This window comes from Clytia hemisphaerica, unplaced genomic scaffold (assembly GCF_902728285.1).
Source record: "Clytia hemisphaerica strain Z4C2 unplaced genomic scaffold, Clytia hemisphaerica genome assembly, whole genome shotgun sequence".
NCBI classification, from domain to species: domain Eukaryota; kingdom Metazoa; phylum Cnidaria; class Hydrozoa; order Leptothecata; family Clytiidae; genus Clytia; species Clytia hemisphaerica.
The window spans coordinates 2,488,844-2,560,293 of NW_027103979.1; the positions used below are offsets into that span (position 1 = coordinate 2,488,844).

Consider the following 71,450-nt stretch of genomic DNA (forward strand, 5'->3'; position numbering starts at 1 on the left):
TAATTTTGATTTTGATTTGAGTACACTTTTATACGCATGAAAATGTCATTAACGATATTTTTACAAGTTTATTTGATTGTGGAGAGTTCATAGTAAAAAAAAGACATCTACTGGCATTATAAAATTTCATACAAACATAAAGAGGAAGAAAGTTAAGCGAAGATAAACAGTGAAAATAACCCCTTCTCACAGACCTGGTAGGATTTTTTCAGCCGGTGGGGATAAAAATAACGGACTGAAACTGGATGGGAATTGGTATTCCAATATTTTTTATGTCTAGGGATTTCAATTCTTTTGTTTTCAAGTCAGAAAATTCAGTGGGGATGGGGGAAAATAGCATAATGTTTTGCGTGAAGATTGATTTATTTGGTCATTTTCAATGGGAACAAAAATTGGAGGATAAAATCTTCGACCGATTTTTCCAGTGGGAAAAGTTCCCAGTGGGTCTGTGAGAAGGAGGTGTGTGAAACGAAGAGAAAAGAGAGAACATTGTTTGGAGCAACCTGAAAATGTTTTCAGCAGGAAAGGGTATGTGCGTTTTCTTTTGAAAATTACTTACTATACCTTACTAGGCAAGAAAAACTTACGCTTTGACTCAAAAATTCACATATTCCAGGAGAAATCCAACGGCAACGCCCATGCTGAGGATTTTCCTAGACTAGCAAACTAGTCTGTTAATTAATCATGTCAGAGGGCGGGAGCATAAAAGGCGGCGGACTTTTGCTAAAATAGGAGCTGCGTAGGAGAACAAGCAAAAGTTGGCGAGAGAGTGCGAGTGAGCCCTTGCCACCGACAAAATTTCTTCCCACGCTTACCTAACTCCTATGCTCACTTTTCCTGCGTGATACCGCTCCAGCCCGACAGGCGTGCCAGTCTAATATTATCCATTCAGAAGGTGTCTGAAAATCTCGTAAATCTACGGGGCTCAGTTCAATTGTGTATATTCTAGTAGTATCTTCGATCATTTGGGATAAAATTTTCGTTTCTGGACTATTATTATAAGTTCAGCCTCTTTAACTGGAACCTCTATAACTCGAATGTCTCCTTAACTTGAACAAGTGTGCTGGCTCCTTTACTTAACAATGCCTTATATACCTTGCTCCATATGACGAAATGTCATAAATTTATAAACATAAAACTTAGACCAAAGTTGCACATCATTAAAAGGATGATTTTGAGAAAAAAATGTTTCGAAATTTTTCTGACGTCAGCACCTTATTGCTAAATTCTGTACTTTGCTGATTTCTACTGACGTCAACAAGATTTGAAAAAATATTTTATGCAAAAATGATCATTTGGTCCGAATTTATTTTTATACCATCAACCAAACTGGAGTTAAAAACATGCATGTCTGAGTGATAAGATTCTAGTTCCTGGACTAAGATTATACATACATATTTTTACACTTTCTTTTGTGGGACACAACCACAACACATAAATTATGCATTTTCTGCCTATACATAGAATACCTAAAAAATATTCGTCAATTATAATCTCAATTGCTATTCACGATTGACATGGTTTAAATTCAGTTCATTCAGAATATAGCCTGATACAAATCATTTTGCAAATCGGGAAAACATGCTTGAAAACAACATGAGAATGAATGTGCAAAAGAAAGGGAATTTGGATAACACAAGGGGGAAAATGGTGTGCCACAAAAATATCTATTTATTTGAACATAAGGAAATGAAAGAAAATGTTACTACTTCTGAAACAGGTACTTCTCTCTAATAACAACGGGTAGCAATTATAATTTTCAAAGTTAGTTAATTCCATAGAATCATTATGGCAGGGCATGGGCAGGGGTTTTGCTTTACGAATGAAAAAGTAACTCTGGTGATTTCTAGATTCTAAGCCGGCGAATTCTTAGCATTAGCGCAGTGTATTGATTAGCAAAATTATGCACTTGAGGCGGCGAACCGAACTTTCCGGACGGCGAATTTCAATTTTTTTTGTGCCTTGGACCGGCGAATTTCGCCGCTCGCCAGGCCTAAACAAGACCCCTGGTTATGAGCATTCTGATAAACGCGGGACAATCTGACTTATCTGGTCCTGAATTTTCAGCCGTGATATTCATTTCAAGGGAAAATGGTCAGACGATAAAGATTCTTTAATTTCAAAAGAGTCTTTCTCTATAAAAACAAGTGAAGATTCGTTGAGTCTCAGCTGTTCTTCTTCCGGGGGGGGGAGGGGCACTCAAGGTAAACGACCGACCGTGGGGCCATTAAGGATCTTTTTTTCACTGTACTGTAAGAACCAAATGAGCAAAGATGAGAAGAATGCACTCTGAGGGTGTAATATTTAGAAACTCTTTAGAAACTGCACTATAACGGTCCGATTTCTAAGGCCTTCTTTATATTTATTCTTAGGCCGCACGTTCAGTCGTTTTGAATTGATTGCCCCCCCCCCCCGGGTCTCCAATTATTCTTGTCCTGTTCTTTTGAGGTATTTCAGGCTTCGCACACGATTTTGATTAATTTGAATCTGAAATTATTACACTGGGGCGCAAAATTATTAGCAGATCCATATAAAAAAGTCATAAAAAGCTCTGATTGACTGAGACATGCAAAGATTACCTCGTACTTTGGACATTTTGAAAAAAAAATGCTTATGTGTGCAATTTTCAGTCAATCAGAGCTTTACTCTATGTTTTTTCGTGACTCTTTTTCACGAATCTGCTAATAGGAAATTAATGTATTGTTTCACCAACTTATCCAACGAGATGAATCTCGCCGGGTAACTGATACAGGGTGTATGATTTTCAGACAAATATATAATTATTTGGCTATTTTGAGCGGGGTGAATAGATAATGTCATGCATCAAAGTTTAAATATCATGCGTAATTTTTGGACGTCAACTCTTCTACCTTTGACGTATCGCTAAGTAACTAATGTTGACATTCTTTTTCTCAGAAATCATGTAAAATCTTATCTGATGAATCACCAATTTTATTGATTGATTTGATATCAACTTTCAAATCTTGTCAAAATTCAATGCCAAAACAAACATGTAATCTTAGTCTAGCAAGCTAGACGACTAATTCAGTCATAGTAGAAATAGAGCAAAAAGTAATGGAGATAACAATTTTATACTAATTAAATCCCGTAACAATAATCGTATTATCATATAACGTCTATACTACTTACACGCATTATAAACGACACGTCTAATCTTGGTTTTTTTTTGGCTCTTGCTGCTGCACCGTCACCGTATCTTTAAGCTCTGGAGCTAGAGTACCGTCAACGGATCTTGAGACTTGTGAGCTAGAGTACCGTCATGACGAATCTTTAGATTTGAGAGATAGTCATTAAGATTTGCCGTAATAAAATGACGGATCTTTAGGTTTGTGAACTAGAGACCCGTCACTAAGATTTGGCTGTAATAAAATGACGGATCTTTATGTTTGAGAGCTAGAGAACCGTCACTAAGATTAGCTATGAGAAAATGACGGATCTTTCCGTTTGTGGACTACAGAACCGTCACTTGGATTTGCCGTAATAAAATGACGGATCTTTAGGTTTGTGAACTAGAGACCCGTCACTAAGATTTGGCTGTAATAAAATGACGGATCTTTATGTTTGAGAGCTAGAGAACCGTCACTAAGATTAGCTATGAGAAAATGACGGATTTTTAAGTTTGTGGACTGGAGAACCGTCACTTAAGATTTGCCATAATAAAATGACGGATTTTAGGTTTGTGGGCTAGAGAACCGTCAGGAAGATTTGCTGTGATAAATTGACGGATCTTTATGTTTGTGGACTAGAGAACTGTCACTAAGATTAGCTATGAGAAAATGACGGATCTTTATGTTTGTGGACTAGAGAACCGTCACTAAGATTTGCCGTGTAATAAATTGACGGATCTTTATGTTTGTGGACTAGAGAACCGTCACTAAGATTTGTTGTGATAAATTGACGGATCTTTATGTTTGTGGACTAGAGAACCGTCACTAAGATTTGCCGTGCAATAAATTGACGGATCTTTCTTTATGTTTGTGGACTAGAGAACCGTCACTAAGATTTGTTGTGATAAATTGACGGATCTTTATGTTTGTGGACTAGAGAACCCAACCTCGTCCCCATGACGATTTGCTTTTTATATAGGATGTAGCAAATCGCCCCGGCAAACAACATTAGTATTCCCTTTGATCTATTGTTATTCACCGACACGGGAAATTATGACAGAGTCAGCATTTTTTTCTTATGGGCGTCTATATGTAAATCGATGTGAAGTGCTAACTGTCTGCCTGCTAAAAAACAAAACAGCTTTCGAACTTTCAGTCAATGTAATGAAATGTCAAAAATGTTATCTTGTTATTTTTGTACTAAAGACTGGGTAGGTCTTTTTCTTTATAATGTTTGATGGAAAAGGGTCAGCAACTTTGAAAATCAAGTAGCCGTGGTGATTGTGTCATACAACCGGACGGTTCTCTAGTATACAAACCCAAAGATCCGTCATTTTTTCACAGGAAATCTTACTGACGGTTCTCTAGTCCTCAAACCTAAAAAACCTAAATAAAGATCCGTCATTTCATCACGGCAAATCTTAGTGACGGTTCTCTAGTCCGCAACCATGAAGATCCGTCATTTTATTAAAGCTAATCTTAGTGACGGTTCTCTAGCTCTCAAACATAAAGATCCGTCATTTTATTACAGCCAAATGCTAGTGACGGTTCTCTAGTCCACAAACCTAAAGATCCGTCATTTTATTACGGCAAATCCAAGTGACGGTTCTGTAGTCCACAAACGGAAAGATCCGTCATTTTATTACCAGCTAATCTTAGTGACGGTTCTCTAGCTCTCAAACATAAAGATCCGTCATTTTATTACGGCAAATCCAAGTGACGGTTCTGTAGTCCACAAACGGAAAGATCCGTCATTTTACTACCAATTAATCTTAGTGACGGTTCTCTAGCTCTCAAACATAAAGATCCGTCAATTTAATACGGCAAATCCTAGTGACGGTTCTGTAGTCTACAAACAGAAAGATCCGTCATTTTACGGCAAATCTCTAACCTCTAAAGATCCGTTATATTTTTATGACGGTACTCTAGCTCACAAGTCTAAAGATCCGTTGACGGTTCTTTAGCTCCAGAGCTTTAAGATACGGTGACGGCCCTCTAGACACTCCGTTTTTTTTTCTCGTAAATAAGTATAATCTTATTTAATGAATAGCTTATTTCACATCCAAACTTTCACAAAGAATATTGACAAGTTATCGTACGGTGCCGGTGGTACTAAGTAACGTATGAGCGACTTATCAGCTGAAGAATTACGACGAAGAGTAAATAACCAAATATTTACCGACTTTTCTAAAGAGACTGCAAGTTCAAGTGGTATGAAAGTAGTTCAATTTTGATTGCTTTCATAAGAAAACGGAAAACCGTTTTGAAGAAATGTGCTGTACTTTCGTTGTACCTTTCGAAGAATTAGAAATAAAATCTAGATTGCTGAAATTCGTTTTCTTTGTGACTGAGTTCTCACAAAATATCTACATATCAGTAGATTCGTCACGAGGATGAAAGTCATTATTTATAGCTCTCTAATTAGTTCGTAGATTACTCTCTTTATTAGTTTTAGATTCCTAGCTAGACGAGATAATTTTGTTGGGTAATTATCGTCGATTAATTAGTTGTATACGTGTAATTCAAACAGGTAGTGTGATTAGACATCACTTCTTGCATTTTCGCTTATTATTGTCATAATACATATTTGTAAATTGATTTCTTTTCTTAACGGCATGTATAAAACATCAGATAAGCTTTGTGGGGATGTAGCCTGGATGTCCATGCTTATTTTTCGTTGATTTTGATTTTTCTGGTGTTTAACGTCTAGCATACCTAGATGTTTGTGAACCAGGGGGTCGTTGAATTCTTAATTGAGCGCAATTACTTGGTTTTAGGAAGGCTAGTGAAGGTTTAAACCAGAAACATCCAAAATAATCAGTTAGTTCACGGCCTTGATAATTTAGGCTAACTGTACACGTTTTTTTTATAACAACATCTAAAATTGAAATTTTTTGAACCCTTCGGATGCTCTTAACTTTTTTGGCTTTAAGCATAGAAATGTTCTTAATATGTTCTTATTTTCTTATTTCATGACCATTTTCACGCATTTTCCTAAAAAATTGGGTGTTTTCGAGTCCTCCAAGCCCTAAAATGTTCTTTCTTAGCATTTTGGCCATCGAAGCCTTATGTTCTTGCATAGTTTGCTCTTATAAAAAAACGTATATTGGAGTATCATTTTCAAGTTAGAAATCTATAAGTAAAAATGGTAGCTGATGAAGATGCGAAGGCACAAGAAACAAGGTTACTTCATCATGATGGGAAAACAGAAGGTAAATAAGGTAATTGCAATGATTGGAGCGTCATTGCTTTCTAGAATCTGCAAGAAAGGGAGGCCTGATAATTCAGCCGGCACACAACGTTGTTTCAAAGTTTATCTAACGTTATATATGGACGTTGTGAAAATTAGACGGACGTTGAAACAACGTTTTGTGCCAGCTCCGCAAAAGGTGTGGTATCAAACCTTTAAGCGTCCAAATTACGGAATTTCGGTGTTTTGACAAAAGACTTACATTGAATAGAAATTTTTGATGATGGAATGAATGCTGGATTTTCAACTAAAAAAAACTTGAAGGCCACTCCCCTCTCAGCCATGTGCATAATTTTTTGGTCTAGAGATTAGATTATCTTATAAGTAGAAGGCTCTCAAAAAGCCGTTATTCATCACATTATAACCACTATATAAGAGGGACGGAAAGGAAGTAAACGCTTGAGCGGCCCAAACTAGGAGCGCGTTCGCACGTGCGCTTATTGGCGCAAAACAAAATCATCAGAATGGAAAACTTTGACATGACATTTTTCTTTCAATACAGGTTACAAAGGTTTTGAAATGACGGAAAAGACGAAGAAAAACGAACCACATGATGGGATGATATACGGGGGTGAAAATCGAGCGCTTTTCGTAAGTTAACACGTGATAAAAAAATCTATACACTAAACTCTATTATTAGTTATTTCAATATCCACAAATGCAAAGTTTGAAAACAGGCTATAAAGATAAACCCATCGGCTTTCGCTATTCCGGAATGTGATTTTATCCTCCCCTTCGTGTCTAGGAGTTTATATTTTCCGCTCAATGGAGGGTAGGGCCCCCTTAAAAAACTGAAAAGTTAAGAGAGGTTAGTAAAACTTTGCAAAAATTCAGGAATGTCTAATAAAAGTGAAAAGCGAAAATGAAAGGAATCCCTCTCAAATACCAAACCTCAAAGAATTTTCTAAAACACTCTGGAATCTCGGTAAAAATTATGGGTTTGACCTTCCATTTCTTTTCTGGACCCATTCAGACATCAATTGTTTTAAGAGGTTATTTTTCTATAAGATGCTAAATGTGATGCTAAAAGGCCCCCCTAAGTAATTCAAAATTAATCAAACTTAGACATCAATAGAATAAAGTAACCCCCTTTGTTCTTAGAAATAGTGGTCGTGATTCTACTTTGCGTTTTCAAATTATGCTGGATGAACAAAAATCTCCAAATTTCTCTGTAATAAGCCTCCCGAAAAGGCTAATTTGAAAATTTATTGGCGGCGGTAAAGATTTTCAGTTAACCGAACTTAAATTTTTTTCTAGACACCGTCTAGCAATGACAACACACCGCCTTCTGTCAAATCACAAAAAGTCGAAACTCTTGGTGAAAGCCCTCTCCCAGACGTGAATATTAAACAATCGTCAAACACAAGCAGTACCAGCAATGACCAACTGAACGATTCAAATTCAGTACAAAATAAAAAATACGTGAGTTTGTTCATCCAAAGAAATTAATGAACCATCAACGGGTGAAAGAAAATTTGGGCGTTACCCCCCCCCCCCCCCCCGATAAAAGCCGTTCACTCAAATTACAATTTACCTTAATGAAAAATCTGCTATTTTAATACACGCTTTTCTTATAAGAATAACTTCTAGGTGAGATTTCGGACTTAGAACAATAGGCCTATTGTTTAGAAAAATAGAAAAATAAGGATAATGCTCACCCTCAGCCAAAGTACACTATTCTTATGAAAAAAGCGTGCATTTGATCTTTGAAACAGTGGTCAAAGGAAGAGGATTAAGTTCTTCTCTATATTCAAAGCTCTATAGCTCTATGTGATAACTTCAAAAATATATTTTCAGGAGAATCCCTCACCACACTTACCGTTCAAGATTTATAACGTACAAGCTGAACGACAAAGACACGAACAAAATGATTCGACTGATTCCAATAGGTAAGAAATAATTCCTTTCCGGAGCTCTTTTTTCCTTAAATACTGGCTCCATAGCTGTAGCACGTGATACCCTCGACTGACCCCCTAGTTTTCTAGTCTTCCGTTTTGTCATCCCACTAGAATCTTGTGGTTGAAATTGGTCCCAATGAAATTTATTACGAAGAAGCCACACACTCCAGCAAAGATTTTCTAAATTAGATACAACCCAACAGAAATTTTAAATTAAAGAAAACTGGAAATTTCTTGTCAAAAGCTCTTATAGTTTCTGAGTGAGTTCCGGAAGGGAATCGAACTGTGATTTATCAGATCGGTCTGCAATGTATCCAATACCCCTGAAATTTTTTTGTCTCTATTAGTTGACAAATGAGCCTCCAGGAAAGACTATTGGGTCTAATGCAATATATGTTAATATATGAATTTAGCCAAATTTACATTCTGGTCTGTAAAACCAACCACACAGGTGGCCGAACCAAAATTTTGCAAATCATCTCTAATTATCCGTCATATCTAGTCACTGGCCAAAATCCCAAGATCGTAGTACTTGTCAGTCTTAAGATCACCCCAAAAATGCTAAAAAATAGATTGGTTCAATTGAAGAAGCTAAGAACAAAAATACATCACATTCTGAATAAAATGATGTTTCAAACAAAAGTTACCATGACAACAATTAAATCGGAATGATTTTTTCTAATTATTGTTTTGATTTCTATGTGAAATTCAAAATGGCGCCTTTTGCCTGGTTATCGTAAAGCCTTGATTTTTATGAGAAGTAATATCCTTTTCAACTGGGCGTGATAGCAATAGTATGTCGATTAAAATACTGTAAGAATATTCTTTGATGAGTACTAGTACACATGTTTTTTATGAGACCCAATTTCCGGGTCAGGGTTGCGGGGTTGCTTAGCATTCTAGCCCATTTTCTGAAAAAGTTGCTGATATTATACCATACTTATGCTTATTGGCCAAGGGCTATTGTTTTCCATGGTTAGATTATCTAAAAAGCTTTGACTTTACGAAATGAAAAAATATTTGCAAATCTGAGCCCTCGAGCCTTAGTAGTTTAGAAAAGAAATTTGTATTGTCCTGAAATATTCTAGCAGGCTAGACGACTAATTCTAACATAGTAGAAACAAACCAAAAAGTAATGGAGGGAATTATTTTATTAGTTTTATACAAACTAAATCCCGTAACAATAATCGTATTCTCATATAACGCCTATACTACTGTATAACACGCATTATAAACGACTTCAGTCTAGTCCTGAAATTATTTGTGTCGTAGCTTAAAACATTAAAATCTATCTTGGAACGATGGAACCAAAAAATCTGTTTCTAAAATCCTGAAGAGCTTATAGTTAGTAATGCTTTCTTTTGTTTTCAGTAAAGACCCGGAGAAAAACACGGACGCTTACGGGCATGTGGTTTTCGTTGGAGGAGAGCAAACACTCTACGCAAAGGTTAGTAAAAGGGTGCACAGTGAGTATTTAAATAAGAGAGAAAGAAAAAGGAATACATACGTATAGTTGCTTTTTTATGGGAAATGAAGCCACTTGATTCCCAACAAAAACACGTGATCCGCAAACCAGGTTGAAAGTAAGATCTATCGCCAACCATCAATCTAGAAGCATGAACATTTTTAAGGCTGCGCTTTTTCTCGCTTAAGAGATTGAAGTTGCCTATCTTGTTTGAGGCAGACAACTAAAGCAACAGTAAGTGAAACGAGTTGCTAACCAGTTAAACTTGACTGAGGTTGAGAGTAATGAAAATTAATAAAACTTTATAAATTTTAATAGCTGATGAGAGATACCCATTATGTCGGATAAACAACTGTGTTTTTAATGTCCAACCTTAATACTACCTTATGACCTATATACTTAAAACTTCGAAGATGAGTTTGGGAGACCTGTATTGTTATTCTTTAGTACTTGAGGCTTCGTGACGACACCGACTTTAACAAAGACACTGGTTTCTTCGAAGAAAACCTACAACAGATTGGGCAAAAATTGAAGAATATTTTGGACATTGATAAGACACCGAGGTTGATCGTCTCCATCAATGGTGGGTTCTTGGAAGATGAGTTTGAACCAGCAGAAATCAACCAAAAAGAAAAGAACTTCCAAAATGATCTCAATAAGGTTGGAATATATTTCTGAGCACTTTATTCTTTTTCCTCAGGAGACTAAACAATTACACACCCCTGTCTCACAACCCCGGTGCAGTTTTTCCATCAGTGGCGATGAAAATTTGAATCGAAATCTCAATAGGGATAGAAATTCCATGGTCCATGTCCAAAGTTCGTAGTATGAATGGTTTTGGAGTTTTGGAGTGCACTCTTTTCCATTGAATTTCTAGTGGGGATAAAATCAATATCAATTTCCCAAATGGGCTGATGAACTTGTAGGGTATTTTACACCGGTGACGAAGTTAAATATTTCCAAAGTTATCAAAGATATTCGTTTTGGAGAGGCCTCTTTGTCCCCCCAAGAGGCTCGAAGGGTTTTAATGTGATGAAAATCTGGAAGTTTGTTCAAAATTCTTTTCTTTTTTCAAGTTCTGCAAAACGGTTGCTGAAAGTAAGAAGGAGACATTGTTTATCACTGGAGGTATGGACACAAAAATTATAGAAATGATGGACGAAGCCATGAAAGCTCATAAAAACCAAAGCATCAATACAATTGGTATCATGAAATGGAACGATGTTCATCAAAATGATAAATTAACACAAAAGAACAAACGAATTCTGGTAAGATATGCTTTTCAGGTCCGAAAAGATCAGCAAAACCTCCTAAAGTCCTGGTAAATAACAAATACTGTACAATCCCTCAACGGCTTAAAGAGCTATTCCATGTCGAGGAGGTGTGATGTAGGGTAGTCTAAAAAATAAATATTAAAATCCAGGATGTCAGTAAAATGAGGGGGAAAATCCAGGGTGGTCCAAAAATGAGGAAAAAAATTCAAGTAGATTCTGAAAGTTCGAAAAAAACCAGGGGATCACCTTTCCTAAAAAAACCTCCTCAACATAGGGATACAATTCTTTTCTGAAACAGCCCAATGTTAGAACAAAAGAAAATAACAGAAAGTGTAAAATGTTTTTCATCACTTTATATCCTCTCTCCATTACACTAGGTTCCAAAATATCCTCCAGAAAGTGACGACGATGATTCAGATTTCGAAGATTTTGAAGAAAGAGCCTCAGTTGTTGATGAAAGCAATAATTTCATCACAAGCGTCAGAAAAGAAGGAATACTCCGGACCCATCATTTGAACAAAAGTCATTCACACTTTTTGTTTGTCGATACTATAGACCCAAACCATGACTCTGTACACAAGTTTAGAAACAGTTTCGAGGACTACTTGATAAAGCCACAAAGAAAGGCATCAAACAAAAAGGAAAACGGTATATTACTAACCCTTTCATTGATCTTTGTCGAAGTTAACCGTAATTTAACTATCCACGAACCATGTTCCCAATACCTAGATTTTCGCAATCTCTAAGCTGTCTACATTTTCGGAATATATTCTCATAATGAATGTGTGATTATTATATAATAAACCTAGAATATCAATCCTTAATGGCATGGTCGGCTTTGAAAAGGTGATTGAAAATGAATTAAGAAATACTTTTCTTGGAAAATAGCACCTTCAAGCTGTCAAACAAATCCCTGTCACTGTTTGAGAATCAACAAGAGAAAGGTCAAGGGAAAAATCCAGGGAAAAGAATACCACCTTTGGGTAAACAGCTAAGGAAATGGAGCTCGCGGGTTAGCATATGCTGCCATACTTTTTACTTTGTCTTATTTAGACGGGAAAGCCTCTTTATATATTTTACTGAGAGGAAAGTCCCTCTGGGACGGAAGAACTTATAACTGCTTATTTTCATAGCATACAATGAAGACAGCAGCGAGGATGTTCCATCAGTGCAAATTCTGCTGAACGGTGGCATTCGATCTATGAATCTTATGAAAAGAACATTGAATTGGGACAATCTAGATCAAGCACCATTGATGCCAATCATCTTTGTTAAAGATTCTGGAAGATTGAGCACGTGTTTATCACTAGCCTGGAAAATAAGTACGACAAAAGGCGAGAATGAATGGACTGCAGAAAACAATAAAGAATTGGAAGACTTAATTGGGAAACAATTCGTAAACCACAAGTCAAGTGCATTCGTCGGTGCTATTGAAGACTACACTGACGAAGAAAGAAAAGCGATTTTCAAATTTGTCAAATCATGTTCCACACTTCCTAAACTTAAAAAATTCGTAAGTACATGCTTAACCAATACCCCTAACAGCGAAGTCAGGTTAATACCCCTGAAGCATCGAAGGATTTCTCTTGTCGTAAAAAATTCAAGATATCATTACATTGATCTTTTGATGTAATTCATCCATCCATCAGCTGCCCCCTCCCCTCCGAGTCGCTGGGTGTTAGCTATGCTAGCGAATATCAACACACCTTGGGCATCATTATGCGCAAGGTTGTTGATATAGCTATCAGGTCCTAGAGACAATTTGATCTAGGGAATATATTGGATAGAGTATATCGGAGTTCATAGAGTAAAGACATAAGAAAACCGTAGTTACAAATTCTTACATTTATCACACCCCCAGAACAACACTTTGTTAGCTCACAAGGCTAACAAATGGAGGTTCTACCGAGATCGTAATGATTCGGAAGTTGTTGTGTTGTTCTGGGGATGCGATACGAGAGTGAGTTAGCTTGAGAGCTATAAAGATGAACAAAACAGTGTTGAACATTTGCATAAAATATTTTAGCATGAACATTTGAGATGTTTCATGGTTGGAATGGTCAAATGATACATTGAGTTGAAATGGCCATTCGAAGTTTCTTGAATTAAAAAGTTTCTTGAAATTGACTTATTGATTGATATTGTTATGGTATGGATATGATTTGGTGAAATCATTTGTTGTCCTGAGCAGGACTATAAAATGTTCTGGGGCTCCCTTGAGCAAGGACAGTACCCCAAAGCTCCCCTTTGTCAGGGTCGCGACGAAGTTAATTAGCGTATAATGGCAATTACAAGAGGTACGTGTGTACGAATTTTTGTGATTTGCGGGTATTTATGAGAAAATACGAATGTTGTGACTTGCAAATATTTATGGTGGAAATATGAATCAAGAGTAAAATAAAATCATGATGTGGTTCGCGAACATTAGTCCGAACATTAAGAATTGTGGTGCAGTACGAGCAATTTGGAGATTAAAGATTTAAGGCGCAATACAAGTAAAGAATAGAAATAAAATGTCATAGAGTACGTATCATGAGTAATATAGCCGAAGGAAGGCGAGTAGCAATACACAGATGAATATGTTCCTGATGAGAAAGACAACGGTGTATTTGCTTAACGTAAGCACACATTGAAATAGTAATCCAGCAAGATTACACATTTAAACGTAAACACGCTTTGGGGAGGCATCAAATGGAAATGAAGTATTAAACAAATAGAGGCACCAAAGATTATGTACCGTATGGGAAAGAGAAATCCCAGAAAGATGTAAAGGAAAAACTTTCGAAATCAGCAAAAGGCTAAGATGCTAAAATAAAATTCAATGTAAAAAAAAAGGGATGAGAAATATTATACGCAAAATTAGAAAAAAATTAAAATAAAATTAGAAGATTTAAATTAAAATCAATGAATCAAGCATGAACACATGCTGAATGTGAGGAAGCAGTTAAGCGAATAACTTGACTAAATTTAAAATCTCATCACAGAAGATGAAAAAAGTTGTTTATCAAGCTGAAAAGTTTTGAAAACAAATCAAACAAACGGAATATTGTCTAGATGTTTCGAGAAATTGTACCCAAGATGAGGTAAACATAAACAATGGAGAAATTATCTCAACATAGATTAGATAACAAAGTAATTGTTTCTAAACAAATATACAGATTCAAACAAACAGCCGCTTTCAAACAAGCATTCAATCATACAAGCAGTGATATCTGTACCAGAAAAGTGTGCCAGACGAAGCAGATTACTCAGCAGAAGAAAAAAGCGAGTCAAAAACAAGCTTATCTTCAATCGAAGAAAACGAAGAAGCTAAAAAGGAACAGTCAAACACACCGTTATCAATAGAAGAATGGTTAAAATGTCCTGAAAGACATAGTTTGGTGGTCAAAAATGTCCGAAGTGAAGGAACGCATGGTTTCACTGAGAAAACAGAATAACATAACAAAACATTATGAAGAAGCTGCCCATGGTTACGTCGCAGTAAAAACGATTGCATCGACAGAAGAATGCTAAGTTGATCCATGGTTGTAAAACGCAGAGAAACGCAGTAATAGCTTTCCAAAATAATTATGCGTTATCAGATTCTTAAAAGTAAGGTGAATCATGCGGAACTCGACAAAAGACTCGACAAGAGAAATCTGAACTATCTTCATCAAGAAACTAAAGCATCAAAATTCTGATAAGAACAAAGATAAGAAGTACTATTATGAGCATATGAACAATGAAGAGAGGCATAGGTTATAGCAGGAAACTTAAAGTGCAAAACGAAAGACTTCAAGCCAAGATTGAACACTTTCGTGAGAAAATGAGTTTCACTAATATGTGAGTAAGTTTACTTGGAAATAATTGCGCAGTTTATTACATAACATATTGCAACTGTTAGATGTCAGAAGAGATGATGAAGTCTTTCTGACACTATGGTTCAATTAACATTTTATTATATCACTAGAAATAAATATTTTATTATTTAAGGCTGTGAACCGTTAGGGTACCAGTAAAAAGAAATTGTTTAATTTAAGAGATTATTTTACAAAATTTGTAGTATTTTATTAGGAGAAAATGTGGAACATTTTTTATTTCAACGGGGCTGTTAGCTATGCTAGCGAATATCAACACACCTTGGGCATCATTATGCGCAAGGTTGTTGATATAGCTATCAGGTCCTAGAGACAATTTGATCTAGGGAATATATTGGATAGAGTATATCGGAGTTCATAGAGTAAAGACATAAGAAAACCGTAGTTACAAATTCTTACATTTATCACACCCCCAGAACAACACTTTGTTAGCTCACAAGGCTAACACTGGGCCTTCATACCATACTGCTTCGGTTTCTTTTGTTTCATTTTATTAGATCCCAATATACGACTTCAGTCGAGACGGTATATGCGGGCCCTACAGGTACCTACGGGTACCTTTTCCAAAGATGTTTAAAATGCACTGTAAGAGTCGGAAAAGCTAGAGATGCACTGTAAGGGTAGAAGTTTCAGAAAATTCTTGAAAAATCTAGATATTCTGCCCAAAAATGCTATAATGTTTTGCACGAAAAGGGTTGAAAATCTGGAGGAAAATTCGATCTAAGGGTATGATTTTCACCGATTTTTACTGCACTGCAAAGATGCAATTTTAAAAACCAATTTTTGGCCCGCACACGCCGTCAACAATATGTAATTGAATGTTTGCAATGCATACACAACGTGTACTGATTGTTAAAAGGCGCCCATTCTTCCAAAATGAGCTTGATGACAAAGCACTACCGTGAAAAGCACAGGTCAAAATCATATATTGACGCTGTGCCGACGAATTGAGATTCTATTCATCGCGCAATCAACGAAGACAAAATTAACCATGACGACCATCCAAGATCTTGGATGAAGTTCAAAGTTGATATTTTTATTCCCATCGTTGAAAACACAACTAAACAATGTCATCGGTGCTTTTTACAAAGAGTCAGTGATAGAGAATCATAACATAAAGTCTGTCTGTTATTTCGATTCAATTAAAAGTGACATTTCCATAATTAATTAGTTTAGTAAGTACTGTTATACATTTGGGGATCATGGTAAAAGATTTCTTTCGAAATAAACTTAATTCAATTACACTTGGAGGTTCCTGGGGAATTCGTAAATAGTAAACTGCATATTGATACAGTCTGCTAGACATTAATAAGGTAATATTTGCTCTTCATCTTTGATTCTTTCTACAGTGATTAGATTGACACATGCGCGATAAAATTTCTATTATTGGTCTTCAGAGGTTAATATATTCTTTGAAAACTTAACCTCTGATACTCAGGGTAACAAAGCGCTGCTTCTTCAAAAAACGGATATACCGAACCACGGACAGCGATATGCTAATGAAAGACCCGATGCTAGGCCAATATATTGTTTGGACAAATCAATTTATTCCAATTTTTCCAAATGTTTTAGATATTTGAGTACGATACAACAATGAATTTTCCTGGCGATATGAAGGAAAATGAAAGAACACTCCAAGCAGCAGCACGAAAAGTCTCCAGAATAAGTTTGCCAGAGATCAAGCAGTTTGGACATCTTCAAAATGTCATTGTGAACGCTTTATTGAAATTTCATAAACGAAAGAAGAAAGAAGGTATAGCTTTTTTATTATAATTAAAGAGCCGAATTTCCGAAATTTTGCAGCTTAGTGCAGCTCAGTGTTTTGTAAGAAATAGAAGAACCGGTATAGAAAATTACATGCAAGCGTAGCTCACTCGCGTAGCTTAAATTTGGATTAGCTGAAAAACTGTTATCTTCGGGACGTAAAGCAAGAAAAGAAGCAATAAAGATCTCCGCTATCATCTAGAATGCTTTTTAAAGGAACTTCATTATAATTTTGAGAGTGGAAAGATAAGGTTTTTACTTGAAAGGCGTCAACGTTAACTCCAATGATGGTGGACGGAATATAATCAGAGATTCCTGCCACCCTTCTCCCCTACGATATTAAAAAGAGTATCTTCAATTAATTCTATCCTTTAGATGAAGACAGAGATCGTTCTTACTACAAGTTGATGATGGTTTGGGATACATTTGATACTTTCAAAACAAAAGTTGATGAGTTGGTGAGATTAATTTCCCAGCTGGCACACAACGTTGTTTCAACGTTCACTAACGTTATGTGGACGTTGTGAACGTTAGATAAACGTTGAAACAATTTAAATTTTGAAGTTTTTAACTACCCCCCCCCCCCCGGACACTATATCCTCCAGCCCCCATGTGCGAGCATTTTCTGGAAGAAACCAATGCCTGAAATTTCATCTCCATCGGTAAACAATTATGAATTTTCCTCAGCCGTTGTATCAACGTTACCCCCAATGATTAAGAAATCTCTTCTAATGATCATTCTTTATCATTCATATATTTTTTTTAGTTTGAAGACAAAGAGAAGAATCTGACCCTTATAACAAATATCATGCACTCGGCTTTGAAAACGGAGAGACCAAAATTCTTCCAATATTTACTTTCTAAGGATTACGAAATTCAAGATCTTCTTGATTGGAAAGAAATTGCTAAGCTTTATTGTGAAGTAAGAAATTTAAAAATATCTCGAATTTAAATCATTTTGACTCGAGGATTACCTACAGTGCAGTCTCCATAACTCAAACACGCACGGGAACACAAATTGTCCAAGTTAAGGAAATTTAGAGTTATGGAATAAAGTTTTAAGGCATTTTTAACTGAAAGGACCGTGAAACTTGTTTGAGTTAAGGAGACGTTCGAGTTAGAGTTAGATGATTTGAGTTATAGAGGTTCGAGTTAAAAAGAATCAACTGTATTTATATCCCCGTGTCGCAGATCCCGGTAACATCCTGGTGGAAAACTATCCACTACAATCCACTGGGAACCACTGGGAAAGTGTGCTTATATCATAATCCTATCCCATAATATGAAATTAAACGGAACAAATTACACTCCTAAACCATTAACACTGATGTTTTTGAGCTGGAAACCGAAGATTTTCTATTCCCATTTAGGATTTTGATCCAGATTGTTTTGATTTCATCTTTAAGGTTCTATCAAATCCCGAAGAAGATCTGTTGGCACCCTTCAAATTTTATCAAGGAAAGGTATTGTTATGTTGTACTTAGTTTTTTTCAATTTCAAAGATGAAAAATCGAAAACTTTGAAAAGTTAATCAAGGGTAAAACTTGATTTATAAAATTCTAGATCCATACTTGGAAACATTTAATATCTTAAATAAAAAATAGCCTGGCCCATTATAATTCGATCCAATTAACTGGGGTAATTCAAGACCATTATATGGACCTATAGAATAGCCACTGACGAAGCGTGGATAAAAAAATTCTTGCACCGATCATCTTTGGTACACGGGAAGAGATTCAAACGATTTTGTAAAGCAATCATAAGGGCAAGATTTTATCAGAAAAATACAGCGAAATCTTTTCGTAAATACGTAAGTGAAGAGAATTTCCTATTCCACGACAAAGTTTTCACTTTTAGAAATTTCCGCCATAACTAAATGAAAATTCCTTTCCTCACAGTACAAGAATTTTTTGATTCGATGGACGAACAAATTTATTCGGAAATGTACTGAAGGTAGTGGTGGGATCATCAACTTCAAAGATGCTTTGCAGAATATACACTTTTTTGAAAAACAGTTAAAGGTTTGTCGTCTATTTTTTCAACTTAAAAAAGGACTCATTTTAAGTGGATAGACGATATCGACATTCCGTGAATTTATTTTTGTGCGTTGCATTATTCGGTCCAAAATTTCAAATCATCAGGGATTTATATCCCATTAAAAACAACAACAGGGATCTTCTAAAGCCATTTTGCCTTGCCCTCACCATTGATATTGCTTGATTATTCGCAGTTGATTAATAAGTAGTCTGTACACAGACCCAATATTTATGGCTAATTTCAAAATTCATTGCCGTAGAGGGTACTAAGAAATGATAAACGTGTGAGACACTCTGGTATTGAGTAGTTACTTACCCAGCTGGCACACAACGTTGTTTCAACGTTCATTTAACGTTATATGGACGTTGTGAACATTAGACAAACGTTGTGTAACAGCTGGGTAGACATTATCTCCATTAACGTTTCAGGAGAAAAGCAAGAAAGCTTCAGAGTGGAGAAAAGAGAAGCATTTTTATGATGAAGTAGACAAAGTGATGGAACATATCAAATCATTGATCAACGATCTGAGCACCGTCAAAATATGTCGCTATAAATCCATTGCAGAAAGAATTCGGAAAGAAAATATGGTAAGTAACTATCCCTTTTGTTTCTTTTCCCCTCCAGCCCCGAATATGACCATTTTTTTCTCAAGATGTTACAGTTTGGCATCACTTCGGTATGGTTTTGTTACGGATAAGGAGTGCTCATATATTGGAACCACTAGGTCTTTATACCATTATATATAGATTTTTGACTATTTTAAACGGAAATCTCATTCATATCCATCATAATGAAGAGAATTCTTCGGAGCAGTCGCACAGTCACACCTTCACCATTGCAATCACCATCATCATTGGAAGAATTGAGTGCAAGCTCACAAGATCTGGAGACTTGTACACCATCACGATGTATCACCGACAGGAAAAAAGATCGACTCAAATGCACCGAGTGCGAGAGAAGTGTTCACTATTCGTGTTCTGAACTTCCTCCATACTACATCCAGCTGATTGTTGGAAAGACGAAAGGAATAAAGTTCATTTGCGTGAACTGCGTGACTATGACCAAGAATATTGGTGCATATACTTCCCCAAACCAAAAGGTGAAATCTCTGCAGAGGGACGTGGCAAATTGTGAAAACATTATCAAGGTCAAAGCTGAGAAAGAAGCAGAGCTTCTGAAGAAGTTCAAAGCAGACAAAATTGCGGCCGATGCCAGAGAAAAAGAACTCGCTGACCTCAAAAAGAAACTGGACAACAATCCAGCACTCCACACTTTGGAATACGTTGAACAAAAGATTGAAACCAACATGGAGAAATTCAAGCACAGCATGCAAGAACTTATCAAAACAGAAATGAAGACATTGTCGGAAAAGTCTTACGCTGACGCTACAAAGACCTCTGAGGTATCTGCCAAGCAAACAACTATCAGAGAAGCTATTAGGGATGCATGGCGTGTAGAAGAAGCAGAAGAAAATGACAAAATCAAAAGATCTCGCAACGTCGTCATCCATGGCTTAGCAGAACAAGAACAAGAAGATGACAGTTCATGGGCCGAAGGTCTTGTTAAAGACACTCACACACGCGGTACTATCAAACGTGTCAGTCGCCTCGGAAAACCATCCCAGGAAAAGAAGCGCCCTTTATTAATCTGTCTATCTAGCGAAAAGGAAAAATTTTCACTTCTCGGAAACCTTCCTTCTCTCAAGGGCATCCAAAAATACAAGACAACGAGTATAACTGAAGATCTAACACCAGATGAAAGAAAGAACGTAAGGGAACTATCGTTCAAAGCTAAAACTAGAAATGAGAATGATAACTCTGATATCTATAAATGGAGAGTTCGAGGGGACTCAAAAAACGGATTCGACATCATCAAGGTCAAAATCAGATCCCAAACAAAGAAGACAGACACGAAGAATGTAGTATTCACCAAGAATCTTACTCAAACGAAAACAATCGGAGAACAATAATTCAAGAAAACCATAACGTAAATCAAGTAGATGATGTTGAAATAAAGATCAACGAAATCAGGATCTTTTATTGCAACGCCGACACGCTAACACCTGAGAAGAAGCGACAACTGGTGCTCGATGTAGAGAAACATCATCCCCCACATCATTGCGATATGTGAGGTGAAACCAAAGCACGGTGGACTGCGAGAGCTACACGAACACGAGCTTAAACATTATAAATGTGTCAGTCATACGAACATGACCACTGGCATCGGTCGCGGGATAATTTTATTCTTGCTCATTCATCGATCAAACATTTGGTCACCGATGTCAACCAATCAATGAACCAAGTCAATTTCAATGAAGTATCTACAATCGAAATTCGTCTATCCGGAAACGATCTCCTGGTCTTCTCCTGTATCTATCGCTCCCCTACGAACAATGACACGTCAGCTGAAAATAACAACAAGTTGAATCATCTAATCAAAGATATCGCATCAAACAACAAATACTCTCATAAATGCTTTGTCGGGGACTTTAACTTCCCAACAATCAATTGGAAAAATTGGACGACGCCACATCTCGAGGAAAGTAAAGAAGAAAGATTTCTTGATGCCCTTCGCGACTCCTTTCTCCACCAAAGTGTAGAAGAACCAACCAGATGCCGTGGGACTGACGACCCATCTTTAGTCGATCTCATTCTAACAGGTGAAGCTAACCAAGCTCTATGTCTAGAGTATCTCAGTCCTTTGTGTTTAAGCGATCATAGTTGCTTGACCTTCAGTATCAAATGTGATGCTGTATTGAAACCTAAATCAGAAAGATACAAGTACGAGGACGCAGACTTTGAAGCAATGAAACAAGATCTCAACTCTGATGATTGGTACAAGCAATTCCCGGAGATGGCTAATTCTAAGTCAACCGAGGAGCTTTGGCAGCTTTTCCGAAAGAAGATTTTGGATATACGAAACCGTTTTGTACCCATAAAGATCATCGGTGGTCAAAACTGGAAGAAGAAAGGTAAAATACCTATTGGAGTTCAACTTCGGAAAGAAATAGCAGAGAAGAGACGCCTCCATCGGAAATGGATGAAATCATCGCCCGAAGAAAAAGAATACAATCGAGCAAAATACACCCCTGTAAGAAACAGAGTGAGCAAATTGATGAGACAAGCTCACAGGAACTACGAACAACGAATTTGTGATAACGCAAAGACCAAACCGAAGATCTTCTGGTCACATGTGCGTAACAAGATGAAATCTTCTAGTACAGTTTCATCACTACTTGAATCACCAAATGTCAAAACCTCGTTAAAGCATGAAGATCACGAAAAAGCTAATATACTTCAACGACAGTTCTGCAGTGTATTCACAAAAGAAGCAGTAGGTGAGCTTCCTGCATTTGAAAAGAGAACTGACTCATCCATCGGAGATATTCATATCTCTGAGGAGATGGTACAGAATCAATTGAAAGAGCTCAACCATAATAAGTCATTCGGTCCAGACGAAATACACCCTAGGATACTAGCGGAATTATCTGACTATCTGTCTCTACCCTTGGCTGTAATCATGAACAAATCTTTAGTTGAAGGCTCATTACCACAAGATTGGAAGGTGGCACATGTCACACCTATCTACAAAAACAAGGGACCTCAGAATTTGGCAGTCAATTATCGACCTGTTAGTTTGACATCGGTAGTGTGCAAATTAATGGAATCAATACTGAGGAAACACATCATGAAGCACCTTTCTGATCATAATCTTTTATCGAACAAACAATATGGCTTCATTAACAACCGTTCAACCGTGACACAGCTTTTGTACTATCTGGATAAATGTTATGAGAGCATCTCTAAAGGAAACGTTGTTGATAGTGTCTACTTCGATTTTGCGAAGGCTTTCGACACTGTACCCCACCGTCGACTATGCAAGAAACTATCAGCATATGGCATCAACGGTTCAATCTTAAAATGGATAACGTCATTTCTAACAGGTCGAACTCAATCAGTAAAAGTGAACCAGTCCTTCTCGACTACAGACCCTGTAGTGAGTGGTATTCCACAGGGTAGTGTACTGGGACCAATACTGTTCGTGCTATACATCAATGATCTTCCTGAAAAGGTCATCTCATTGATCCTACTGTTTGCTGATGATACCAAAATCTTCAAAGAAGTCAATTGCGTCGAAGACTCTGTTTCCCTTCAGAATGATATAGACACACTTGTAGAATGGTCGAAAGACTGGCTATTACAATTCCATCCTGAAAAGTGTCACGTTCTGACGCTAGGAAAGTTTGGAAACATCAAACATGCTCATCCATATTCCCTAGATGGACGCCAATTGGAACACGTCTTTGAAGAAAAAGATCTTGGAATCCTCATTGACTCAGAACTTACATTTGAAGAACACATTGCAAAGCAAGTCAAAAAAGCAAACGCGATACTTGGCATAATCAACCGAGGATTTGTAAATATGAGTACAAGTACATTTAAAACATTGTATTGTGCGTTTGTTCGCCCGCATCTGGAGTACGCTCAGTCAGTATGGTCTCCGTTTCTACGTAAACACGTAAATCTGATTGAAGGAGTACAAAGACGGGCAACAAAACTTGTTCAAAATGTCGTAATATGTCTTATGAAGAACGACTGCGTGAATTAGATCTTCCTACGCTCGAGTTTAGAAGACACTTTTGTGACATGGTCCAACTTTACAAGCACATCAACTATTACGAAAAAGATACCATCCCAAACAAGATAGCCCGTCGAACGCGACCAAACAGAAGGCACAACTTTGAGATGATTCCAAACTTTGGAAGCGATGGACTCCGTGGTGTACAAACGAATTCCTTCTTTTATCGAACTATACCAACCTGGAATAAATTGCCAAAAGATGTCGCTGAGGCAAAGACAGTCAAAGTCTTCAAAGAAAGACTCAACACTGCATGGAGTAAACACCCGAAAAGATTCAACACAAGACAATTGTAAAATACGTATAATCACGATCAGTTCCAGAGGCCCTCGTGCGCCTAGAACTTTGTTACATTATAATAATAATAATATATCCCTGGACCAAGTTTCTCAATCACGACAAAGCAAAATCTTTGATCGGAGTTTTTTGAAAAGTGGTGCCCTAACGGCGGCACTATTCAATAGCGGTACCAATTCCAAAAAAAAAGCGATCAAAGATGGCGGATATAGATTGGTCCAGGGATATTTAAAGGTCAGTGAGTCAGTGATTGGAACGCGTTTCGGATAAGGAAACAGAACAGCGTAATTGTTTCGATCCGTTTTTCTTTGTGACTTCCTCTTTTTTAACGTTTCAAATTTTGGTACAGTGTTTTGAGACCGCTTCTTTTTTAACTGTCTGAACATAGTCGTGTTTTTTTTCTCCACAAATTATGAATCAAACAACGTCTTTGCACCTGTCTTAGAGCGATTACCAGTTGGTTAACATCTGAAATTGTTTTCTAATGAGATGAAACGCTTGAAACACAAGAATTTGGTCTGACTTTCAAAATGAATTAACGCATTATCATTCTTGATATGCGTAAGTCATTTTATTCTAGCGGAAACACCCGAACAAATCCGGGATTTGACCCCTCTCTGTTACTAAAAATAGAAACACGGAGGTCAAAACCCAGCTTTTTTTGGGTGTTTCCGTTGAAAATATGACGTCAGTTTGACCTACCCATATCAAAAATTAATAAAAAATCTTAATTTAGGATAACGAAAAATCCGAGTATCAGAAGATAGCATACGATCCTAAGAAAGAATTCAAACCGTACAAAGAACTCTACATTTGGTCTATCCTATGTAACAAACCTAAAATAGCAGATTATTTGAAACGGCGTGGTGAAAATCCTATTGCAAAACTTTTGGTTGGTTGCAAACTGTACCAGAATATTAAACACTTATACAAGACGAAAGTTGACAAAAACCGGGCAATCGTCCGACAACTAGACAGCATTATCAGGTGACTTGTTGTGTCTTTATGTTTTGTGTCTTTATGTTTTGTTTTTAGCTAGTGGTCATTACCGTAAGTTGGTTTAACGCAGCCTCGTCCCCGTGTATCCCAGGCGTTATTTACATTACTGATGGACGCAGGAGATTTATCTGGCGCTATCCATAAACTACGAATAACAAGAAGGTCGGAATCGCCGGTTTTTCTCTGGCCGCTAAGTAAAAGAAAAATTCCTACCTTCCTGTTATGTCCATCTCTAGAAATGGGTGTCGGAATTAGGCTTTTTCACCCATACAGTACCACTTTCTCTAATTACGACCCTTACAGTGCACTTGGCAAGCTTAAAAAAAGTACCTGAGGGGCGTACCTACAGAAGTTTATTATATATTGCAAGCGAGCGATAGTTTGGTAGACCTGTTCATCAACGTGTCGTAAATATTCGAAAAAAATTATTTACTTAATATTTTTTTTAAATAAAGCCGAGGAAGATAAATAAAATCAATTTACTTACAGCAAAAACGAAAGTGAAGCTATTGAAATCCTGGACACGTGTTCGAACGTTGACAAAATATCAGCCGGAAAATTGGTCAGTACACCACTTCCGCAATACGGAAACAAAACATTGATGGAACTGGCAGCATTATCCGGGCGGAAGAACTTTGTTGGTAACAATAGATGCAAACGGGAGATCGATAAACGTTGGAGAAATAACATTCGAATCCAGGACGGTGATTGGTTGAACATGCTCGTAAGTCTTTTTATTGTCAAATACTGCACCGTGTCTATTAAAGAAATTCTCGAAGTTAGTGGTACTACCAGCAATAAAATAAAATAAAACCTATCAGCTTGCCGATTAAAGTACTCTTTGACTACAATCACTTCAGTACATACACCCCTTTCTCACAGACCCGGTGAGAAACCTTCCTACTGGAAGAATTGGCAAAAATATCATCCCCGTTGGAAACATATACTCCAATTTTTGTCCCGGCTGAAAATAATCAAATAAACAAATCATCACTGCAAAATTTTTGTGCAAATTCTTCCATCCCCATTGAATTGCCTAACTTAAAAACAAGAGAATTCAAATCCCGAGTCACAAAAACATGGGAATATCGATCCACATCGAGTTTCAGTCCGTCATTTTTACCTCCACCGGCTGAAAAAATCCTACCGGGTCTCTGAGAAGGGGGTGTGTACAGAAAGTTAAGTAGATAAGAAATAATTATAATGACAGTTTTAACTTTTAAAAAATTATGCTCTTGTTATAGGTTTTATTGGGTATCTTTTTGTTCCCTATTGCTCCCTATATCGTGACGATCAGAACAAAGAAACACGACCCAACGAAAGAAAGGAAGACAGGATGTTGTCACACGTGTTGCCGTTATTGTGGGCAAGTGTTTTAACCACCGTTACATTAGCTAAATACCAACTCAACGCCAAGGCCATCCACCTTTTTTATTTTTTTTATTGTAAAATGCCGCCTGCTTTTGAGCTGAGTTATAGAGCATTCCAACAATAACACAATTATTGTGTGAAACCTTTTTTGTTCAAAAATGAAGTTTTATAATAAGAAAAGGAGAATGATGCAATATTAAACGAACGTTGATACAACGTTATGTGTTACTTAGGAAACAGCAAATAATCTTTTTTGTCTGTATTCCAGATGGGGTAAATGGTGGAAGAAGTTGGTCCTGTTCATCCAAGCTCCTGTTACAAAGTACTGGACTAATAACGTAAGTCAGTTCAACTCGAACCCAGTCCCCTAGTGAGAACTCCAGTTTTCCGGTTCTCTGTTTTTTTTTAGTTTTCTGGTATTTCCTCAGCACGCATCATTCATCCCATGTTAGAAAGTTAAGTTAAGTTTTAATATCTAAAGGATAAAAGATTTTTGAAAAGTTGAAGAATAAAGAAGAAAAAGAAAGATGTTTTAAAATTATAAAACTTTTTAAAAATATTTGAGCCTTACTTATTTCAAATCTGTGTTCAGATATTTCGTATCTTTCTTATATAAAAAGTTACAGCACTTTGAATTATATCATTTTTGCAGTTTTTGGTCATTTTTTCATTTTTTAGATGTCCTTCCTTTGTTTCATTGGGTTCTTTATATATGTTATATTGAATCCTTTCCCAGAAGATCCAAGAAAAAGCGAATGGTTCTTATTGGCTTACATTATTGCTCTGACAATGGAAGAAATACGACAGGTGAGACCCACCCCAGTCGTTCATTACTCTCGGGTACCTAATAGCCGTCCCCCCCGCTAATTAATTTTTCTAAAATTTTCCACCCAGAGCATTCTTATTCCAACCCCCCCCCCGCTTATTAATTTTTGGGACAATGTTTTTGAAAGTTCCCCTCTTTTTTCCTAATTCTGCTGTATTAGCCCCCTTTTCAAAGATTTTCCACCCAGGAGATTTTTATTCCAACCCCCCAGCTTATTAAGTTTTGAAAGTTTTTCCAATGCCCCCGCTTATTCCAATCCCCCCGGCTATTAGGTACCCGAGAGTAATCGTTTATTCAACACAACATTTTGAGCAAATGAGATTTTTTTCTCAAATTCCTTGCGAATTCCATCTTATTTTGAGCCTTCAGCCTCCCCACTTTTATGGTTGTTCTGCCAGGCCTGGTAATAGAACCCCAACCCACTCGAAAATTTAGTCAAATATATCCTATAATATCAGCCCCACTTGAAAATGGCTTTGTTTTCATATCCATTTGAATTTAAATTGAAAAATAAAACTCGGAAACTGTCCCCCACTGGCGTTTATTGACCTGAAAACAATAGAGCTACCAACTCCATTGGGATTTGGACAGAAATTTCCATCCCCAATGCGGGAAGGAGCTCCACTGAGGAACAACCCTGTTGTTTTAAGAGCTATTGGCCTTTAGAGTGACTACGTGCAAAACGCGGAGTATGTAATCCGAATCTTCTCTATGATAGCACTAGTTGGGTCCATACATAAAGTAACAAACAGTTTTTCAGAACCAAATATTCCAACTTTAAGGGTTACAGCCGACACTCAATAATTCAATGTTCTACTATTCGATACGTATTCGATAATAATATTGAAAGTCGCTGCTGCTCTCATAAACGATGCTCTACTATTCGATAGGTACCCTTATTCGATGAAAATTCAATTCCTCTTGAAAATCAAATTAGAGAGCGTGATTGGTTTAACAAATTTTTCAGGAGGACAATTTAATAATCTAGTGGCCAAATAGTAACTCGCTATCTCTTCTTTGAATCTATATACTTAAAAACGAAACTATTTTTCTTAGATGCTACTTGAAGATGGTTTGACAATCAAACAGAAAACAGTAAGATGGTGGCAAAATAATTGGAATAAAATTGATTTCGTTGCATGCACAATATTCTATCTGGCATTTATCATGCGTATAACAATACCTTTTGACAGTGCTCGCTTTGAATATTGTCGTTTCGTGTACGCCTTTGATATTTTCTTGTGGATTTTTCGTATTTTGGAAATGTTCATTATTCATGAAATGATTGGCAAATACATTATCATGATGCTTAAAATGGTAAGTTCCTTTGGTTCATTGAGTGGATAAACTTTCACGTAGGTTTTTTTTTGCAAATCAAAAATCCTCATTTTCACGAGGACTAAATTGCGAAAATTAATCCACTTGAAATTCAATCCACTTTATGCTACTTATTCAACCATCGAATTTTGGAAAAGTGGATTTCAGTTGTTTGTACATTTCTTTTTCATGGAATATTTTACTGATCTTTATAAGGCAACCTCTTTATTTCTATCACGGTACGATAAAGTCTCCTGTATATCAGGGTTTGGCTTGAAAGGTCGATAAGGTAGCAAACTCTTTGACTTTCAATATTTTGACCTCATCTTGAGATAATGATTTTTTCCACTTGTTAAAAGTAACGGTCATGAACAGGCTACAAAAAACTTAATTCGTAATATTCATGACGTAATGTTTTGTGGTGTTTGCCACTTTTTCCGGACCATCATCATGTTTCCGTATAAAATTAAACGTCATGAATATCTTGAATTTATATTTTTAGGTGAAAGATGTATTTTATTTGGTCGTGATTTTCGTCGTATTAGTTTGTGCATGGGGAGTGGCTCGCTTCTCTATACTATACCCTCAAAACACTTTCGATGTAACTTCCGGCACATCAACAGAAAAGATGTTCAAGAAAATGTTGATCGTACCTTTTTTTCAAATCTTCGGTGAATTATATGTCGAGTCCATGGAAAATTCTCTCAGAGATAGTAAGTATACCTTTTGATATAATTCTTAGATAGACTGAGTAGTAGGGCATAAGGAATGACTGTAACGTGAAGGTAAAACATCCGGCTACAATGTGCAAAGTTGTGAGTTCGAGCCCATAAATTTATAAAGCCCGAGGGGCTAGAGGTCGTACTTTGGCTGAAAAGTGTGCCGAGTTTATGGGGGACTTTATGTAGGAAATCCTACCTAGGTCACGTGACATTACAATAGAATTTCAGCGCTTGACCAATAAGAAGCTTCGCAGGTTTTTGAAAACAATAGCAGCAATATTTTTTGCGATATTCACTTTTTGGACCTACCCCGTAGGGGTGGAGGTCCTATAAATTAACCCGTGTTCGTTAGTTAGTTAGTTAGTTCGTTCGTTCGTTCGTTCGTTCGTTAGTTACCAACTTTTCTCGAGATTGGCTCATTCAATTTTTCTGATTTTTTGCACAAAGGTGCATTACTATAAACCCTCGAATGTGACGGAGCCCGATTTTCGAAAAAAAAAATTTTCCGGCCGGTAGAACCGGAAATGTCCCGAAAAAAGCGGTTTTTTGAGATTTTCTCGAGATTTTATCATTAGTTTTTTGCGATTTTTTGCCCATAGATGCACATTAGTACTGCCGAAAAGGTATCGAAAACCGTTTGCCGAAAAAAAATTTTTTCCGGTCTGTAGAACCGGAAATGTGCCGGAAATCGTCGTTTTTCACATTTCCGTCACATTTTTTCAACTTATTTAATTGTTTCTTTACAGAAAAATGTTCTTTATGATGATGCCCAAAACATAGCATCGTTTGATTTCCAAAAAAATCATCCTTTGAATCCGGAACTCCTTAAAAATCGCCGGAACAGCCGAAAACCGGTGTAAAACGGATTTCCTTCATTTTTTCAACTTATACTCGACAGATTTTCATGATTTTTTGCACAATGATGTAAAATGGCAATGCCCAAAATGTGACAGAGCCCAATTTTCGAAAAAAAAATTTTTCCGGCTGGTAGAACCGGAAATGTCCCGAAAAAAGCGGTTTTTTGAGATTTTCTCGAGATTTTATCATTAGTTTTTTGCGATTTTTTGCACATAGATGCACATTAGTACTGCCGAAAAGGTGTCGAAAACCGTTTGCCGAAAAAAATTTTTTTCCGGTCTGTAGAACCGGAAATGTGCCGGAAATCGTCGTTTTTTCACATTTCCGTCACATTTTTTCAACTTATTTAATTGTTTCTTTACAGAAAAATGTTCTTTATGATGATGCCCAAAACTTAGCATCGTTTGATTTCCAAAAAAATCATCCTTTGAATCCGGAACTCCTTAAAAATCGCCGGAACAGCCGAAAACCGGCGTAAAACGGTTTTCCTATATTTTTTCAACTTATACTCGACAGATTTTCATGATTTTTCTTTCACCGTTAAACATCGATGCGTTTCTTAATTGCTTTCTCCGTTCCAATAGATATATAAATCGAAATTTAAAATTATACATTACTTCCATTAAATTCTAATTATTCGTTTTATAAATAGGTAGGTCCATTAAAGTATTACTTGTTCTTGCATGGAAGAGCTTAAAGCATGACATATAGCCCTTTGGGCTTTACAGAAATTTATGGTTCGAACAACAACTGGGTCATCCCCAAAGAACCCAAAATGGTACTTGATATCTCTCTGCTGGATGCTTAGCAAATAAAGAGCTGGGTTAAGGGGAAGTGGGGGATTCCAGGGAAATGTGTGGCGCGGCCTTTCTTAATTTTGGTCATCTGAAATGAGCCTTCGGGTCACCCTCGACTGCGGTCATAAGCTTACTTCGAAGAATTTATATCTACCAGTTAACTCGGGGATAACAATTGATAGATTTACACAAAATGTTGGTCAAAACTTTCGTATATCAAGTGGTTTACAAAAAGGATCTTCTTGGTCTTTATGTACACAAGTTACACACACTGTTTGATATTTATACATTGAGTTTCAAGCCTGAAGGGCTAGAGGCGAATCTTTAACCCTTCTCAGGCAAGAGAAACTGAAGCCACTTATTCTCCCATCCAAAACGCACATGGAGGACTACATTTTTTTCTAGTGATAGATTTTAGTTTCAATCTGGCGTTTGTGTAAAAACTACGCACGGGCGTTCTGGATGGGAAATAGTGGTTTCATTCCCCATCCAGGAATCTCGCCTCTAGCCCTTCAAGCTTGAAACTCAATGTATTCATAATAAAGACTGTCTTTTTCTTCAATTAGCGCGTACACACGATCACTCAATAAGATTCACACTTTATTTTATAGATCTGACTGTTTTTGGGACCAAATATTCTCAAGATAAAGGTAAGCTGGATTCCGACTATTCTCGTTACAGATCATGGATTCTGTGTATACCACGCTCTGCTATAAAGGTATACGATAGTCTGAATCCCAGACCTCTATAGATATACTTCCTATGTAGAATAAGAAACTGTAATAGCCAGAAAATGAAAGTTATGATTCAAAGAACATTTTGACAATTGTATAAAGTTTTTTACTTGTATATGCACTGTTCATGTTTTTTAATAAAACGAAAAGCTTATGCTGAAAAATATTTGTCGAAATGTTTTTTGAATCATAAAGAAACTATAAGAAACTATAAGAAACTATTTTCGCTAGACAATGAGCAGAACCCTAGGGATATAGTGAAAGCAACGTTCTGTCCTGGTTGTTCAGCCAAAACAATATAAATCGCGTTGTTTTTGGGTGGGTTTTTTTTTCTTAACAATTAGCGGGGGGGGGCGTCTATTCGGGAGACAAGAGTAAGGGGAGTTCAGTTGGATAAATGAGGGGCTTGTTGGAAAATATATCCCTTTTTGTGATAAGGTTCAAATGTCAAAGTCTACAAAGTTTCATAAACCATACATATTCCTTATGAAAAATCTTTTGATAGCATTATTAGCATACGGCCATAAATTTCAACGGTTGATTCGTTGTGTAGTCATTGTGTAATGATTATAAATAAATATTATATTTGACATTGAAAAAATGGTCCATAGAATCTGTGACATGAGGTGTCATTCCGTTGGCAAACGTAACTAATTTAATGCAACTTAACGGAAAATTCACCATCATCATGAAACATTTTCGGATTTGAAAAATTGATTTCCTAATTCGTATTATTCATGACGTAATGTAAAATACGAAAGCATCCAAAAAAGACCAGTATTTATTTATTTACTAATTTTTAATCTAAACAATAAAATTAGTGGTACCCTCGCGTGTTATTTTGCGTGCATAAATGCATCCAAATATTTCTTCCCCGAATGCACATAATGTAACTTAACTAAAACTTTCAATGTTATCTTTATAGAAGGTAACTTACGAGCTCATGGAGAATTCGAGACTTTCTTACTGGTGTTAACATTCGCTTACATGGTGCTTACCAATATCCTTCTCATCAATATGTTGATCGCTAAATTCAAGTAAGTTGACTGGGCGAGGCTGTATTTTCAACCTATTTATAGGTTTTGTCTTTAAATAAAAGTGATATCGTTTGCTTACTTGTCAATTTTAATTCAAAAGCTTTTTCACATTGAATCGATACGGATGTAAAGTAAGATTGGTCAGAAAGAGGAGAAGAAAAACATTTTTATGCTTATATCAGCATGATATAACAATAGGCAGACACTGTTCTGATATGAAATATGTGTCTGATATGAAACGGGAACGCTTATGTAAAAATAAAACCTTTAAAGAACTTTAACCACTTTGTTGGTACTCTTTTCTGAGAGTATCTTACACGTATAAGGTGCGTAGTCAACATTGCTTTAAGGCAATGAGGGTCTGTTTAAAAGATTGCTTTATTGATATGTGGTCATATTTTCATTTCTGCTAAATGTTTTTCTAAAAGCCTTTCGGATGTTCGTAACAAAAGCCTGTCTCACAGCCCTGGTGGAACTTCTTCGCACAGCGGGATGAAAATCTTTATCGAAAACCCAATGAGGATTGAAGTCCTATACATCCCTGTGTCACAGACCCGCTGGGATCCCAGCCCCACTGAAAAATTTGGCCAAAATTTCGTCCCCGGTGGACAAAATACCCTACAATCTCTACCCCACTGGAAAATTGACTTTGATTTCATCACCATTCGGAATTCAAAGCTAAAATTTGCTGTCTAAAACCATCCCCACTAGATGTTTTAAGCTCGGGAATAATAGAATTTCTATCCCCATTGGGATTTCGATAGACACTGTGGGAAAAAGTTCAACCGGGGCTGCGAGACAGGCGTGTTCCTATTGATCTATTTTTTCAGTTAATGTCAAAAAGAACTGTCGCAACGCTTATGCCAGTACTTCTTCATTGTAATCTTTTAGTGACACATTTTCAGAAGTTAATCAGCAATCACTTGTTATCTGGCATTGGTATAACTTCATATTTGTCCAAGAACACGACCGAAGATCTGTACTACCTATACCATTCAGTATTTTTGGTCACTTCAAGGTCGCCATTCTAGAAATCATCAAGAAAATTAATAAACAAACAAGAAAATGCCAAACAGATTGTTGTAAATCTGAAAGTAAGTGGAATTTGATAAAAGAGTATTAATCAGGTTGATCTGAATCGGGCTAAACTATTAGAGAGGAAATTGTCGCGGTTGAGAAGTAGGGTTACTTCTGTAAGACTGCCAGCTTACCAGCTCTTCCAACTTCATTCGATAGCGAAACCCATCTTAGCAGTTTCAAGCTATAAACTCATTATTTTTATTATAGTAAATAAAAAAGCACCCAAAATAACCCGGAGGTTTGCTACTAATTTTACCCCCTTCTCGCAGACCTGGTAGGATTTCTTTCAGCCAGTGGGGGTAGAGATAGCGAACCAAAACTCGATGGGGATTGATATTCCCATATTTTTAAGGATTTAAAATCCATTGTTTTCGAGCCATAAAATTCAGTAGGGATGGAAACAATAGCACAATATTTTTTTCCGTGAGGATTTGTTTATCTCATTATTTTAAGTGGGGGCAAAATTAAACTACAATTTTAACCAGGGAAGATAGTTCGGCCAATTTTTCCCGTTGGAAGGGATAAAAGTCGGTCTGTGAGAAGGGCATATCTAATTTTGAATTCAAACAATGAAAATATTGGCAAAGGTCTGAGTTACTTTGGGTGATTTCGTATATAAGACATTGCGTCATGAATATCATAAATATCATAGCCTATGGATAGCTTCTATGCATGATATTGCAATGTCTTCTGACATTACATAACGGCTGCAACAGCTGATTGGTTGCAATTGACGTATTGACTGATTTTACGTCACTTACAATCAATCACCTGTTGGGTTCGTGGAAGACCTTGAAATGGTAGTATAATGAATTAACAAATCAAAGACCTAGCAGAACCAACATATAAAAAGATGATTTCTTATTTTTAGAACGGTACAAGGGCTTGAACAAATACTTTAGTAAACACGAGAACTATTTGAAAATTATCAACCACGAGAATGATTGTTACGCCATGTGGAAAACAAGAATAATTGAAGAAGAAAAAAAGCATAAAAATGAAGAAGAACTTGTGAGAACCATTAAAAAGACAATTCTGGAAATGAGACAAGGAAATAATGTCAGTTTTGCTGTCACAGATAACCAGTTAGAGACTTCTAAACTCTAAACATTATTTCCATCCGCAACATTTTAATAAATTTAAGCTTAGGGATCATACTTAAGCAAGTCCAATAACAAATCTATTGCTCCTTATAAATGAAGCGTGTAACAATTTACAAAAATCAAAGGCATCAAATAACTTAGATAAAATATTTTTTAGTTAAGTTAGTTCAATTTAGAATATTTAAGCATTTTTTGTAGTACAAAATTACCCATACTAAAATTCAAGGTCTTTACTGCAAGCATACCTGCAAAGCATAAGATGCGTTTTTAAGATATAATGACTTTTTCCATCACTTGGTTATCTTCAAGAGACACGAGCTTACACGATATAAAAATTTCTATACTCTAATTAAGGATAAACTCAAGTTTTTCTAGAAACCTGTTGATTTAAGAATTTGAAACACTTTCGTTTCCTTCTTGACCTTACGGTGTTGGAATATTTGCACTGGTGACAGAGCAGTAGACAAGATTTTGCCGAGGTAGGTCTTCGAGTCCGTGATTTTTGGCTCGACTAATAACAGGGAATGCAAAAACTAGTCCAATTAAAACGACCCTTAGAGAAAGTAAATTTTTGCGAAAAAGTAAACAAAATCGACGAAAAACTTTGAAAGATTTTCTATCTTTGAGATTTTTTGGCTGCATCGTTTTCGTACCTTCACAGATAGTAAAATCGAGATTTTAAGAGTTTTTGTCACACTTATAGAAACTTGGAAAGGTATAAAAGAAACTGGATATTACTATTCGCATACCCAACACCTATTTTTAACTTAACGACCTCGGAACATTAGTATTTCAATAATAGAGTATTTTTATTCTTTATTCTAAAATGTATATTTAAAAATAATTTTATATATTAAGGTGGTAGTCTACTGAGAAATGGAAAATCATCGAAAAAATTGTCGAATTTTGGTTTTTGGGTGTTTTGAGATCCTTAGGTCTTTCTGAACATCTCCTGGAAATTTCAGAGAGATATCTTTATTTTTCAGGTCGCAGTGAGCATTTTTGTCCTGCTGGGTGCTTGAAAAATCGCCCTAGCAACGGAAAAAATCCCGTTGCTAAGGACTTATTTCTTCAATCTCGGCCGAAACATAGCAATGTGATACGCCATAAGAAAGCTCTTTTTACGCCCTTTTCGAGCGTCAAAATATTATTTTCCGTGGCATTACGTCATCCTTGAAATTAAAGATGGTAGCTTCAGTAGTGTAACACATCAAAAAAAGCTGAAAAGCAAGCTGTAAGCATGATTCTGCAGATTTCTTGGCAAGTTTTAGATCAAAACTTAATTTCTTTGATGGAAATGATTTGTTTAAATGAAGAATAGACTCTAAAGAAGCCATAAAGTTGCTGTACATTGGTTATGTTGCTGGATTTCTACGAAAAACAGTTGCCGCCATTTTGTCTTGCTCTTGGATTGAGCAGGCCAGGCGGTGTGCTTTTGGTGGCTCACATAATGTTTTGTAGTGGATTTAAATGTAACTGAGATATTTCCTAGCACAACATGATGTAACAGAGATAGAAACGTGCATTATAATGAACTGGACTTAACTTCTGGAGACGCACATTCTCATCTGACACCCGCCACTCATAACAGCCTTCTTTCGGCGGTCAAGCCAGCTCATTGCTCATTGTCATCTAGTCTATGTGAATAAAAATATGCACACAAAAAGTTTAAATGCCTACAGAGAGTCATGCTGGACTTTCAATGAACATTTTGACACACTTATATGGCTTTTTTCACCCAAATTTAATGTTATCGCAAGATTACCGCAAACTTTGCTATGTATGTACATGACTTTAGCTCAACATGTTTTTGTTGATTTTTGAATATTTTATCAATTTTTGTGAAATGTTTTACTTTAACTTTTGAAACCTGACTGGTTGGATGAGTATTCAGTGAAGAAATTTTTTGAAAAGAGCTTTCCAGCTTAAAACAATACCCATTTTTGCAGACTTTTGTCTTTTTCTTTGATTTTCTCAAAACGCGTTTCCGGGGGTTTGCTAACGCCTATGCAGGTTTTTCTCGGGATTGAAAAGTGCTAGCTCCATGAAATTTTCAGGGATTGCTTCTTGTACCATTTGGCAGAGGATGAGTGAAGAAAAAATTCAGAAAAATCTGTCATTGGTTCTAAATCTCAAAAATCACGTTTTTTTAGGTTCCAGACCCCCTGGAAAATAATTATGAATTTTTTTTTCACTCATCCTCTGCCTTTGATGAATACCAACCACCATACCAAAAATCTCTTGCTAAAACGTTTTAGAAGTCTTTAAAAACCTGTATGGAGAAAACTATAGTACGTAACCCCCTGGTCGGTATCACCCCCGTCTGTGCTATTTTTAGAATTTTTTTTTCATATTTTGCATGGTTAATAGTTTTACTACCATTGTGGAAAGTTTCATTGAGATATCTTAAATATTTCAAAAGTTATTACAAAAAAAGTAAAAAAATGACTTTTTCCATTTCTCAGTAGACTACCACCTTAAATAGTATTTTTAATTCAAGAACTGAAAAAAAAAAGAATTTCATATACAGTATTAATATTAATATAATTTACACTGAAGTTTTTAACCCTATTCTTGTCAGACGTGTTGTCTACCATCATTGTACTGTCCAGAACCTTGTCAAAAAAATTCATGAAACGGGTTCAATGGATAGAAGACCTGGTTCTGGCAGGCCAATTACAGCTACAACCGAAGAAAATAAGATGAGATTTTCAGGAGTGCCTCGATTTAAGTTGAAGTTTAGCCATACGAAATTTGAAGTCGATAACACAATTAGAGCGCTCTACGTCAAAATTTGAAACTTATGGAAGTTTTTTTGGACCACCCGGTAGTCCTAAAAAGTAAAAATGGTACGGAAAAACCTCATTATTTTCTGATGAACTCCTAATAAGCTAAAGCATATTTAAACATTGTCTATCTTCAATGTATTTTTACAGCTATAGCTTGCCATGAATCCTTTATTTACTTTTCATAAAATATCATATTTTTTTAACATATCATCTTAGAATAATCCTTATGAGAAACACCAATCCATTCCTGCTAAGCATCTCTACTACTTTTTGCATCATTTCCAAGGCTTGCTCAGTACTCTTATTTACCTTTTATAGCAATAAAAAAAGTTTTAGTCTTGCTTCAGTCCAGTATACCCCTGTGTGGGGCCCTGTGTGTTGTTGCTAACTATTCTCTTGTCTTTTGTCTAATTTAACCACTACACATTATCTTCACTTATTTATATTAGACACTACCTACCTTCAAGCATCAGACTCAGGCTTATTCATATACTTTTTTCTTAAGAACTTGCACATAATACCAATAATATTTATTTTAAATTTTGAATTATGGCAGGGTTCGAATTATTAATTTTAGGAGCTTCGCTATTTTTCCGAGCGAAGCGAGGTAACAAAGGAGCACCGCAGGCTAAATTTTTTCACTGTTTGCGAAACATTTTTAGTATTTTGCGATGTTGTTTGGAAGAAAATGCGAAAGTATCTTCAATTCATTTCTCGAGAAAAGCGAAATTAGATTTGAAGTAAGAGATTATAGACAAAGCAAAGTATAGTGAAGTTTTGAAGTAACGAGTTTTAGAGAAAGCAATACAATATTTAAACGAATGAATGAAGTAGCAAATTGACAAGTTGATAAAGCAATAGATAGACGAATGAATAAAGTAGCGAAGTGGCAAGTTTATAAAGCCATAGATAAACAAATGTGTGTAGCAAAATAGGTGTTTTCTTATAATTTTTTAACTTCGCATTTTTGAGTTGGGAAATCTTTTTGGGTCGCTAAATCTAAAATTCGGTATGCCCCCTGGTACACTTTGCTCTGAGCCTGGAGTTCCTTATTTTTACAGAGAATTTCAACCTTAAAAGTTCCTTATCGAGTTCCTTATTTACATAGCTGCTAAGTTTGGATTCGCAAAAATTGGATTCCTTAAAACTGGTTTTCTTAATCTCAGCCTGAGCAGTTCCTTAACAATTCCTTATTTTTTGGACCATTTTCCACAGATATCTGTAAAGCCCGAAGGGCTAGATAGGCAACTTTAAGCTTTCTCCAGCAAAAAAAAGTGAAGCAAAAATTTGACTTTCTAAATTTCGTGCCGTTGGATAGGATCTAGCATTTTGATTGTTTTCGTAGACTTGTAAACAAGTCGGTTATTTATAATTCCCGGGTACTGGCTAATGGTAAAATCAGGAAAACGTTCACACGGGAAATTGCGCGTAGAGAGTGAGGAAAATAACCAAAATTTGGAAACTCCCATCACAAAACAGTTTCCCCGATTTTACCTTCAATCGATATTTTTCCGCGATATAGATAATGTTTATGCTATATCTTTTCAACGACATAGTTCACTAGTCTATTGTTTTCGGAGCGCGAGATCAAAAAAAGTAGGCGGCAAACGCTATTTCACATCTCTCAAACCGGTGAAATTGCATATTTTAGTCACGTGACTTTGGTAGGAAATCCTTCCAAACCTAGGCTTCACTTTTCGATAAAAGCCGCAAATCTAGCCCTTCGGGCTTTAGAGATCTGTGCCATTTTCAGCCTCGAGTTCCCTATAAAAAAAACGTGTATGGGCTCACGCGGTCATGCCTTGGGGCCTTATGCTACTTAACAAATAGATAGATAGATAATCATTAGAGCTTGAATTAAAAGACAGAAACCCAAGGCATAATTTTCCGCTTATACTTTATCTGTCAGTCAGGGGTCAGTCAAAGTCGCAAAGTCGAGAAAATAAAACTAAATAAATGACTTACTACATCGCATGTAGAACCATTAAAAAGGGTTTGAAATGAGAATTCTGTAAGCCAGTAGTCAGGAGACTAGGAAAACACGAGTTAAAAAACACGAGTTAAAAAATACGAGTTACAAAAAACACGAGTTACAAAAAACACGAGTTACAAAAAACACGAGTTACGTTAAATGTGACGTCATCAATGGGAAATGACGTCACAAGTAGATAATTTAACTCGTCAATTTATGGTGCACCTTAAACTGACGAGTTAATTAATTTGTCAATTTATGGTGCACCTTAAACTGTCGAGTTAATTAACTCGTCAATTTATGGTGCACCTTAATCTTACGAGTTAATTAACTCGTCAATATATGGTGCACGGGGGTGCACCTTATATTGACGAGTTAAATTTTCATGAAGTTGAAACCAAGTTGGTCAAAAATTCTAAAATGGTGGTTAAATTATTTTTTGTGCCTATTTTTAGTTTAAAACTATTGGAATGGTAATTTTCTCTCATAATATTCTATAGTCTTTAACTGAGACGAAAAAGTTTCCTGTAGAGATTTAAAAATAAAATTACGAATTTTGAAGCTTAAAAAGAAAAATGTTATTTTTACTGATTTTTGGTCGACTTTAAATCTGGATCTTAGTGCCCATCTCCATTCCCCCTTAAAAAAACTTGGTTACATGAAAATTTAACTCGTCAATTTAAGGTGCACCATAAATTGACGAGTTAATCAACTCGTAAGATTAAGGTGCACCATAAATTGACGAGTTAATTAACTCGTCAGTTTAAGGTGCACCATAAATTGACGAGTTAATTAACTCGTAAGATTATGGTGCACCATAAATTGACGAGTTAATTAACTCGTCAGTTTATCAAATGGTGCACCATAAAGTGACGAGTTAAATTATCTACTTGTGACGTCATAATTTTCCATTGATGACGTCACATTTAACGTAACTCGTGCTTTTTAACTCGTGTTTTTTAACCCACGCATGGTCAAAAGTTTCCCGCTCAAAATCGTCGCCATTATGATAAGAATGTTTACTTTGCTCTCGATGTTCCTTTCTAAATCAGAACTTTCAGATAAGAAGCTTATAGATAATCGAGACATACTAGAAAGTGAAAGTGTTTTGTGGCCAAAGTCATAAAAAATTGTTTGTCTTCTCAAAAAGTTTTGTCACACAGTCATTTTGTCTCCATGAATCATGAAGTGTTAAAATAGAACGGTGAAGAGGCTTGAAATATTTTGTGAGTCAATACATAATAGGCTATCTACTTACAGCAATTTGTTTAATGGTAAACGAAAGTGATTTGAGATGGATACAATATAATTTACCGTACTACATCCTGTGTGGCTGTGCCCAAGTAGCAAGTTCAGGAGTGTTGCCATAAAGCCATTATGGTAATAACCGGGAGGGCACATTGATATACATCAGTTGGGCAAATTGCATAGATTCGTAACGCTGCAAAATTCTGCATCTTTAGCGTTGTGATATTCCGCAACGTTGCAAAATTCCGCAGCTTTACTGTGCATTTTGAAGAACAACCCAAAAGGAAACTTTTCACCCTAGCATTTTAATTTCCTACCTAGCGATTATTCACAATCATTCTTGGAAGAAATGCTACTTTGTTCAAAAAAGCGCTACTTTGTTCAGTTTTTGCCTGATTTTGCATGTGTTTAGAAAAAAATTGGTAGGCGCTCATAATTTTTAAAATCACAAGCTTCAATTGGAAGCGTTGCGTAAAATAGCAGCGCAACCCTGGGGAAACGCTGCGAAAAACCGGAGTCTGCTAAATTACGTGGGTCACGTGCGTGTCGTGGGTTCGTGGGCTCGAGGGCACGAACCCACGAGGGTGTTCGTGGGTTAAAATGTCTCGTGGGTTCGTGGGTTCGTGGGTCAAAATATCTCGTGGGTTCGTGGGTCCAAAAAAAAATCACGTGGGTTGAAATTGCTTGTGGGTTCGTGGGTTCGCGGGTCAAAATCGCTCGTGGGTCCAAATTTTCCCCTGGGTCCAAAATTTTCCGTTGGTCCGAAATGTTCCAAAAATCCCAATACTGTAAGATCGTGTAAGATATGATATTTTAAGCAGCTAGAGCTGTAAACATTGTTTACATTTCGCTGTTTCATATCTATTCTTAAATCCATCATCTTCTAAAACCCTAAAACACTTAATAATGATTCAATTCTTTTGTAAATTTCTTTGCGATTCGCATGTGTTTCGCAATTTTACCATCCGAAGGACCGTATTTCAGCTAAGTTGATAAAGAAGAATTGTTAATGTTATAACCAATAGACATGACTTTTTATAAATACCCAGGAAATGTTTTTATTTTAATAATTATAAATTAAACGATTCTTTTAAAAGACTGTGACCTCTTGTATTAATTGTGTGGTAGGAGGAACATGGTAAACCGTAAAGAGAGATAAAAATAAGATTCCTCATAGTGACGTTAATTGGGCTATATATTTTATAAAGCTTTCGATGGAAGTCGTTTTTTTAAGGTCAGTTGTAGAAATATTAATATTAAAATCAGATCAGCTGGAGATGTTTCTTGACATTTTCCATTTCGCTCTTTCTTCTCATAAAAACTATTGAGTTAATTATAGGGTGAGAAGAACGAAGAACAATGAGGAAGTTTTTCAATTTTAAACTTTTACAATTTTTGCATTACTATAGGTCGTAGATAGTGTTTTCGACTACTCTAAAAAATACCCGATGACCCATATGAATTTTTATTTTTGGAAAATTATTGGAATTTTTGAACCCACGTGATTTTTTTGAACCCACGAACCCACGAACCCACGAGCAATTTCAACCCACGTGATTTTTTTTGGACCCACGAACCCACGGACCCACGAGATATTTTGACCCACGAACCCACGAGACTTTTTAACCCACGAACACCCACGAGGGCATGAACCCACGAACCCACGAACCCACGACACGCACGTAACCCACGTAATTTAGCAGACTCGAAAAACTGCAACGTTGCGGAATATTGCAACATTGCGGATCTATGCAATTTGCCGAACTGACATTGTACAATATACCAGACCCTATCAATCGAACTTGTCGAACCAATCGAACAATCGAACTAATCGAACTCCATCGAACGATTAAAGTTTGATTAAAAAAATTAATCGAACTCTAAGATTTTTTGAAAGATTGTGAGTGTTCGATTAAGTTCGATCAATGGGTTTTGGTTCGATCAGTTCGATAAACCAATTTTGTACGGCAAGTTTGTGCTGCTCCGCCACCGTGTATTAGCTTCTTTTCAAAGCCAAATTCGGAATGTAAATCGGGAATTTACTTCCGACAACGGATTACATACTTTTCCTGTATCCTTTTAGTGCCAGAGGCGGTTTGTTGGGGTGTAGTATTCCGCCACTCGGCCGCGCGCAAAATCGCAACAGAGGGGCTACGGACTTTATTCCGGATAGACAAATATCCGGGTACAATAAACGTCAAGCTGTTAAGTCCGGGAACTGTCGAAATGGCAATCGCGTGCCAGAGGACAATTTTTTTGCAAGCGAGGGAAGATATGAGGATTTAATATCATCGAACTAATCGAACTTTTTACTGACCGAACTAATTAAACTGCTATTGCTTCAAAAAATTGTGAGTGTTCGATTAGGTTCGACTAATTTTTTTAATCAAACTTTAATCGTTCGATGGAGTTCGATTAGTTTGATTGTTCAATTGGTTTGACAAGTTCGATTGATCGGGTCTGGAATATAATTTGTACTGTTTGTACTGGTCTGGTTGAAAGTATAAGTAAATTATGCTGTAGTGATTCATTTTTCAATAGACTGATTGTGTTCTCTTAAATTTCTATTGAATAAAGCTGTCTAGGAGAGAACATGACAGTTTAGGGGCCGTCGACATTCGACTTTCAAATTTTTTAACGGCATTTGGCCGTTAAGGGAAGGTCGAAAATCTCTTTAGGGGTCAACTCACCACATATCAATTCTTTTCACCAGAAAATATCGATTTTTGAGACGTTTATTCCATACAAATGTTACTTTCCATAAATGGAGTGGTCTAAAGAAACGACTATTCTTTTTTAGAATCAACCTTACAATCTAGTTTTTATATTTATAAAAACTAGATTGCTGACGTGTGGAAAGGAATGTCGGCGTGACTGATCCTTTTGTTTCGATAATAACATCAAAGCGGGAACTAATTTTCTTCTCGTTTCTTTCTTTCCTTTGTCTTTCTCATAACTTCAAGCTTTCCCTCAGACTTTCCTAAGCGTGGTTAGCTCAAATGGTTAGAGCGTTTGTCTCATATGCATGGGTTTCCGAGTTCGATCCCTCTGGATGTCAAATTTTCCAATTCTTGATTTTGTTTTCGTGCTCATCACTTTAATTTTGAATCACATTTCATGGGAGTGAAGAGATATTGACGCGTTATGTAATGTTAATTGCTATTAGTAATTACGCGTTCAATTCGAATCTATGATCTGTTCCCTCTGATACCCTTATAACAACCATATTTTATAAGCACTGAATACTGAAATTCAAATGACAACCACGCAAGAAAGATAAGCAAACAATTGGATCAAGGGTCAAACATTTTGACCCGGAAATGAATTATCATGCTCGCTCACTTGCTGGCTGAAAGTGAAAGTGAAAGTGAAAGTGAAAGTAGTGAAACTGAAACTGAAACTGTCAGTCACCAAATGCAGGCGCAAACGCCTATACCCGTTCTTCTATATCTCAGCCTTGAATAATCACTTGTGGTAAAAAAAAGATTGAAGAAAAAAAAACTTAAAAAAGTTCTTATTAAGTGATGCTATCATAGCTTATCTAAACCTTACACAGAGAGCGCAGGTAATATGTGCTAGTTACTTGTTTGATTGACCTTCATTTTAATAGAAAGAGAATTAAAATAAGAAATTTGAAGAATTGAAAAAAATTGACACCCGGAGGGATCGAACTCGGAAACCCATGCTTATGAGACAGATGCTCTAACCACTTGAGCTAACCACGCTTGGGAGAGTCTGAGGGAAAGCTTGAAGTTATGAGAAAGACAAAGGAAAGAAAGAAACGAGAAGAAAATTAGTTCCCGCTTTGATGTTATTATCGAAACAAAAGGATCATTCACGCCGACATTCCTTTTCACACGTCAGCAATCTAGTTTTTATAAATATAAAAACTAGATTGTAAGGTTGACTCTAAAAAAGAATAGTCGTTTCTTTAGACCACTACGTTCATATTTCTTTCCCTCCTTTTATCAACTAAGATCTGCTAAAGTCGCATACCTAAAGTATTCACTTCTCTATTTTTTAGAATAATTTTAACCAAAACAAACGACCCGATGTTTATGTCTCGTGTTCCATTTGTTTAGACGGTCCGCGCGGCCCTTGAATTTCGCAGACAGTCGGTCTTTTTTCTTTGAAATGCCGCTTTTCTTTTGATTATGATTACGGAGATAATTAATTCGCGCAACTTTCGGAAAAAAGTTTAGAAATTATCTCCGTTATTTTTAAAATGTAAACTGAGCGAAGCCGTAGCGATATTAAAGATGGCTGACGAAACAACGATGAAAGTGAAGGAGAAAATTTAGAGTTTCATCGATTTTTGACAATTTTTTAACTTTAGAGAATTTGATGGCCGTTAACGTAGAGGGGGGGAGGGGGTCAGAACCGTAAGGGCCAAATGCCGTTAAACAATTCGAAAGTCGAATGTCGACGGCCCTTACTAATTGATAAACAGTTTGAAAAAATTATGTTTGCATCTTTTTTATCATTTTTTGTGCCTAGCTAGACGATTGGAGTCGGGTAACTTCCATCAGTATTTAAAAGCAGACTGTGTCTTTAATTAGCTGTAAAAAAATTCTGCAAAGGTACAGTAACCGTACATGCTTTAAAATCGAGGTATACTTCCACTAACTGACTGAAGTTAAAGTATATAAGATATTTTTCTAATCATTGATAGGTATTCACTAAAACACGCTGTTTATTTTTATCAAAAAGGCATTCTATCTATGCAATGTCTTCATTCAAAGTGATGTCTCTGCAATAATTTGGTTTCAAAAGTTTGATGATCACTAGATCTATCTATCTGTCTATCTATCTATCTATATAATTTAAGTAACACCAGGCCCGAAGCCCCATTCTCGCTACATAATGAAATGGTCTCAATCTTTTTCTGGCGTGAAAGTTGTCTGCCAGGTAGCCCCACAGATATCTTATACAAAACACTAGATCTTTTCCAAGCCAAGACAGGGGAAGCAAAATAATTTGCCATCTTTGGTGAAAGTAGGTCTCAGTAGGTCACAGCAGAAACATGCAATGACCATGTCAAAATTTCAAGGATCGTGCAAGCTAATTTGTGACGTCACTCCATTCAAGATGGCAAATTATTTTGCTTCAAATATGGTAGGAAAAGCTCTATCTAATGTTTTATATAAAATATCCACCATCACAAACTTCGACCTACCCCCACCTTTTGACGGGTGCCGTTGTATAGTGGCAGTCAACCTCGGCTTCCGTGCAGGCGGCCAGGGTTCAATTCCCACTCACGGCAGTTCACTTGGCAAGTGAACGTTCCTTCGTCCGGGTCAACCCATGCCATGTGAGGGGAATTGGGTAGTCAGTTCAAGGTGCTGACAGGACGCTCATTAGTAAAGGTGGTAGTAAAAGGTGCCGTGGTATATTGGTAGTCGACCTTGGCTTCTGTGCAGGAGGCCAGGGTTCGATTCCCACTCACGGCAGTTCACTTGGCAAGTGAACGTTCCTTCGCCCGGGTCAACCCATGCCATGTGAGGGGAATTGGGTAGTCAGTTCAAGGTGCTGACGGGACGCTCATTAGTAAGCGTCTATAGTTGCGAGAATAGGCCTCTAAAGCCTCCTGCAACTCAACCAAATAGAATTGTAACAAATTAACATTATTATTGATTTATCTCATTTTTCTTTCAGCGATTAATATTTTAGGTTTAAAGACAACCTGATATGACATGTCAACTAAAGTTTTTTTGCTAGCAGCTTTCTTTTTTTCTCACATATTCACTGGAGTTCATTTATCTAAACCTTGTCCAAAACAATGTTCTTGTCACTCTTCATGGCTTCGTGGTGTTTCCAGTGTAGTTGTTGACTGCTCAAAACGTGGTTTGACTTCAATTCCAACAAAAGGCGTTTCTAGATACGTCACTTCTTTGTAAGTACAACACTGACGACTAAAAAAATTAAAAATCATTATTAATATTAACTTAATTATTTTACTTCTTTCCTCTTTTTTATTTTAGAGTTTTGAATGACAATTTGATAACAAAAATTCCAAGAAATGCTTTCAAAAGATATAGATATTTGCGAGAAATGTAAGGGAATATTTAGGAATCTTACAATTCGGCAAAGATTACCTTTAAAGTTGATTTGCTTGTAATATCATGGTACCTATATTAAAACCTGATCTGGATACTTTTTGTTTCTGTTAGGTTGAACCGAAACTTAGGCAAAAATAGTGGTTTGTTCATTCTTTGATCATGTGATCGAATGTGTAATAAACCAAATGCAATGAAATAAAAATTGAAGGGTCACATGATCAAAAACTGAGCATAAAGATTTTTAAATTTTGTTTAAAAAGTTACAACAATTGAATACCTGGATCAGAATCTTCATGTTTTGAATTTGGTGTATTATCTCAACTTACCAGGATAAAATGAAATAGATTATAGAGATTTCTTTATGCAACAATTAGAAATCTTTTCTATTAAATATTTATGAATCAAAAAAAACTTTCTTGCCATATCCGTTTTCATTATCTTATTTTCAGATATCTATACAAAAACTTTATTGCTTCTATTCATCCCCAAGCATTTAGAGGACTAAGAAGACTCAAAGAACTGTAAGAATGGGCTGTTTCATTTAATTTCTATTCAAGGGAGGAGATGGACAAACCTTTTCAAATAAAAAAATAATACTTAATTTGTATACCCCCTAGAAAAATAACAAAATTTTCAAAAAACTGTTAGAAAAAATATTTTTCCTCTTGGAAAATTCTTTCTCATACTTTAAAAATGAGAATGGACAAAATCTTATAAAATTAACAAACTTTTCATTGCACCTGTGGAAAAAGGGGTATTTCTTTGTCATTCTTTGTCACCTAAACAGGACTCAAACCAAAAATGCATCCCTGACTGATCCTAGACTTCTCGAAAATTCTCTTTCGATTACCTCCACTTGTTTAGCTGATATGTAATGAATGAAAATAAAGATTTTAATCTTTGATCTCATTTCGTCATCTCTTTTCATATCGTGACTATTAGTTGACGTGCAAATATAACTATTTAGTGTATAATTTTAGATATTATTACTACTAAGTTTTATTGATTTGAATATGTTTTTCTTTTTCTAGTTCCTTGCATTCGAACCAATTATCAGTTATAGAAAATGGAACTTTTGCAGGCCTTAGAAGACTTGATAGATTGTAAGTGAAAATAGCTATAATTTTACATTAAATTCATACCTACGTGTGCTTCTTTTTCAAATAAAATCTTAATAAGACACAAAAATATATTTTTAAAATCCAAAGAAAATTTCCTTTTAAATTTAGAAAATATTTTTCTTTATTGTAGGTCATATCCTACTGTATGCTTTATTTTGCATAATCACTTGTGTGAAAATGATATAGCACAATTATTGAAGAAGAATTTTCTTCTTCTTCATTTTCAATCTTTATTTTCCGATCTTTTTTGAGTTTTTTCTTTATGCAAATATCCCACTCCTGTTTGTTTTTTCAACGAGCACAAAATTATTGAATTATTATTATTACTTAATTTAAATTCTATCAAAAGTTATTGAGGTTTGAAAAAATACTGCCACCTAATTTGAAATATAGACTTTAATAGACATCACATGTAGGTAGAGCAAATTAGTTCTACCCAAACCTGGTCATACCAAAGAGTTCAAAAAATGATCCTTGATGTATCTCTGCTTGATACTTTGTACTTAAAGAGAAGGGTTTAGGTTTATTGTTGAAATCCAGGTAAAGGAGTAGTACCCTCCTCTATGTCGAGTAGAAATCTGAGAAAAAAAAGGTTTTCATTTGACTGCAGTAGCCAAACAAACTTACTGATAGACAGGACTCTAGTAATGATCCAAATTTTATTATATTCTTCTAGGTACTTATTTACTAATTTACTTCAAGGAATCAATAATGGTGTCTTTCAAGGGCTCGCCAATCTAAAAACATTGTAAGTTTTATAAACTTTATACTTTCTGGTAAATATTTTTCTAAACTCTAAATGTAGTTTTTTTGATAAAAAAACACAAGAAATGTTTCTTTAATGTTTGATAGCCTAACAATAAAGCTCATCACTATACAGTGGAACCTCTGATAAGAGACCGATTAATGTCCGTTAATCAGAGTTGTTCTCTTTGATGGGTTTTGAATTTATGGTCTCAAACTTGGGAATTTAATCATTCTATATAATGAGGCCCCCAGTCACCTTTCAAAGCAAGCAATCAGTCAATAAAAATTTCCAAATCACGTTATCACGAGTTATAATTTTCTTTTTCTAACGATCACGTTGGTTCCTCCGATCATGCAATCACGCACTTTAAGGTCTTATATCACAAAATCACGAACTTGAAAAATCGGCAATAACACCATCACGAAAACTGCTGGGGGGCTCATATATTGCAAATATAAAAGTACGGTTTTAGGCAATTTCTTCAAAACACAGGGAAAAGACACGAGAAAGAAATTCCTTTCAATGCATCAAACCATACTGTATATTGTTAAAAAAGTTTAAAAACAACTAAAAATATGGCCCAGAAAAGCTATTTGACTGGGCAAAGGATAAGCTGATGATTTTTGAAGTACTTTTGGAAAAGCAAAACAAAAAGTCAAGAATTGATGGTTTAAAAAGAGACATAACTTGTATTTTTATATCAGAATGTAATTTAACCTTCGATGTCCGCTAATTAAAGGAAAAAATTAAAGGGGTTTAATTATTTTTTTGCAAATATATTTGCCCTTAAATGGAGGTGTCTATTAATATAATGTCATTATTTGACTAGAATACGGCAGGGAAGAAATATATTGTGTTTGCTAAACAAAGGCCTATTAATAAGGTGTCTACTAATTGAGATTTTACTGTGATATTATACATGTTATACTTTAACTTGCTGTATTTCAATAACATTGAAACCTATTCTTTCAGGTATTTACATGAGAACTTGTTACGCTCAATTCCTCCACAATCTTTCAAAGAATTGAAGAAACTTAATTTACTGTAAGTTCTTCCCCAAGTGTTACCTGGAAATTCCCTATTTGGTTGTACCTTTGAAAGAAGTTAATTAGAGTTAATAAAGTTGATGGCCAGAAAGGATTTTTCAAAGGGAATTTAATTTGACAGATAACTTGTCTGAATCGTAGACTTCTTTAGATATACTTCCTTTTTAATGAGCAATGGTTTTAAGGAATTTTTTAAAGAATAATTAACTAGTTTTAAGGCACGAAATAGCACGAACTGTGTAAATTTGGTGGAATTAAATTTGGCGGCTGGTGATCAAAAGTTTCGATTGTAAGTGTAATATTGTGATTTGGGGAATAATAATCATTGTACAGTATTCATAATTTGGAAAAAACAGGTTTTTAACCTTCAACTCAACTTAAGCTGTTGGTTCTGATATTCTCCTGTTTTTTTATCCATAGAACATTACATAGAAACCACATACAAGTGCTTCATACTGGATCAATGGAAGGATTACATTCCGTCACATCAATGTATGTAAACATCCATATTTTTGTTTCCCTATTTCGTAAAGATTGTGAAAACTTTGGGAAAACCTAAATTTCCGGAATCCGAAGTGTTGTCTACTTTTTTCTTAAAATCGTATGATTCCGCCCTGGTTGTGTTATGCATACAACCATTGGGCACTCTTGGTGAATTGATACATGTGTGTCACTAGCCTTATGACCTCAATTTTCCGCATAACCTAAATTTTGAAACATCATCATTGTATAAAGAAAAAAACACAATTTTGCTTTAAAGAGTTTCAGCTTCATGTTTTCTCATGCTAGTTAGCTTCATAATTTAACAGTCTCAACATTTTACTAAACTAGAAACTTAATCTCTACACCTACCCACTGACCTCTTTAAAAACCTGGATTAAGCTTTATCTGCCATCTCTGATAAGACTTTTTTTGCTCAAATTTAGTGAGGTATCTCATGTGACATGTATTTTTGGGAGAGAGGGTAAATATTTTGCTACCTGTTGGTATTGTGTATTTTACAGACTGGCCCAAAATTGCATTTCTTTGCCCTAGGATACTGTTTCTAGTGATTGGAAAATGCTATTGACTTGAAATTTTGACAAATGTTAGTAGGTATTGATGATACAAGCTAGCAGCAAAAATTTCATGCTGAAAATGAGCATTTCAGGTAAAAACAGACCGGTCTGTAAAATACCAACCTCTCACGTGACTAATTTGAAATTTTGTACGCTGTCTCAGATGGTCAATATCTATCACTGGTGAAAATTTCAAGTAAAAAATTCCAGAGACCCTGAGTTCCGGCAGGTGATCAACATGTATTTTACAGACCGGTCTGCATAGTACCAAATACTCATGGGAGCGATTTTTTTCTGTTACTAGTCTCTTTTATTTGACAAGTCAGCCTTCAGGAACAAATTTCAGTTTACATTCTGGTCTGTAAAATACCAACCAGACCAAAATTTTGTAAATCATTTTCAATTATTCATTTCTACCTGGTCAAAATTTCAAGGTCATAGCACTTGTCAATCTTAAGATTTTAAGGAAGGCCTTTAGGGCCTCGACCCCCCCAAGATGCTTCCCCTAGTAAACAAACAGGAAGCTGCTCGAAGGGTTAAGAAACTGCATTTTAACGACAAAGCACATTAGCACATAAATTACAGTGACCATACAATGTTGCATAACATTTATCGACCGCCGGAGGCGGTTTCTTTCATAGTGGTACGCTAATCTCGTTTGCCCTGGCTCATTACTTTGTCCACCATTTATATTCGTTTTTTTTTACTAGATTACCCAGGTGTTTTTCTTTCTTTTTTCCTTGAATGTCTTTTATTTGGAATTGAATAATCGAGACATGAAAAATGACTATATTATAATCTAAAATGTACTGGAGATGAGATGTAGGCATTAATAATGTGCGCGCGCTCTTTTGCGAGCGTGATGCGTGATGGAAGGCGGTCGTTTCAGTGTGGTTTACATCCACACTGTGACCTAGTATTACAATTGATATATGTAAAACTAATTGAATTAAAAAATTTCTCACCTGATTTCCTCTCCTAGATTTCTACATCAGAACAAAATTCGTAAAGTGGAGAATAATGCATTTGCTGGTTGTAAAAATGTTGTCAAACTGTAAGAATATCCATTGATTACTATCATATGTACATTTTTTATAAGAATGCTCAAAAAGTTTTTTATTTTATTTTCAAATTTTCTTTTCTTTTTTAATTTTGAAAATATTCTTGAAATATCCTGTCACTATTTTATAAGTAGTTTCGTGTAATTTATCATGTGCAATATAGGAATGGTTATATGGTGTTTTAGAGTCCGTTGCCATAAGGCTTCGATGGTAAAAATATCAACAACAAGTTAACAACATTTTAAGGCTTTGTGGACTCTAAAACACCATTTCTTAGGAAATGGGACAAAATTACTTAAAAAATGGTCAAATTAAAAACATATATTGTACATTTCTACTCTAGGCTTAAAATTCAAATGGTTATAAACATCCGAAGGCTTTAAAAATTTTGGATGCTCTTATAAGTCTAAAACGTGTAATGATTATAGTTTTTGGTTTATGTTTCAGGCAACTTGGTATCAATCAGCTGTCAAATATCACAAAAGAAATGTTCATTGGTTTGGAAAGTCTCAAAGAATTGTAAGGAGTTGGATTTCTAAACTTTTTAAAGAAAATTGAAAAACCCCTTTCTCACTGACCCGGTAGGTTTTTTGCCGCCAGTGGGGGTAAAAATAACGGGCGGAAACTCGATGTGGATTGAAATTCTCATATTTACTGGGGGTCGGGCTGGGGATTAAAAAAATATTAAAATAAAAAAAAATAAAAATTGGAGTATAATTTTCCATTGTCGACGATATTTTGGCCAATTTTTTCAGTGGAATGGGGTGCCAGTGGGTCTGTGAGAAGGTTGGTTTGAGACAGGTTACCCGAAATTTGGGGTAAACACTTGGGGATGCAAATAGTCTTGTTAATTTTTTTACATGAACTATTTCCTTTTGCAGTTTTCACATGTTTTCATTTCCATCCCCCCGTGTATAATTAACTACTAGATATTTGAGAATAAATCAAATCAAATCCCTGATGGTTGACTTCGAAACCCCTTTGTTGTTTCATCATGTATTTCATGAATATTATGCATTTATATCACATTTGATTTTTTTAAAAAAATAGGTTTCGAAAAATGTCATTACTCACACTTACCAAATGAAGTCATGAAGAATGAATATTTTTTAATACATGTTTTTTTTTACATATAAGCATAACGCTTATAAGCATATGAAGGCATTCAAATTTGCAGCAAAGAGTTCATATTGCCCAGAATACTAAATATTTTCAAGTGGTCATTTTTATTTTTTAAAAAAAAAAAATAAGACATTCCACGGCTAGCTAACATTCCACTGCTCCCAAAATCTGAACAAATTTTTACAAAATTTCTGAAATTTCATTAAAAACTTGGCTCGGGGTGAATCATAAGCATGATTCTTAAGCATATAATAAGCATAAATTATTCCTGGATGCTTTGAGAACTTAAGCATACACGAGCCTGACCAAGGGGCATACACTTGCTTATAAAAAAAAAAACATGTAACCTAATAACATGCTTTCTGGAAATATTTGCCATTAATCGGTCGTAACCACCCACTTCCTGGACTAAATTTGAAGCTAATTCCTTCCAGCGACAAAAGACCCTAACTCTGGCTAGTTAAATATGAACTGGGGAGAGTTAGTCGGTTTATTAAATCAATACCATGCCTCTGACGAAATTATCTATTTATAGCTGGTTATCCCAGGAATTTTCTAAAAATGACCCCAAATTTCACCTATCCAAGGTGAAGCTCAAATTTGGAATTGGAATTTTAACCACCTATTATCAAAGTATAACACTCTTTTTATTTTATAAGAACAATTTTATGAGAAAACTGAGGCTCGAAATCTCCAAAATTAAGAACAATTTAAGAACAATGCTAAGCTTTGAATTACTCAATTTCAAGCAATTTAGGGGTAAAATATAAATCTTACAATACCTCACTCTCGCCATATAAATAAGGACAAGATAAAAACAATTTGAAGCTCAAAGTGCCAAAAAATTAAAACAGCCAAACCTTATCAAAAATTTGCTGGTTCTTATGTATATGAGAGAAAAAGTGTGGATTTTTGTAATACCTATCAAACCCAAAAGTACATGTTTTTTTTATAAACATATGTTACATAAGCTCAGTTATGCTGAGAATCAGAATCTGTAAAACTTAAAACTTCGAATAATACTTTTCAGCCTGTTAAAGCCTCACAAATCAAAAGACAAAAGTTTCAATCTAAATCAAGAATATGCTTATTTTTTAGACAAATTCAGGTCTCGGTATGCTTATAAACGTTATGCTACAAGAAAAACATGTATGTGTAAACTGAGTCTATCAGTTAGTGGGCGGGAGACAAGAAATGGAGACGAGAATGAGTCCGTTGACCCTGAGATTATATATTTCATGTCTATGTAGGCTTATGCTATATACAAGTGTGGCGGATATATTGGGGTCACTCCTATAGGAAAGTAAGGTACACGGTCGGCATATGACAGAGGCCCCGTAAGTACCAAGGCTAACAGGCGACTAAAACATGTGGGTACTCGGTCGGCATGTATGCAGAGGCCCCGTAAGTACAAAGGCTAACAGATACGGCGAACCCCGACTGTCGTCAAGGATTGTCGAACCACGCCAGAATTAGAGTATTCATAAGAATCCATCTTTAACAAATCGTTCATTTTACTATATACAGGGTTCTTCTTGGAAACCGACTCACTGATCTTCTACCTAACACGTTCGAAAGGCTCTATAATTTGAGAATTTTGTAAGTGCATATTTTTCACATTGTTTCACACATCCTCTGTCTCAGTCTGTTTTAGAGAAATACAGAAAGGCGCTTTTTCGTCTAAATACTAAGTAAAATCAGCTAAAATTTCAAAACTTTTTATGTAAGGCATTGGCTTTACTTTAACTACCTTATCGGCCAAAACTTAGTCGGCCCTAAGTGACTAAATTTTGGCTTGGTGACTAAAATTAGGGCCGACTAAAATTTGGGCCAAATTAAAAGTTCATAATTAAGCTTTCCCAATTTCCATCTGCTTGTAAATTTGGAAATGGCCCAAATTTTTAGTCGGTCTTAATTATTAGTCGCCCCTTAGTGACTAAATTTTGACGAGGTGACTTAAATTAGGGCCGACTAATAATTAAGGCTGACTAAGTTTGGGCCGATAAAGTATTCTAGTTACTTCTAGGGACTTTTATCGGTGGGAAAAAGAAATTTATAGTAGCGGAAGGTAGAATTAAGAACCCCTATTTGTATTTTCCAGGCCAAGACAGGTGAAACAAAATAATGCGCCATCTTTGCTGAAAATAGAGCAAAGTAGAAATCTGGGTTTTCACTATTGAAGTCTTTTGACACTGCAATCACTTCAAAATTTCAAGGATCGTGCAAACTAAATTGTGAAGTCACTTCATTCAAGATGGTGCATTATTTTGCTTCAAATAGAGAAGAAAAAGCTCTATCTCTAGTGTTTCATATAAAATATCCGTGGTTTATAAAGGCCAATGGGTAGGGTCATAATACGAATTATTTTCAAAGATTGAGAAAAGGGATGCTCTCAGTCAAAAATAAAAGTAGGGGTATGATTTTGTTCTTTATTTTCTTTGACCACTTATTTATTAGATCAATATCTGGCAATCAATTGAGAGAACTTCGGCCTGGGATGTTTGGTGGCTTACCTCTACTGCATACACTGTAAGCTGTTATCAGATATCAATGTTTATTCTATAATTACTTTCTGCTCGCGAAAGTTTGTACGCCTAAAGTATAAGTTTCAATTATTGATATTATCATTAACTGATGCGATTGATATTTATCTATTTTTACAAGTAGGAAACTTCGGTGAAAGAAAATTTCGCAATTTTCCCGAATTCTAAAATAGTTTCTTCAAAATAACTGAAAAAAAAGTCCGGTTTTACGCTCTGTTTTAGAAAAGAACGTGGTGATTTAAGTTAGAAAATAATAAAAGTCAACTATTTAAAAACATTTTAGATTAAGAGAAAGTTTGCTAAGATAAATTAGTGTAGACTGGGAATTTGTTCGAAATGTTGAAAGATTCGAAAAAACAGAAGAATAAAGCGAGAGTCTACTTTTTCATTAGACAGAAACTTTTTTAATTTCCATTCATTTTAGATTGCTACAAGAAAATAAGATACAATGGATTGAACCTTATGCTTTTCAAGGATTGACAGCTTTGCAAAGATTGTAAGTACATCAGTATTCATGATATGTGCCATTGCAATATCTTCTGACATTACGTCACGAACTCAATAGCTGATTGGTTAAGCGACGTAAAATCAGTCAATACGTCACTTGCAACCAATCAGGTGCTGGGTCCTTACCATAAAACCTCTTTTACAAACTCAAATCTCAAACTTAAATCGAAAAATATCGAAAACCCCGCGAAAATTCTGCTCAGTGACTGGGCGCGTACTAACCAATTAGATGCACTCGCATATGCAGGGACAGATATCCCTGCAGATAGAGGAGTTAGTTGGACCAGACCGTAAACTAGAAACATGATCTAAAAAGAACTAGACGAAATAGTTTACAGTCTGGATATCCAGGCTAACTGTTTATGTGCCGTCTTAAGCATGAAATATTTTCAATGAAAATGTTATCTCATTTTAGATATTTATTCCGCAACGAGATTTTTTACGTTCAAGAACGGACATTCTTTGGTTTGTTTGCATTGGTTGAGTTGTAAGTCTATTCTTCTGCTTCCTCTACACGGTTTTTTATAAGAACGTTCAAAAAATTTTGGGATATTCTCACCTTTTTTTAGTTTTAGGGCTTATAACGTCTCCATAACTCGAACACGAGCGGAGAAAACAAATTTGTTTGTGTTAAGGACATTTTGAGCTATGGAGTAAGGTTTACAAGGCATTGTTAACCAAGGAACCATAAAAGCTTTTTGGGTTAAGGAGACTGTCGAGTTAAAGAAACTCTACTGTAGTACTTTCATCAAAGTGTGGCAAACTTTGGTTCAAAGTTGGTTTTTGAGAGGTTTGATATTTGAAAAATGCACCCTTACCGCTCGCATATACCACGTACCCTTACCCTTTGTTAAAATTGTTATCGTAAAGAATTTTTTATTTCAACCAACGAAAATGACTGTCCTACAGGTTTTAATTGAGATATAAATACCCCATAAGAGGCTTTATTTATATGGTTATCACTCTAACTCTGATCCCTTAATTCATTGATAGTTTGGTTATTAGTGTAATTGACGTTATACTTGTTTCTCTTTTTTGTAGGAACCTCGGTGTGAATAAGATAGAAGGCCTTGCAAAGGATGCATTCCTCGGATTGCCGAGATTGGTTTCATTGTAAGATTTTGTTCATTTTCCCAATTCGTTCGTTCGTTCGTTCGTCCGTCCGTCCGTTCGAAAGCAACTTATTTCCCATCTAGACCACGTGACCCGTGTATTTTTCAAACAAAATTCCTATAAATGCGCGGCAAATTTAAGGCTTCACTTTTTCTTACTCGAGAAAGGTTGAAGATTCCACTCTAGCCTTTTGGGGACTTCAAACCCAATGGTTCGTCCGTCACTATTCATCCGTAAGCTTTACTTCTCAACATTTGAAAAAGCTAATTATAAAAGAAGTTGGTATCACTACACTTTTTTCTCTTTTTTGGATATGATACCTAAATAACGATCTATTATAATTACTTCCCGTTCACAATTTTCAGGCAACTAAACTCGAACTTCATCAATACCATTCGTTTTGGAACTTTTGCAAAGCTCAGAAGTTTATATCGATTGTAAGTAAGAATACACGTTTTTCTAATACCCATTATCTAGAGACTCCACACTAATAGTGAGTGCAAAACTGATTTGATGGGACTTTCGTGAGATAAATTGCTGGTCGGAGAAAAAAGCCCTGGGATTTTAGGCTCTTTGTATCATTGACCTATGGGCAACTAAATTTACCCCCGGTCTTTGAGATTGTACAGTTATCGATATTTTTTTTGAAAATATTTTATTTGTCTGATCATACTGATCATATAATCATTGAATATTTCATTCAGACCTTCGCTCCCTGGGAAGAATCGAAATGATTTTACTTGAGAGGTTTGGGACTAAATTTTCCCCAAAACTGATTATGATTAAGGGAACGCGCCAAACTTAATTGAAAAAAAGTCTCTATCTATTCTACTCCCCTCCAACCAGATGAACGAATTTGGAAAGGTATTCCAAAATTTGTAAATTAATTAATAAAGTGAATTTATGTACTTTTTATTCTTTCTAGAGTTTTGTATTTCAACAAAGTAACACGTGTGGAGAAAGGTGCCTTCGATGACTGCAAACGCCTGGGGTCTCTGTACGTATATGTATTTTTTATTTATTTCCATTGTTCAGTTTATGTAGCTATCCATTCAAACAAAACTAAACTTAAAAATGAAATTATCGTTGCCGTGAATACAGTTTTTATTTTGAAGTTTCTAACAAAGAAAGTCTGTTAAACTCACTTTCAAATTAATCTCTTTTTTGTTCGAAATATATTTCTTTTTAAAACCCCGTCATACAGCCCCGGTGGAACTTTTTTCCACAGCAGGTATGAAATTTCTATTGAAATCTCAATGGGAATAGAAATTCTACTGCCTCTCGCTAAAAAATCAAGCAAGGATGATTGGTTGGAGATTTGGATGAGATGGGTACTAGGATGAAATGAAAGTCCCAGTTGGGCTGAAATTGTAGGGCATATTTCCCAATGGGAAGAAATTTTGGCCAAATTTTCCAACGACAATGATGTTCTTCCACTTCACTAGATTATGGTATCCACCGTTAACTCTGGTCAAATCATCTCGAACATTGAAGGAGATTCCCAGCAACGATTTCAAATGTGATTGCCAAGCAGTGTGGTTAAAGCAATGGTTGACCCAGAAGACCTCTAAAGTAGGGTCTATCTTTTGTAATGGTCCTGCTACATTGAAAGGAAGAAATGTTACTGAAGTTGATGACGAACATTTCACTTGTGGTAAGTTGCTTTAATATTGCCATTGAGCTTTCTTACCGTAGAATGAATATACAAGCCAAAGATCTCAATGCATTGAATTGTCTCTTAAATTTTGAAAATTAAAACTAAACTTTTTTGACGTACACGGTTCTTTATATTTTTTTTTATTTGCTCAGAAAAAATTATCTTTTAGAATGAACTTTCTTACCTTTTAGCTCCAATTTTCATGGCAATCGAACCAAAATTAACTCTCTTGAAAAGTGGAAAGACGGCACAGATACGATGTAACGTCAATGCTTTGGCAGAGTACACTTGGATTAAAAATGGTAGCGTTTTAACCAATCAATTTAAGACATTTCAAACGAATACTGGTGCTCTGTTTGTTCATAATGTCACGGAAGCTGATTCGGGAGAATATATTTGTTTGGTGAAAACCGAAAATGCAACATTAGCTGGAAGCTCCATCGTCAAAGTAGGAGGTACAACATTTTTTCACTGAGTAGTTGAAAAAGTTAACAAAAAAAACAATAAATTTTAGGCTCTTTATTCTCAAAAGCAATTTTCGAACCAATTATATTTCCAACATTCCCTATAAGCAACGGCCTTATTATTCTCCAATTTTTACAACATTAGGACTTATCTTTTTAGCGGACAGGGAGACTTCTAGTGAGCGGTTGCTGGAAAGTCTTACTTATGTCATAGTACAATCTTTCGCACTAGAGGTGTCCGCATTTGATAGCGAATTCCATCGTACGAATAATTCTTATAACAAACTTAGGAATTATACTTGAAGGTATCGTTTTTAGGGATATAGATGGAAGGCGTGTCTCTTGTGATGACAATGCAGAATAAAGACTATTTACTAGTGTATTATCCTTCTAGACTGTTGTCATTTTTATTGGTTCATCAATTTTCACTTTAGTACAACCATCAATAATTGGGAACAAAGAAGAGATCGTCGATGTTCAAAAAGAAAATGAAAACGTTGTTCTTATTTGCCCAAATGAAGGATTTCCAAAACCGCTCGTCTTTTGGCATTATGCTGGAAAGTTAATTCAAGATGGAAGTGAAGATCGTTTCATTGGATTTGATGGACGACTCATTTTAACCAAGGTTTTCCACACTTTTACTATTCGTCATACAGTGATGATTGTTAGATAAGGGGATCCTTTAGACTCTAAAGCCAGGTAATATCGGGCGCCAATCCACTGATATCAAAACAAAATATCACTAGATAGCTACTATTTTTTGCTCAAGCCACGGCAGTTAAGCAAATTAATGCGCTACTTTTGCTAAGTTCAAAAAAGTAGACCACGGTTCGGTACCGTCAATTTGTTCAATATGACGAAACAACGAATATGGTGTTCTTGATTCATCCAATTGCCAGCAACGAATTATGGTCTACTTTTAAAGTCTGAGCGTTTGAGGAATAGAGTAGCTCTATCTAGTGTTTTATAAATGATAATCTGTGCGCCCATCAGATTACATAAAAAAGATGACTACACGCTGGGAGAGAAGTTGACGATGGAGTATTAAACCCCTCTTTGCGGGTACGACTTTCAACCTTCTTTGCGGGTGCCACTTTCAAACTAATTTCGGTAAAAGATGGCGAGTCTAGTTTAGTCCAAAAGGTTTATGAAGGTCAGTATAAGGTACTGGAAACCAAATCCTAATTTGAAAACATTGCATCATTTTTATAGTGTCCTTGTTGACGCACTCTGGAAAAACGATCACAATCTTCCAAATTCACCTAGTTCTGAAAAAGGTATTTCATTGAACATTAGCTTCAACTTCTTTGTCCATTTTTTAGATGACTGCAAAGAATGCTGGTGTTTATGTGTGCACAGCAAATAATGAATTTGGCATGGACAAAAAAACTTTCTACCTCCGAGTCTCTGCTGAAAAAGGTGCGATATTGTTCTGGCTTGAATTTCTCATAATTTTCATTCATCGCAATTTAACCACGACGTTTAAAGTTGTTACTGCTGAAAACTACCATTTATCTAACCAGACCCAAAGGATTCCTTCATTTTAATAATGGTGGCCGTTTAAATACCAAATCCAACCGCGCCGCAGAAAAATCTTGTATGATTAAGATGGTCGACTTTTTTAATTTAGAAATGGCTATTGTGGCGAGTCTGCTAAAAATTTTATCCGCTTTGGAAATTTGAAATTTCCCTCTCTTGCTTGATATTCTGTCTCCTCAAGCTCCTCACTCACAAAGAGTTAGTGTTATTTCAACAGACATCATTTTGATTGTTTTCTTATTGCAGAAAGCTATTGTGAACCAACATGTGCCACTGGTTACGAATGTAAAATGAAGTATACGTGTCAATGTTCGAAAGAGCGAGCGCTAAATGATGGGATGTGCAGTTCTACAGGTAAGATATGGTCAATTATCATTCAACTTGAAAAGTTAACCCAGATAAAATCAAGAAATTTGTGAGGAGTTTGTGAACTCTCTGCAACTCACTAATAATAAAGTATAGAGTAGTAGCGACCGCAGTTCAAAGTTAGAGCATTAGGCAAGGTCTAAGGTTCGGATCCCTTTTTTTGTTTAAAGGGACATAACAGTACTTGCGAAATTTGTAAACAAACTGTATGCAGCGGATACAAAATCAAAACAAATGTCAGGTCAAAATAAAAAATGAAACCAAATATAGCTAATTTTGATTGTTCAATTGTTTTAAGTTTGTTTTGAACACGTGATTTTAATTGTTCTCTTTAATGACACGTGGTTCGCGCAATGTTGCAAAAATAAACGTTGTATTATATCAACTGGTTTCGTCCCTTCATTTTGTCGCATAACGTGATTACATGAGAACGTCCACTGTTTTTGTTTTCTTTCAGTAGAGGGAAGATCATTTGGATCGGGAGACGGACCAGAGAACAATGAAATTGGTGACAATGAAGCGAATGATGTCGATGATGACTTTGATAATGATGAATTTAGCAGAAAATCATTCACTGATGTCTCGCATTCCATTATGACAAGTATGTTTTTTATAAGAACATCTTAAATTTTTAAACCCTTCAGATGTTACTTTTTGATTTTTTTTAACTTGCTCTAATTTTTACCAAAATGGGGGTATTTTGATCAAATTTTCTGGAAAAATCAGGTGATGTCCATAAAACCTTGAAGTGTTCTTAAATTGTTCTTTATATTTTGACCATCGAAGCCTTATCTAGTCTTTGATACACATTTTTTATATATAAACAAAAAATTAAAAGATTTGAGAACAAGAGGCTTTGTTTACTCTAAAACACTCAATGTCATAGGAAAAGACCAAAATACTAAAAAAATGCTGAAAAGAGGAATATGTTGATACACGTTTTGTTTTTATAAGAACAAACTATATAAGAACATGGGGCTTCAAAGGTAAAAATATTAAGAACAAGTTAAGAACATTCTCAGGCTTCGTGGCCTCGAAAACACATCAGTATCTTAGGAAAATGGAAAAAATACTCACAAAATGGTCAAAATAAGAACATGTTAAGAACACCTTTAGGCCTGAAACTCGAAAAGATAAGAACATCCGAAGGCTTCAAAAATTTTGGATGTTCTTATAAAAACGCAGACTTGTAGTCTGCTTCATAGATCTTATTTCTATATTTCTTGTTTATTTCGACTTTAGTGGATACTTCTGATCACTTCTAAAACATATTCTGATACAAGAGTGTGGGTAGATTAGACAGGCATTGTGACGTGCCGTGGCACTCATAAGGTTCGACCTTGCGTTAGCATCACTCTTCCAGTGTCGTTCGAGTGTCATGGTATACGCCATGGCTTGACAGCTTGCGTCTGTCAAGTCGCAGTGTCTGTCAGCGCCGTGATTCCGGCTCCTTCGTGGGTAGGACCCATCCCGAATGCATTCGGAGGGCTCATATCTATCTATCTATCCATCTTAAAGATTCACGAAGGACTACAAGAGTAATTATTTTTTGTTTTTTACAGCAACATCATCCACTACACCAAAAAGAGGAGGCCCTGTTGTTTGAAGCCATGCTACCGATTTAATTACTTAGTGGTATAATAACATTTTGCGAGGATTCTATTACCTAGAATTAGATGTAGGAGTTGAAAAAAAACACACAGCAAAAACAGGGATTTTTGACACCAACAAGCTACCTGTTCTACATGCTGTCAATTTCGATGCAATAATTTATTGTGTTTAACAGAAAAAAGGTCTCAAAAGTTAACATATGTAATACTTTTGCAAGATTTCCATTTTTCCAATTTTTTTCTAATTTTTCATAAAAATAAATATATTTATTCCAGATTTAATCGATAGTTTTATTTTTTTATACTATAAATTTTTATATGTTTTATAGCTTTATATTTTGTACTATAGAAACAAAGTTAAAATAACCAAAATATTATAAAATATTATATATATAATATATTTTTATAGCATTGGAATTTTCTATATAATTTTGTATTACTGTTATAATACTGAAGAATTTTGGAATAAAGAATTTTTCAGTAAATTTTTGTTGAAGCTCACGGCTAACTGTATTCCTTTTTATTTTGTTTTTATTTTTCGGGCAAGCTTGAGAATTTTTCAAGTCTTCAAAGATGGGCTCTTAGACCATTAAAATTTAAATGAAGCTAGTTTTTATCTATACAGGGTGTCCCTAATTAAAGTATCGAGTTTGAACATGCGATTGAGTAGAAAAGTTTGTGTGTGTTATCGCTAAAATATAAGAACGTTCTCCATCACACAGGCTTATTACAAAAGGTAGTTACAACCTATAAATTAATCGTAATGACAAAGAAAAAAGAGGGAGAGCTTAAAATACAATTTTGTGAAAACGCACATAAAACTTTCTACTCATAGTTGTGTTTCGACTTGATACTTTTATTAGGGACACCCTGTGCTGTATGTATGCAAGGGATTTTTTACTGATTATTTTCGTTTTGGCCTGATTAATAGACCTTTTCATAAATTACGTTTCATAAAAAATTCATTTAATGTCTCAAGAGGCATAATCACCATAGTAATTATTTGAATACGAGGCAAGTTATGTTCGTGACGTAATTTATGAAAAGGTGTATTGATTTACCATCGCAGTCAAAAGTCCCGCTGAAAATTGCGATTACCCATTTAATAGTTTAATTTGTTAATTAATTAACCATCATAAACTTTTGAACAAAATAATGGAATCATCATATCTGATATAACGTTTCATGTTCGCTTGAGAGTAAATTGTTGAATGTGTTTTTCCATGCTTTAAAGGTTTGATCTTTACTTTTACTGGTACTTTTTACCAGAATAGTTTTTTATTAGAACCCAGTATCTAAGAACATTTTGGCTGAAATTGAAAGGGGAAAAAGCGAAATAAGCTTAAAATTGCCTGAAATGATAAGAAACTTTCGTAATAATCATTTTTTTTTTCAACTATAGTGCAATATTATCGTGGCCAAAGAAATTGTGCCTTATGACATTGAGATTGATGAAAAAGTTGCCAGGAAAGAATTTGGTGATACGTTCAATGAATATTTGGTTTACTTTCCTCCAAATTCTTCCTTCGATAACGTTAAGCCATGAATAGCAACGGCAACAACACCACAACCCGTCACTCAAAAGAGGAGAACGCTTCAATGGACTTATTCGAAGATGTCTTGCTAAAGATCACCAAAGAACTCAACAAACAACAATTCAAAAAATTGAAACATTCCCTTATGGGACACATGGATCAAAATCTTCTCAATAAGATACGAAACTCTAAAGAACTCATTTTCTATCTCCGAATTAACCGGTTATTGTGTCGCAAAAAATTAGCGTTCTTCAGGAAACTTTTGATGGATATACCTGGCTGTCAGAGATGTCTTAAATGGATTGATAATTATAGGAAAATTTTCTCTCAACAAAAGCTGGTCTTTGGTAAGACCTTAATTTGTGTTTTTCCTTTAAATCAAGACAAAAAAATTCATTTAAACACCCGCCCTGTCTTACAGCCCCGGTGGAACCTTTTTCTTCAGTAGGGATAACAATTTCCATCGTAATCCCAATGGGGATTGAAATTCTATTGTTCCAAGGTTAAAAATCCAGTGGGGAATAGACAATTTCAAATGGGGATGAAGTCAAGGTCAATTTCCCAGTGGGGCTGAAATTCTAGGGTATTTTCTTACCGGGGACGAAATTTTTGCCATCTTCTTTTTTTTATCAAGCACGAAATCGAACTTAACCCTTTAAGTTCCAGTGTCGTAAATATCAGACATGGGCTATCCTGTAATGCCCAGTTTGAAATCGAAATTCGTTATTTTTGGTCTAACTCGTAGGAATTGGATTGGGCTTCATGGTCAAGCAAAAAAAAAAGCAATAGTGAGTCTTTCCAGCGAGATTTTAAGTCAATAATTTGACAAAAATCCACTTTTTTTAAGATTTTGACCGTTTTTTGACCATTTTTGGTCAACGAGTGATCCAAGAACCTCCAAATTTGGCCCTGTTTTACTTGATTCTGTCCCCTAGCGAATTAATTTGAAGTTTTACCACTGGGCACCTTTCTATTATTCAGGTACGTCCGTGAGACTCTAAGCTATCCAACGAACTATAAACGAGCTTCTAACTCCTTCTAGATTCGGAGATGTAAGCCTTTTAAAATCTGAACTAGTGATTTTCTTTAAAAACTTAGAAACAAATGACCGTTGCACTTAAAGGGTTAATATAACAGTAGGAGATGTCAGCCTGATATAAAATACGTGTCTGATATAAAACAGGAGCACTTGTGTAAAACTAAAACCTTTAAATTCTTAATTTCAGAGAAAGAAATGATGAAAACTTTAGATGAGATAGATGAGTTGAGAATTATTGAGAATCGACAAATGATGTCTGAACAACAATATCAAGCACTTCTTGATCGCCATGAAATCAAATACAACCAACTAAAATCGTTGAAGGATGAAATCATCAAAGAACTTAATACCATCGATGAGTAAGATATAATTTGTCATTGCATACACGTTTTTTATAAGAACATCGAATATTTTTTAAGCCTTGGAATTTTCTTAACTTTTTGAGTTTTAAGTATAAAAATGTTCTTAACATGTTCTTATTTTCGCGATTTTTTGAGTATTTTGTCTATCTTCCTAAGAAATTGGGTGTTCTAGAGCCCACAGAGCCTTGAAATGTTCTTAATTTGTTCTTAACATTTTAACCGTCAAAGCCTTATGTTCTTATATAGTTTGTTCTTATAAAAAAACGTGTAGTTAGTATGTACCAATTGGTAATAATAAGATGTCTTCAAAATGACCCTTGGGTTGCACTTAGGCAAAATGGGTAAATGAACTCCATAAGGGAGCTAAATATGTTGAAAATTGAGTATGACTTACCTTGTTCTTTAAACCACAACCGTTCATGCTATGAATACACGCTTTCTTTCATAAGAACAACAAGACTCAAAAACGTTGAAGAATAAGAATAGCCCGAATAACTAGATTTTAGATAAATTTAGTTTCAAAGTAATAGAAAAAGGATATGTTGTCCTGAAAATAAGAACAGGATAGGATAATGAGAACTAATTAAGGATTTGAGTGACAAAAACTCACTGGTTATAATAAAAGAAGACACAAGCATTTCGTCATCATATAGCTGTCGTAGATTAATGTTTAGAGACATCTTCAAATTGTTTTGATTACGATTCTAAATTCGAAAAATTCAACGCTCTTGTCTCCTTACCTTAAATTGCAGAACAAGTGAAGATTTGAAACTCACAAAGAAAACGCGACTGGCGAAATATCGAGAGGCTCAAAAAACTTTAAACGCCAAACAGGATGCACTTAGCCAAGAAAAAGATCACCTTCTGCAGTTGAAAGAGCAATGTCAAGAGTTAAATAACAAGCTAGATGCTTTCAAAGTTAACCAGAATTTAAAAGGTATCTATTACAATTATTTCTGGGGAAATCGAAAATTTACAGTTGTTAAGGCCGGCGCAAATGCAGCCAACATTTGACGTAACATTTAACAAAAAATGTTGGTTTGAATGTTGGCTTCTTTGCGCCGGCCTTTAACCTCGTTGATATCCATGGGCTATATGTAGCACTGTTTTTACCACCTAGAAAGCACCTATGTTGAGGAAGGTTATATTTTGGAAATTCACTATTGATTTTGGCCAAAATTTCAGACACTCGATTTTTTGGCAAACTATATCCACGTTATTTCACCCCCGTTGGGACAGAAAAAATAATCTCCTCGAGGCGAAAATAAAAAAATATAGTGTTTCCGGAATGCGGGTGAAGGAAAAAAGCTACCATGCGGCCGTCCGTGAAATAGAGCTTTAAAGATAACTTTTATGTAAAAACAGTAAGTAAGCCCTAAATACTAATATATGAACGAGTCTGCGACCGGTTCAGAAAAAATCTTTTTTCACCCGGCCGGTTTCCGGAAACACTGCATTTTTTTTATTTTTGCCCGACATAAATTCTGGAATTTACTCTATACTCCTTTGGAGCCGAGATTTTGTATTAAGCCAATGAAAGGTTTTAAGTTCAAAGATGATTCAAACAATAACATAACCTATTACTAAATCCTTTCCAGGGGAGTTACGTTTGAACGCTTTTCAACGTACGTTAGAGCGTGACGAAATGAACGCCGTCAAGCGTGCTATCAAGGATAAACGTCACGTGATCTTGGAACAAAAACAAGTAGTCATGAAAAGTGAAGAAGATATGGACGAATTAGTGAAAAATGTCGATTTCAGGTAAACGGTTTTGTATAAAAATTGATCAAATTTCTGATACAATTTTTCGTGATTTTAGGATTAAAGGCGTAGCGAGACACCCTGCAAAATTTATGGATGAGAGCGGTTTTTACGACACTGTAATTTATGTCTTTGTTTTATCAAAAGATCATGAATATGTCATAAACGTTTGCACTCCCTCATAAATTTTGCAGGGTATCTCGCTACGCCTATGTGAATTCTGTTATGATCCATACTTAATACAAACATTGGCTTAAAAGGGCTTGAATTTAACATTTACTTGAACTTTTCTAAAATTTGAAGCTTAGATTGAATTTGTTTTGTGGATTTCACGTCTTTTTTGAAAGAACATATGACAAATATGAACAAACTGGAACTAATATCAGCTCAATCTCACAATGAAAGCAACTTGCACGATTTCGCGATTTGGTTTCTCTTATGCATGGTTATTGTATTACGCAAGTGGGACCGTGGCTCCATTTTTTGAAAATGATAGGGCTATGATATACTGTCTACAGAGTTGACCACAACCTCCCCCTCCTCCCTGCTGCCTCGCCTCTTGACAATATTTTAAGGCTAAGCCTTCAATTTAAGGAAAACTACCTTATCGGCCAAAACTTAGTCGACCCTAAGTGACTAAATTTTGCCTTAAATAACTAAAATTAGGGCCGACTAAAAATGTGTGCCGACTAAAATTAAGGCCGACTAAGTTTTGGCCGATAAGGTATGCTCAATCTGTGGATACTTATTTTCAGGAGAGGCAAAGTACGCGAAATACTTGCGAAAGTACGGTGCATCCACACCGAACACGCTAATGTATATGAAAAGTTGGAAGATATCGAGAAGAAGATCTTAAACATCAAAAATAAAGTAAGTTTTTGTGGGTTTGCTTTCAAATTTCATCCTAAAGAAAAAGACTACCCTGTAGCACGTCCATAGATAATCATTCAAATTCAAAACGTAAAAACTAATTCGGATTATGGAGTTTCTAAACATCGACCCGAAATGGCGACCGCCACCGGCGACCAGATAAATTTGGGTTATCGATTTTTTCCTTTTCTCCAACGTAGAATGTCTCTCCTTATCATTTGAATATATCATATTGAAGAGTAAGCTCACCTCTGTCTCATCTATTTAGAGCCGCGTGCCCAATGCGTAAAACAACCACTTCGACGCTCTTGGAGCTTGATTATGGTGACTTTTGTATTATCAGCATCAAAATAATTAGCGGCGCAAAACTTTTTGAAATTGGTTTGAGAAGCTTTGTATTTCATCATAAGATTGTTATTTCTGTCAAAATTAATCATTTTGTCAGCATAAAGACAATAGAATATTGGATTAGATCTATATCTCTAAAACTGGCCTTCACAATTTTTTCCTACTGACAAGTTCTATCTATTCACACTAAAGCCATCTCATTCAGCAAGATAGAAATATCCGGGTAATAAAGCTTACAGACATACTTAATATCTTTGTCAAATAGTGTCACTTTGTCTAGCAAATGACTGATTACTTCAAAGGTCACTTTTTAGTATTCCGAGGACTTGATTTAGACATCTCTCTACGGTGGAGAGAGCAGATAAACTCGATAATCCAAGTTTATCTGGTCGCTGGTCGATGTTTACAAACTCCCTTATGAATAACAGTAGTTTGGATTAGACTTTCCATTAAAGAATGGTAATTTTCCACCCCATTGATAATTTTGTTTCAACCCTATTAGCCAAAAAAATCTCTGCGGGTCATACAGAGACTGGCGTATCGTCTCTAGGTCCTTCATAAACTGCATGTCGTTTTTATAGGTGTCAACTAATTGTCAATCAATGTTAGAAATTGAACTGGAGCTTGTGAAGACAAGAGAAGCTTTGAGAGAAAAGAATTCGTTTATCGAAGAAGCTGATGATGTTGCATATCCAACAAACAACAGTAATGATGAAACTGGTGAATTGCCAACTGGATTTGTTGATGAAAAACGGAGATTGGTAATTTTATTTATTTTTTTATGAGAAAGCATTCCTTTGTCTTTTTTGTCTCGACCTGCGGTACTCAAGGTACTAGAAGGTTTGATCCAAGATTTCTATTTTTTCTGCCAAATCATTTGGCACTGAGGGTGCAAGCAAGAACATTTTTTTTGACTGTATCAAAAATTCAGATTCGAAAATCTCAAAATTTACAAAAATCTTGATAACTTTAGAGGAATAAAGACCTAATTGGGAAATTTTGCAGGATAGGAGTTGGTAATGATTCAAACGGTCCTGAAAGATCATATTTTAGAATTAAGAGTACAATATGGTGTTTTTGGTCATTTTGACTATTTGCTCCTGTGTTATCAGTTTCTTGTTATTGTCTATCATTACTAGTTGAGCAATATCAGTGCTTTACTTAGGACTATATTTGACGTTAGCGACAATAAAACAAAAGCAATTGGTAAAGCAATTGGTGGCAGTGGCGCTAAATTTTGAGGGCGGGTGGCGAGCTTTTTTCTTGACAATTTCTTTCATTCTTTTGCTTGCTGGTACGCTTTTCTTTTTTCAAACTAAATACAAATTCTTCTTCTTTTTATACAGAAAATCGATTACGACATGCTTGGTTCAAAAATATATTCAATTGGAAATGAAGTCAAAAATGATCTCCAAGAAAGCGCCAAAACAAAACTGAATCAACCTTTCTTCATTGCGGTCGACCAAAATGGAAATCTCGTTGTGATGGATGGATGTAATAAAACAGGATATCGGATTGTTAATATCGGATTTAACGGGGAAACAAATTTTGAAATAGGGTTAGATACTTTAGAGCCTGTTGACTTGGCAATAGATCTCGAAAATTGTTACTATGTCACCGGGCGTCGGATTATACGGAAATATCAACAAACGGAACTGGTCTTACAGTTTGTACCACATTATCTTGGCAGGACGATGGATTTACCAGAGATATCGTGCATCAAGTTCAATGTTCACACATCAGAATTATATCTTTTGGATAAGGTCAATAAGGGAATACACGTCTATGATTTGGAGGGACATTACAAAAACATGGTTGATTTATCAGAGTATGTCGTCACTCCATCCAAATTCACCATCCAAGATGAATCAAACATCTTAGTGACTGATTGTGGTGAACACAGTGTTCATATGTATAGAATATCCGCTTGCAATGTTTTAGAATGTCAAACTGTTGGATCGTTGGGGATTGGCGATGGTGAATTTGTTCAGCCCACTGCTATTTTTTTTGACGATGGTTCATTCACTAGCCTTGATCAAAATGAAAAGTCTGTAGTTGCAGAACTGGAAACTGAGAAATCCAAATCTTGTCAATTCGTATCAATGGATGCAACCCGTCTCAGAAGAAATGCTTCAGATATGAGCTTAAATGGATTCGATGTATCAGACTTTTCTTTGGAATCACTTGATATCCATGATTTAGATCTTGTTGAAGAATTGAAAAAAGCACAAGCTAATTTTGATTCTGTGGTCAAAGATGATTCAACAACCGTTGATGCTGGAGCTGGAATCGAGCCTCATAATAAATGCACGGCCATTGATGCTGGTGAAAACAGCTGCGATGATTCTTCTGATGAACCTGATGGCGTAACTGACCAAGTTTCTCGGCATATTATTGTCTGTGACACTGGTAATCACCGAATATGTGTATTGAAAGAAAATGGTGATTTTCGAACTTCGTTTGGACGCCATGGAACATCTCTGAGGTCGTTTAAATGTCCAAATGATGTTTGTGTTTTTAACGGATTATTGTTGGTAGCTGATAAGGATAATGACCGCGTTTTAATTTTCTTTTCGTGAAATTTAATGTTTTGTACCTATTTGGGAGGGACAAGCTGGAGTTTTTACAAGCTCTTATTTGATTTGGTTGGTCGTTAACCAGTAATAAAACAATTTTGTTACTTGTTCTAAAGAACGCGTCATCGCTATCACTTCAAATGACCAATTAGTGAAGTATCTTGTAAAAACTCTAGCTCATCCCATTTGGGAAGAATCAAAATATCGAATTTTCTTTGTATAGCTAAAAAATTCACCGAGAATTATCCTGGCTTTGGGATCGTTCCCAGGTGGAAATGATAGAATGATATTAAAATGATATATTCTGAGTATTGTTTCACCGGGAGAACTCTTTTGGTAGAGTTTCATGTCTGTGTTACAGACCCGCTGGGAGCCCAGCCCCACTGGAAAATTTGGTCCCCAGTGGGAAAATACCCTGAAATGTCAGCCCCACTGGGAAATTGACTTTGATTTCATCCCCATTTGAAATTCAATGTTTAAGAGT

At 35.7% G+C, this 71,450-nt stretch overlaps 4 protein-coding genes across 6 annotated transcripts in view; all 4 read left to right on the plus strand.

The window, feature by feature from the left end:
* The first annotated feature begins 1,587 nt into the window (after nt 1–1,587).
* On the plus strand, nt 1,588–34,668 carry LOC136810992 (transient receptor potential cation channel subfamily M member 1-like). 3 transcript variants are annotated; one of them, XM_067067600.1, is made up of 26 exons: nt 1,588–1,720; nt 6,881–6,969; nt 7,636–7,800; nt 8,176–8,267; nt 9,648–9,723; nt 10,189–10,401; nt 10,818–11,009; nt 11,393–11,663; nt 12,149–12,528; nt 16,445–16,625; nt 17,012–17,094; nt 17,403–17,558; nt 18,043–18,099; nt 18,535–18,657; nt 19,102–19,260; nt 24,345–24,595; nt 25,097–25,331; nt 25,852–25,973; nt 26,247–26,316; nt 26,657–26,785; nt 27,861–28,121; nt 28,624–28,834; nt 31,110–31,148; nt 32,158–32,269; nt 33,161–33,363; nt 34,221–34,514. In XM_067067600.1, exons 1-26 carry the CDS (start codon nt 1,597–1,599, stop codon nt 34,454–34,456), a joined length of 4,230 nt encoding a protein of 1,409 aa, XP_066923701.1. In that variant the 5' UTR covers nt 1,588–1,596; the 3' UTR covers nt 34,457–34,514. The 3 variants fall into 3 exon arrangements, with proteins under 3 accessions (XP_066923701.1, XP_066923703.1, XP_066923702.1); XM_067067602.1 differs by lacking the exon at nt 1,588–1,720 and adding an exon at nt 6,209–6,349 and having other exon boundaries at nt 34,221–34,668; XM_067067601.1 differs by lacking the exon at nt 1,588–1,720 and adding an exon at nt 6,233–6,340.
* Nucleotides 34,669–45,965: 11,297 nt separating this feature from the next.
* Nucleotides 45,966–52,130, plus strand: LOC136810994 (reticulon-4 receptor-like). The gene is made up of 9 exons (XM_067067605.1): nt 45,966–46,354; nt 46,443–46,514; nt 46,970–47,041; nt 47,552–47,623; nt 48,318–48,389; nt 49,362–49,433; nt 49,856–49,927; nt 51,476–51,547; nt 52,002–52,130. The coding sequence occupies exons 1-9, from the start codon at nt 46,155–46,157 to the stop codon at nt 52,075–52,077; spliced, it is 780 nt and encodes a 259-aa protein (XP_066923706.1). The 5' UTR covers nt 45,966–46,154; the 3' UTR covers nt 52,078–52,130.
* Nucleotides 52,131–54,209: 2,079 nt separating this feature from the next.
* LOC136810993 (leucine-rich repeat-containing protein 4B-like) lies at nt 54,210–62,860 on the plus strand. Its single transcript, XM_067067603.1, has 14 exons — nt 54,210–54,275; nt 55,134–55,205; nt 55,644–55,715; nt 56,142–56,213; nt 56,768–56,839; nt 57,205–57,276; nt 57,765–57,836; nt 58,285–58,493; nt 58,688–58,951; nt 59,395–59,585; nt 60,283–60,379; nt 60,746–60,853; nt 61,323–61,466; nt 62,428–62,860. Exons 2-14 carry the CDS (start codon nt 55,174–55,176, stop codon nt 62,469–62,471), a joined length of 1,449 nt encoding a protein of 482 aa, XP_066923704.1. The 5' UTR covers nt 54,210–54,275; nt 55,134–55,173; the 3' UTR covers nt 62,472–62,860.
* A 773-nt stretch (nt 62,861–63,633) lies between these two features.
* LOC136810995 (uncharacterized) overlaps nt 63,634–71,450 on the plus strand; it is an 8,010-nt gene continuing 193 nt past the window's right edge. Inside the window, exons 1-8 of the mRNA XM_067067606.1 lie at nt 63,634–63,709; nt 63,878–64,357; nt 65,237–65,408; nt 66,164–66,348; nt 67,010–67,172; nt 67,928–68,042; nt 68,972–69,151; nt 69,737–71,450. The exon at nt 69,737–71,450 is cut by the window's right edge and continues 193 nt beyond it. Coding sequence (XP_066923707.1) covers nt 64,018–64,357; nt 65,237–65,408; nt 66,164–66,348; nt 67,010–67,172; nt 67,928–68,042; nt 68,972–69,151; nt 69,737–70,969 — 2,388 coding nt within the window. The 5' untranslated portion in view covers nt 63,634–63,709; nt 63,878–64,017 and the 3' untranslated portion in view covers nt 70,970–71,450. The remainder of the gene's footprint in view (nt 63,710–63,877; nt 64,358–65,236; nt 65,409–66,163; nt 66,349–67,009; nt 67,173–67,927; nt 68,043–68,971; nt 69,152–69,736) is intronic.

Excerpts from the sequence above, each read along its gene's own strand:
- LOC136810992 (XM_067067600.1), top strand. The coding sequence starts at position 1,597 with ATGAGAATGAATGTGCAAAAGAAAGGGAATTTGGATAACACAAGGGGG. Across the intron at positions 11,010-11,392 it reads AAAAGAACAAACGAATTCTG|GTTCCAAAATATCCTCCAGA; the intron begins GTAAGATATGCT and ends CCATTACACTAG. Across the intron at positions 33,364-34,220 it reads AGATTGTTGTAAATCTGAAA|AACGGTACAAGGGCTTGAAC; the intron begins GTAAGTGGAATT and ends TCTTATTTTTAG.
- LOC136810994 (XM_067067605.1), top strand. The coding sequence starts at position 46,155 with ATGTCAACTAAAGTTTTTTTGCTAGCAGCTTTCTTTTTTTCTCACATA. Across the intron at positions 46,355-46,442 it reads TCTAGATACGTCACTTCTTT|AGTTTTGAATGACAATTTGA; the intron begins GTAAGTACAACA and ends TTTTTATTTTAG. Across the intron at positions 46,515-46,969 it reads TATAGATATTTGCGAGAAAT|ATATCTATACAAAAACTTTA; the intron begins GTAAGGGAATAT and ends TCTTATTTTCAG.
- LOC136810993 (XM_067067603.1), top strand. The coding sequence starts at position 55,174 with ATGTTTGGTGGCTTACCTCTACTGCATACACT. Across the intron at positions 57,837-58,284 it reads TGCAAACGCCTGGGGTCTCT|ATTATGGTATCCACCGTTAA; the intron begins GTACGTATATGT and ends CCACTTCACTAG. Across the intron at positions 58,952-59,394 it reads CTCCATCGTCAAAGTAGGAG|TACAACCATCAATAATTGGG; the intron begins GTACAACATTTT and ends TTTTCACTTTAG.